Source organism: Manis pentadactyla, chromosome 9, assembly GCF_030020395.1.
Source record: "Manis pentadactyla isolate mManPen7 chromosome 9, mManPen7.hap1, whole genome shotgun sequence".
Lineage (NCBI taxonomy): Eukaryota > Metazoa > Chordata > Mammalia > Pholidota > Manidae > Manis > Manis pentadactyla.
In genome coordinates, this window is record NC_080027.1 from 45,281,978 (window position 1) to 45,354,066 (window position 72,089).

The window sequence follows — 72,089 nt, forward strand, 5'->3', positions numbered from 1 at the left end:
CGCTTCAATTTCGTTGCTGGTAATTGGTCTGTTTAGATTTTCTGTTTCTTCCTGGGTCAGTCTTGGAAGGTTGTATTTTTCTAGGAAGTTGTCCATTTCTCCTAGGTTTCCCAGCTTGTTAGCATATAGGTTTTCATAGTATTCTCCAATAATTCTTTGCCTTTCCGTGGGGTCCGTCGTGATTTTTCCTTTCTCATTTCTGTTACTGTTGATTTGTGTTGACTCTCTTTTCTTCTTAATAAGTATGGCTAGAGGCTTATCTATTTTGTTTATTTTCTCGAAGAACCAGCTCTTTTTTCATTGATTTTTGCTATTGTTTTATTTTTCTCAATTTTATTTATTTCTTCTCTGATCTTTATTATGTCCCTCCTTCTTCTGACCTTAGGCCTCATCTGTTCTTCTTTTTCCAATTTCGATAATTGTGACATTAGACCATTCATTTGGGATTGCTCTTCCTTTTTTAAATATGCTTGGATTGCTATATACTTTCCTCTTCAGACTGCTTTTGCTGTGTCCCACAGAAGTTGGGGCTTAGTGTTGTTGTTGTCATTTGTTTCCATATATTGCTGGATCTCCATTTTGATTTGGTCATTGATCCATTGATCATTTAGGAACGTGTTGTTAAGCCTCCATGTGTTTGTGAGCCTCTTTGCTTTCTTTGTACAGTTTATTTCTAGTTTTATGCCTTTGTGGTCTGAAAAGTTGGTTGGTAGGATTTCAATCTTTTGGAATTTTCTGAGGCTCTTTTTGTGGCCTAGTATGTGGTCTATTCTGGAGAATGTTCCATGTCCACTCGAGAAGAATGTTTATCCTGCTGCTTTTGGATGTAGAGTTCTATAGATGTCTATTCGGTCCATCTGCTCTACTGTGTTGTTCAGTGCTTCTGTGTCCTTACTTATTTTCTGCCCAGTGGATCTATCCTTTGGGGTGAGTGGTGTGTTGAAGTCTCCTAGAATGAATGCATTGCAGTCTATATCCCCCTTTAGTTCTGTTAGTATTTGTTTCACATATGCTGCTGCTCCTGTGTTGGGTGCATATATATTTAGAATTGTTATATCCTCTTGTTGGACTGAGCCCTTTATCATTATGTAGTGTCCTTCTTTATCTCTTGTTACTTTCTTTGTTTTGAAGTCTATTTTATCTGATATTAGTACTGCAACCCCTGCTTTCTTCTCACTGTTGTTTGCTTGAAATATGTTTTTCCATCCCTTGACTTTTAGTCTGTACATGTCTTTGGGTTTGAGGTGAGTTTCTTGTAAGCAGCATATAGATGGGTCTTGCTTTTTTATCCATTCTGTTACTCTGTGTCTTTTGATTGGTGCATTCAACCCTTTAACATTTAAGGTGACTATTGAAAGATATGTACTTATTGCCATTGCAGGCTTTAAATTCGTGGTTACCAAAGGTTCAAGGTTAGCCTCTTTAGTATCTTACTGCCTAACTCAGCTCGCTTATTGAGCTGTTATATACCCTGTCTGGAGATTCTTTTCTTCTCTCCCTTCTTGTTCCTCCTCCTCGATTCTTCATATGTTGGGTGTTTTGTGCTGTGTTCCTTCTAGGAGTGCTCCCATCTAGAGCAGTCCCTGTAAGATGTTCTGTAGAGGTGGTTTGTGGAAAGAAAATTCCCTCAGCTTTTTTTTGTCTGGGAATTGTTTAATCCCACCGTCGTACTTGAATGATAGTCGTGCTGGATACAGTATCCTTGGTTCAAGGCCCTTCTGTTTCATTGTATTAAATATATCATGCCATTCTCTTCTGGCCTGTAGGGTTTCTGTTGAGAAATCTGACGTTAGCCTGATGGGTTTCCCTTTATAGGTGACCTTTTTCTCTCTAGCTGCCTTTAACACTCTTTCCTTGTTCTTGATCTTTGCCATTTTAATTATTATGTGTCTTGGTGTTGCCCTTCTTGGATCCTTTCTGTTGGGGGTTCCGTGTATTTCCGTGGTCTGTTCGATTACTTCCTCCCCCAGTGTGGGGAAGTTTTCAGCAATTATTTCTTCTAAGATACTTTCCATCGCTTTTCCTCTCTCTTCTTCTTCTGGGACCCCTATAATATGGATATTGTTCCTTTTAGATTGGTCACACAGTTCTCTTAATATTGTTTCATTCCTGGAGATCCTTTTGTCTCTCTCTATGTCAGCTTCTATGCGTTCCTGTTCTCTGATTTCAATTCCATCAATGGCCTCTTGTATTCTATCCATTCTGCTTATAAACCCTTCCAGAGTTTGTTTCATTTCTGAGTTCTCCTTTCTGGCATCTGTGATCTCCTTCCGGACTTCATCCCACTTCTCTTGCATATTTCTCTGCATCTCTGTCAGCATGTTTATGATTCTTATTTTGAATTCTTTTTCAGGAAGACTGGTTAGGTCTCTCTCCTTCTCTGGTGTTGTCTCTGTGATCTTTGTCTGCCTGTAACTTTGCCTTTTCATGATAATAGGAATAGTCTGCAGAGCTGGGATGAGTGATGGCTGGAAGGACTTCCTTTCTTGTTGGTTTGTGGCCCTCCTCTCCTGGGATAACAGCTACCTCTAGTGGCTTGTGATGCGCAGCTGCGTGCAGACAGGGTTTCTGCTTCCTGCCCCGCTGCTATGGAGTTAATCTCCGCTGTTGCTGTGGGCGTGGCCTGGCTACGGCAGCTACTCCAAAATGGTGGAGTCGTGTTGGAGCAGGAGCTGCTGGGAGGCTATTTATCTCCATAAGGGGCCTCCCTGCTCCCTGCAGCCCAGGGGTTAGGGTGCCCAGAGATCGCCGGATTCCCTACCTCTGGTTTAAGTGACCCGCCCTGCCCCTTTAAGACTTCCAAAAAGCATCCGAAAAAACAAAACAACGACCACCAAAAAAAAAAAAAAGAAAAAATTTTTAAATTAAAAAAAAAAAAAGTTTTTAATTAAAAAAAAAAAGATGATCGCTCGTTTTTCTTTATTCACCAGTGCCAGCCTCAGGCCTCTGCTCACCGGTCTTTCTGCCCTGTTTCCCTAGTATTGGGGTCCCTATCCCTTTAAGACTTCCAAAAAGCGCTTGCCAAAACAAAACAGCAAAAAAGCAAAAAAAAAAAAATGGTCGCGCGCTTTTCTTATGTCCTCCGGCTCCCAGCCTCCAGTGCCTGCTCACTGTTCTTGCTGCCCTGTTTTCCTAGTATCGAGGGCCCTGCACTCTGGCCCGGATGGCTGGGGCTGTGTGTTCGGCAGTCCTGGGCTCCCTCTTCCTCCCGCTCTGTCTATTCTCCCACCATTAGCTGGGGGGGAGGGGCACTCGGCTCCCGCGGGGCCGGGGCTTGTATCTTACCCACTTTGCGAGGCGCTGGGTTCTCTCAGGTGCGGATGTGGTCTGGATATTGTCCTGTGTCCTCTCGTCTTTATTCAAGGAAGGGTTGTCTTTGTTATATTTTCATAGATATATGTTGTTTTGGGAGGAGATTTCCGCTGCTCTACTCATGCCGCCATCTTTCGCCCCTCTCTTGCTTTTTTTTTTTAAGAGAAAGGAATATTATCAGAAAAGTCTACTCCATAGCTGATCATTTGACACCCTTTAAGTGATCAAAATTAAGGATATGTAAAGCATGCATTAATCGTTGATTTACACTTAGTTTTATCCTATCAGGGAGTAATCCCCCTTTTCTTTCTTTCTTTCTTTTTTTTTTGTTATCTTTAACCTACACTTACATGAAGAATATTATGTTTATTAAGCTCTCTCCCCTATACCAGGTCCGCCCTATAAACTCCTTTACAGTCACTGTCCATCAGCATAGGAAATGTTGTAGAATCACTACTTGTCTTCTCTGTGTTGTACAGCCCTCCCGTTTCTCTCACACCCCGTATGCATACAAATCTTAATACCCCCCTTCTTCTTCATCCCCACTTATCCCTCCTTACCCCCCCATCCTCCCCAGGCCCTTTCCCTTTGGTACCTGTTAGTCCATTCTTGGGTTCTGTGATTCCGCTGCTGTTTTGTTCCTTCAGTTTTTCCTTTGTTCTTATATTCCACAGATGAGTGAAATCATTTGTTATTTCTCTTTCTTCACTTGGCTTGTTTCACTGAGCATAATACCCTCCAGCTCCATCCATGTTGCTGCAAATGGTAGGATTTTCCCTCTTCTTATGACTGAGTAATATTCCATTGTGTATATGTACCACATCTTCTTTATCCATTCATCTACCGATGGACATTTAGGTTGCTTCCAATTCCTGGCTATTGTAAATAGTGCTGCGATAAACATAGGGGTGCATCTGTCTTTCTCAAACTTGATTGCTGCGTTCTTAGGGTAAATTCCTAGGAGTGGAATTCCTGGGTCAAATGGTAAGTCTGTTTTGAGCATTTTGATGAACCTCCATACTGCTTTCCACAATGGTTGAACTAACTTACATTCCCACCAGCAGTGTAGGAGGGTTCCCCTTTCTCCACAGCCTCACCAACACTTGCTGTCTTTTGTCTTTTGGAAGGCATCCATCCTTATTGGTGTGAGGTGATACCTCATTGTAGTTTTAATTTGCATTTCTCTGATAATTAGTGATGTGGACCATCTTTTCATGTGTCTGTTGGCCATCTGTATTTCTTTTTTGGAAAACTGTCTGTTCAGTTCCTCTGCCCATTTTTTAATTGGATTATTTGATTTTTGTTTCTTGAGGCATATGAGCTCTTTATATGTTTTGGACGTCCAGCCTTTATCGGATCTGTCATTTACAAATATATTCTCCCATACTGAAGGGTTCCTTTTTGTTCTATTGATGGTGTCTTTTGCTGTACAGAAGCTTTTCAGCTTAATATAGTCCCACTTGTTCCTTTTTGCTGTTGTTTTCCTTGCCCAGGGAGATATGTTCAAGAAGAGGTCACTCATGTTTATGTCTAAGAGGTTTTTGCCTATGTTTTTTTCCACAAGTTTAATGGTTTCATGACTTACATTCAGGTCTTTGATCCATTTTGAATTTACTTTTGTATATGGGGTTAGACAATGGTCCAGTTTCATTCTCCTATATGTAGCTGTCTAGTTTTGCCAGCACCCTCTGTTGAAGAGACTGTCATTTTGCCATTGTATGTCCATGGCTCCTTTATCAAATATTAGTTGACCATATATGTTTGGGTTCATGTCTGGAGTCTCTAATCTGTTCCACTGGTCTGTGGCTCTGTTTTTGTGCCTGTACTAAATTGTCTTGATTACTGTGGCTTTATAATAGAGCCTGAAGTTGGGGATTGAGATCTCCCCTACTTTATTCTTCTTTCTCAGGATTGCTTTGGCTATTTGGGGTCTTTGGTGTTTCCATATGAATTTTTGAATTATTTATTCCAGTTCATTGAAGAATGTTGCTGGTAGTTTCATAGGGATTGCATCAAATCTGTATATTGCTTTGGGCTGGATGGCCATTTTGACGATATTAATTCTTCCTAGCCACAAGCATGGGATGAGTTTCCATCTGTTAGTGTCCCCTTTAATTTCTCTTAAGAGTGACTTGTAGTTTTCAGAGTATAAGTCTTTCACTTCTTTGGTTAGGTTTATTCCTAGGTATTTTATTCTTTTTGATGCAATTGTGAATGGAGTTCTTTTCCTGATTTCTCTTTCTGTTGATTCACTGTTAGTGTATAGGAAAGGTATGGATTTCTGTGTGTTGATTTTGTATCCTGCAACTTTGCTGTATTCCGATATCAGTTCTAGTCGTTTTGGGGTGGAGTCTTTAGGGTTGTTTATGTACAGTATTATGTCATCTGCAAATAGTGACAGTTTAACTTCTTCTTTACCAATCTGGATTCCTTGTATTTCTTTATTTTGTCTGACTGCCATGGCTAGGACCTCCAGTACTATGTTAAATAGCAGTGGGGAGAGTGGGCATCCCTGTCTAGTTCCTGATCTCAGAGGAAAAGCTTTTAACTTCTCACTGTTCAGTATAATGTTGGCTGTGGGTTTGTGATATCTGGCCTTTATTATGTTGAGGTACTTGCCCTCTATTCCCATTTTGCTGAGAGTTTTTATCATGAATGGATGTTCAATTTTGTCAAATGCTTTTTCAGCATCTATGGAGATGATCATGTGGTTTTTGTCTTTCTTTTTGTTGATGTGGTGGATGATGTTGATGGATTTTCGAATGTTGTACCATCCTTGCATCCCTGGGATGAATACCACTTGGTTATGTTGTATGATCTTTTTGATATACTTTTGAATTCAGTTTGCTAATATTTTATTAGGTATTTTTGCATATACATTCATCAGGGATATTGGTCTGTAATTTTCTTTTTTGGTGAGGTCTTTGCCTAAGTTTGGTATTGGGGTGATGGTGACTTCTTAGAATGAGTTTGGGAGTATTTCCTCCTCTTCTATTTTTTGGAAAACTTTAATATGAATGGGTATTATGTCTTCCCTGTGTGTCTGATAAAATTCTGAGGTAAATACATCAGGCCCGGGTGTTTTGTTCTTGGTTAGGTTTTTGATTACTGTTTGAATTTCTTTGCTCGTAATTGGTTTATTTAACTTTTTTGTTCTTCCTTGGTCAGTCTTGGAAGGTTGTATCTTTCTAGGAAGTTGTCCATTTCTTCCAGGTTTTATAGCTTGTTGGCATATAGGTTTTCATAGTTGTCTTTAATAATTCTTTGTATTTCTGTGGAGTCTGTCGTGATTTTTCTGTTTTCATTTCTGATTCTGTTGATTTGTTTTCATTCTCTTTTTCTCTTAATAAGTTTGGCTAGAGGCTTATCTATTTTGTTTATTTTCTCAGAGAACCAGCTCTTGGTTTCATTGATTTTTGCTATTGTTTTATTCTTCTCAATTTTGTTTATTTCTTCTCTGATCTTTATTATGTCCCTCCCTCTACTGACTTTTGGCTTCATTTGTTCTTCTTTTTCCAATTTTGATAATTGTTAGAGTATTGATTTGGGATTGTTCTTCCTTCTTCAAGTGTGCCTGGATCGCTATATACTTTCCTTTTAAGACTGCTTTTGGTGCGTCCCACAGAAGTTGGGGCTTTGTGTTGTTGTTGTCATTTGTTTCTATATATTCCTTGACCTCTATTTTAATTTGTTAATTGATCCGTTGATTATTTAGGAGCATGTTGTTAAGCCTCCATGTGTTTGTGAGCCTTTTTGTTTTCTTTGTAGAATTTATTTCTAGTTTTATAACTTTGTGGTCTGAAAAATTGGTTGGTAGAATTTCAATATTTTGGATCTTGCTGAGGCTCCTTTTGTGGGCTATTATGTGGTCTATTCTGGAGAATGTTCCATGTGCACTTGAGAAGAATGTATATCCTGTTGCTTTTGGATGTTGAGTTCTATAGATGTCTATTAGGTCCATCTGCTCTACTGTGTTGTTCAGTGCTTCCGTGTCCTTACTTATTTTCTGCCCAGTGGATCTATCCTTTGGGGTGAGTGGTGTGTTGAAGTCTCCTAGAATGAATGCATTGCAGTCTATATCCCCCTTTAGTTCTGTTAGTATTTGTTTCACATATGCTGGTGCTCCTGTGTTGGGTGCATATATATTTAGAATTGTTATATCCTCTTGTTGGACTGAGCCCTTTATCATTATGTAGTGTCCTTCTTTATCTCTTGTCACTTTCTTTGTTTTGAAGTCTATTTTGTCTGATATTAGTACTGCAACCCCTGCTTTCTTCTCACTGTTGTTTGCCTGAAATATGTTTTTCAACCCCTTGACTTTTAGTCTGTACATATCTTTGGGTTTGAGGTGAGTTTCTTGTATGCAGCATATAGATGGGTCCTGCTTTTTTGTCCATTCTATTACTCTGTGTCGTTTGATTGGTGCATTCAGTCCATTTACATTTAGAGTGACTATTGAAAGATATGTACTTATTGCCATTGCAGGCTTTAAATTCGTGGTTACCAAAGGTTCAAGGTTAGCCTCTTTAGTATCTTACTGCCTAACTCAGCTCGCTTATTGAGCTGTTATATTCACTGTCTGGAGATTCTTTTCTTCTTTTCTTCTCTCCCTTCTTATTCCTCCTCCTCCATTCTTCATATGTTGGGTGTTTTATTCTGTGCTCTGTCTAGGAGTGCTTCCATCTAGAGCTGTCCCTGTAAGATGCCCTGTAGAGGTGGTTTGTGGGAAGCAAATTCCCTCAGCTTTTGATAGTCTGGGAATTGTTTAATCCCGCCATCATATTTAAATGATAGTTGTGCTGGATACAGTATCCTTGGTTCAAGGCCCTTCTGTTTCATTGTATTAAATATATCATGCCATTCTCTTCTGATCTGTAGGGTTTCTGTCGAGAAGTCTGATGTTAGCCTGATGGGTTTTCCTTTATAGGTGACCTTTTTCTCTCTAGCTGCCTGTAACACTCTTTCCTTGTCCTTGATTTTGGCACTTTAATTATTATGTGTCTTGGTTTTGTCCTCCTTGGATCCTTTCTGTTGGGGGTTCTGTGTATTTCCATGGTCTGTTCGATTATTTCCTCCCCCAGTGTGGGGAAGTTTTCAGCAATTATTTCTTCTAAGATACTTTCCATCCCTTTTCCTCTCTCTTCTTCTTCTGGGACCCCTATAATACGGATTTTGTTCCTTTTGGATTGGTCACACAGTTCTCTTAATATTGTTTCATTCCTACAGATCCTTTCATCTCTCTCTATGTCAGCTTCTATGCATTCCTGTTCTCTGGTTTCAATTCCGTCAATGGCCTCTTGCATCTTATCCATTCTGCTTATAAATCCTTCCAGAGTTTGTTTCATTTCTGTAATCTCCTTTCTGGCATCTGTGATCTCCCTCCGGACTTCATCCCATTTCTCTTGCATATTTCTCTGCATCTCTGTCAGCATGTTTATGACTTTTATTTTGAATTCTTTGCCAGGAAGACTGGTTAGGTCTGTCTCCTTCGCTAGTGTCTCTGTGATCTTGGTTTGCCTGTAATTTTGTCTTTTCATGGTGATAGGAATAGTTTACAGAGCTGGGATGAGTGACGGCTGGAAGAACTTCTCTTCTTGTTGATTTGTGGCCTTCCTCTCCTGGGAGAATAGCGACTTCTTGTGGCTTGTTCTGGGTAGCTGCACGCAGACAGGGCTTCTGCTTCCTTCCTGGCTGCTATGGAGTTTATCTCTTCTGTTGCTGTGTGTGTGGCCTGGCTCGGGCTGCTGCTCCAAAGTGGTGGAGTTGAGTTGGAGGGAGAGCAGCTGGGAGGCTATTTATCTCCATAAGGGGCCTCCGTGCTCCCTGCAGCCCAGGGGATTAGAGTGCCCAGAGATCCCCTGATTTCCTACTTCTGGACTAAGTGTCCCGCGCTGCTCCTTTAAGACTTCCAAAAAGCACCCGCCAAAATGAAATGAGCTCGTTTATCTTTATTCTCTGGTGCCAGCCTCAGGCACCAGCTCACCGGTCTTGCTGCCTTGTTTCCCTAGTATTGGGGTCCCTATCCCTTTAAGACTTCCAAAAAACGCTCACCAGAACAAAACAACAACAACAAGAAAAAGAAAATGGCCGCTCACTTTTCTTTTGTTCTCCAGCGCCGGCCTCCGATACCTGCTCACCAGTCTTGCTGCCTCCTTTCCTTAGTATCCAGGGCCCTGCTCATGCCCTGTGTCTGCGCTCTGGTCCAGATGGCTTGGGCTGTGTGTTCAGCAGTCCTTGGCTCCCTCTCCCTCCTGCTTTGACTCCTCTCCTCCCGCCAGGATCTGGGGGGAGTGTCGCTCAGGACCCGCCGGTCTGGTCCTTGTATCTTACCCCCTTTGCGAGGTGCTGGGTTCTTGCAGGTGTGGATGTTGTCTGGATGCTGTCCTGTATCCTCTGGTCTTTATTCTAGGAAGAGTTGTCTTTGTTATATTTTCATAGATATATGTGGTTTTGGGAGGAGATTTCCACTGCTCTATTCATGCTGCCATCTTGGCTCCACCCCTAGAACAGCTCTATTTCAATATTCTTGCCCACACACATCATAATGTGATTCCACTTTTCTTGCAAAAATTTGTTATAGTGTATCAAAATCATTTTAAATTAGTTTTGGAAATAGTCTAATATAATTTGTGGTTAATATTGTACTACCTCTCATTTCTTCCTCTCAATACATTTGAACAGTCAACTCTTGGCTCTTTTACTAGGTGTTTTGCAAATGTATTGAAGATGGATCTAAGCTTCACATTTTATATTAAAACCAGTTTTAGTAAAGCACTAAGACAACAAAGGGATACATGTGAGACATAAGTAGGATATTCATGTCATATAGGAAAAATATTCTTAAGAATAGAGCACAAGTAATCTCAGAGATCTATTTCCTATTATCAATATGGGCATCTTTGCTTTCCCTAATTTTTATACTTTTTTCTGTTGCATGAACAAATGCAGTTAAGAGTTGACTGTTCAAATGTATTGAGAGGAAGAAATTAGAAATAATCCGATTTTTCAACTTTAACAATTTGTGTACACTAAATATATATCAGTATTTTAAATGTCTCTTATTTTCACAGAAATCGTTCATATTTATGTGTAAATATGTACATGCATGTTTACATATATATGAATTCTTACAGTTTTGTGGCCTAATAATTTTCAAGACAAATGTCAAAAATATAATGCACTTACTATGTTCAAGAGATTTTTGCCTGTTTTCTTCTAACAACTTTATGGTTACATGTCTTACAATCAGGTTTCTGGTCCATTTCAAATTTACTTTTGTGTATGAAGTTAGACAATAACCCAATTTCATTTAGTTGCAGACAGCTGTCTAGTTTTCCCGAAAGAAGTTATTGAAGAGTCTGTCTTTTTCTCATTGTATATTCATGGCTCCTTTACCATATAATAATTAACCATATGCACATAGGTTTATATCTGGGCTCTCTATTCTACTCTATTTGATCAATGGGTCTCTTCTTGTGCCAGTACCAAATTGTTTTGATTACTGGAGGTTTATAGTAGAGCTTGAAGTCAAGGAGCATAATAATCCCAGCTTCGTTCTTCCTTCTTAGCTTTGCCTATTCAGGGTATTCTGTGGTTCCATATGAATTTTAGAACTATTAGTCATAGTTTGTTGAAAAATGCTGTTGGTATTTTGATAGGGACTGCACGGAATCTGTATATTGCTTTAGACAGGATGACCATTTTGAAAATATAATTCTTCCTATCTGTGAGCACAGGATGTATTTCTATTTATTGGTGTCTTCTTTAATTTCTCTCATGAGTGTCTTGTAGTTTTCAGGGCATAGGTTAAGTTTCACCTCCTTGGTTAGGTTTATTCCTAGATGTTTTATTCTTTTTTTCCCTATATTAGGTTCTTTTCATTTATTTATTTGTTTGTTTGTTTATTTATTTATATTAAGGTATGATTGATATATACTCTTATGAAGGTTTTACATGAAAAAGCAATGTGGTTACTACATTTACCCATATTATCAAGTCCCCACTCATACCCCAATGCAGTCACTGTCCATCAGTGCAGCAAGTTGCCAGAGATCCACTATGTCCCTTCTCTGTGAAACACTGTTCTCCCTGTGATCCCCCACACCATGTGTACTAAACATAATACTCCTCAGTCCCCTTCTCCCTCCCTCCCCACCCGCTCTCCCACACCTCTCCCCTTTGGTAACCACTAGTTCATTCTTGGAGTCTCTGAGTCTACTGCCATTTTGTTCCTTCAGTTTGCTTCATTGTTATACTCCACAAATGAGGGAAATCACTTGGTACTTGTCTTTCTCCACCTGGCTTATTTCACTGAGCATAATGTCCTCCAGCTCCATCCATGTTGTTGCAAATGGTAGAATTTGTTTCTTTCTTATGGATGAATAGCATTTCATTGTATATATGTACCACATCTTCTTTACCCATTCATCTACTGATAGACACATCCATATCTTGGCTATTGTAAAAAGTGCTGTGATAAATATATGGGTGCATATATCTTTTTGAATCTGATATTTTATTCTTTTTGATGCAATTGTAAATGGAGTTGTTTTCCTGATTTCTCTTTCTGCTAGTTCATCCTTAGTATATAGAAATGTAACAGATTTTTGTGTATTAATTTTGTATCCTGCAACTTTCTTGAATCCAGTTATTAGTTCTAATAGTTTTATGGTGGAGTCTTTAGGGTTTTCTATGTATAATATCATGTCATCTGCAAATAGTGACAATTTAACTTCTTATTTTCCAATTTGGATGTCTTTTACCTCCTGTTTTATTGATTTCCATGGCTAGGTCCACCAATATTATGTTGAATAAAACTGGTGAAAGTGGACTTGCTTGTCCTATTGCTGATCTTAGAGGAAAACTTTCAGCTTTTTGCCATTAATTATGATGTCAGATTTTGGGTTTTTGCATATGTGGCCTTAATTATGTTGAGGTATGTACCCTCTATACCCATTTTGTTGAGAGTTTTTATCATGACTGAATTATTTACAGTAGCCAAGTGTGAAAGCAACCTAAGTGTCCATCAATAGATAAATGCATAACAAAGGTGTGGTACATATGCACAATGGAATATTGTTCAGCTGTAAAGAAGAACTGCTGCAATTTGTAACCATGTGGATGGACCTAGAGGGTATCATGCTCAGTGAAATAAACCAGGTAGAAAAAGACAAATACCATATGAATTCACTTATTTGTGGAATATAAAAACAAGGCAAAACCAACTAAAGAGCAGTAGACTCATAGACACTGAGAAGTCCCTGGTGGTCATCATGGCGGAAGGGTTGAGGAGGGTGGGTGGGGAGAGTGAGGGGCATAAAGGGGCACAAAAATTCTTAATCATAATATAAGTTGGTCACAGGTATAGTACTATAGCATAGAGAACATAGTCAATGACTCTGTAACATATCTCTATGTTGACAGTAACTGTTCTAGTTGGGGTGAGGATTTAATCATGGGTAACTGTTAAACAATTGTGTTGTATATTTGAAACCAACATAAGATTGTATACCAATGATAATTCAATTAAAAAAAAGAAAAATATAATGTTGTATACAAACATTAAGGAGAAATTTATAAGTTTGAGAGAAACTTGATAACAATCTTGTTACGTAAAGAAACAGATTCTTGTATTGTAAATGGATACTATTCTTTCACTAGTTTTGTAATTATCATCTTTAGTCCAACATCAGTGTTGCTAAACAGGAAACAGAATATCCTACTAACTGGGATTGAATTAAGTGACTTTGCCATTGTTAAATTTTCTACGGTGTTCAAGCTAAATGAAAATGATAATTTCAGTATTTTCTGTTAATTTCACTTGTGTAAAAGTATATTAAACCTGGTGAGGAAATTTGGTATAATCAGCTTTAATTGTACTGTACAAATATATCATCTATTGTTTTTCAGGTGATCTTTATCCAACCTTTACTTATTTAGTTTCTTTTTTGTCTGGCATGAATACATCCTACCTATAAGCATATATATAATTATATATGTATATATTTCATTACATATGTTTATATAAAAATCACTGTGAAACATGGCCAATTAATAGTATAGTTTATTTAATTGACCTTTTTTGTCCAAGCCAAAATATTTGTTTTGCCAGCCACCTGATCTTCTCTGCTTTTCAGAGATTTCCTTTTTTTCTCTATTTTGTGATGTTCTTTCTATTTTAATTTGAGTCTCCTGTTGACTTATGAAGTAGACATAACAATTCTGTTTCATCTGGTGCTTTCCTTTATGCTTTCCAAAAATGATATTTATACTACATTGTAACAATTTTTAACATCTATTATGAAATTTAATTCATTATACATTAATCTACTTATTCACTCAAAAAAATCTATTACAATCTAATATGTGCACAATGTCTTGATAGACAATGCAAATACAAATACATACACAGTATGCCCAAATATTAAGGGTTTGATTAAATTGTGGTTGATATAGGAATATGAATGTACATATATATGATGAGATGAAGCCCAAGGATGAGGCATCATAAAACATGTAAGGGTCAAATCCAATATTCACTTTAAAAGTGAGATCCCAGGGTCCTTCTACTACTCAATGTCAAGATCACTGGTAGCCAGTCGTATATTTCTGTAGAAAGTAGGTTGGTGGATTCTTCACTGGAAAAACTGAGAGTCCCTGAAAAAAGACCTATAAACAGTGATAACAAAGGATGTTTATAATGAAGCAAAGGAGTCCCTACAAGACTCTCAAATTAAATGATACCAATTGATGAGATCACTCATCACCTGGAGTTTCAAATCAGCTTTCTGAAGGATCTTTATTAAGTAGGAATTGATAGTCAAAGATTGAATGACATTTGAGAAAGTTTCAAAGTTAAAGTTAAAACAAAGTAAGCTAACAAAAAAAAATTATTGAACTTAGGATTTGTGAAACAACATATATGAAGCAAAATATATTTATGTAAATATGTAACTTCTTTATCTTTCTTCATTATGTGAATATACGGAATTTCATAAAATAAGATTAATATATCTGCCATGTCTCCATCAACACTGCCCCTCTGTAAATATATTTTAGCCCCAATAATTTTAAACACTGTGTTATATTATGTCCTTAGTATTTGACATATTGAAAAGGAGAGAAGAAACAGCATGCACTTGGTAAAACATATCATGAATATTAACAATGAATATTTTTCCTCTTAGTGAGAGATGTTCCAGGATCCCAGACATTCCAACGGATCTAAGGTCCAGGTCTCCGAGTTCCTCCTGATGGGGTTCCCTGGCATTCACGAGTGGCAGCACTGGCTCTCCCTGCCCCTGGCTCTGCTCTACCTCCTAGCTCTCGCTGCCAACATCATTATACTGATTACCATCAATCAAGAGGCAGCACTGCACCAGCCTATGTACTATTTCCTGGGGGTCCTGGCTGTGGTAGACATGGGCCTGGCCACCACCATCATGCCCAAGATTCTGGCCATCTTATGGTTCAATGCTAAGGCCATGTCTCTCCCAGAGTGCTTTGTTCAGATGTATGTCATACATTGTTTTGTGGGCATGGAGTCAGGTATCTTTGTCTGCATGGCTATAGATAGATATGTAGCCATTTGCCAACCATTACGCTATCCATCAGTAATTACTGAATCTTTTGTAGTCAAAACATCTGTGTTCATGGCACTCAGAAATTCCCTCACTACCATCCCAGTGCCCGTGTTGGCTGCTCAGAGACACTACTGCTCACAGAACCAAATTGAGCACAGTATGTGCACTACTCTTGGAGTCACCAGCCTAGCCTGTGATCACACAGCAATCAATAGCCTCTACCAGCTAGTTCTGGCCTGGACTCTCATGGGAAGTGACCTGGGTGTGGTTATTTTATCTTATGCTCTGATACTTCAATCTGTGCTGAAGCTGAACTCAGCAGAAGCTGCCTCCAAGGCCCTAAGTACCTGTACTTCCCACCTCATCCTAATCCTATTCTTTTACACAGTCATCATTGTCCTTTCCATCACCCATAGTTCACCAATGAAAGTTCCCCTCATCCCAGTTCTACTCAATGTACTGCACAATGTCATTCCTCCTGCCCTCAACCCCATGGTGTATGCTCTCAAGAACAAGGAGCTCAGGCAGGGTTTATATAAGGTTCTTAAGCTGGACACCATGGGTAACCAATGATTGCATCAATTTCTCACCTTTTTAATTTGTCCAGGTGTCTGCTAAATACTATGCAACAAGTACTTAATGACAGAAGAACTAAGGAAAAGTGGCAATGCAGCAGCTTTTCAGTTATTATATGAATCAGTGACAACAACTGAACTAAGAAAAAACAGGTGACACATATTTGAAATATTTGGGTTTCAAGCAAAAATCATAATAAAAAAGAGCAACATTATGAAAATTATTGTCTCACGGGATCCAAGAGAAATCCCAGTGGACTGTGCTTCCTAACTTCCTCGGACCTCTCTTGCTGCTTCATACATCTCTTCCCTACATGCCTCTTCTGCACTCTTTCCCTGCTTCAAAATATCTTTCCTCATTTCTCAGTTCATAAGGAAGAAATACTTGTTTTGTGTGCCCGGAGTCAGGTATCTTCATCTGCATGGCTGTAGATAAATATGAAGCCATTCCTTCATCACTGTGCTATCCATCAATCATTACTGAATCTTTTGTGGTCAGAGCAACTGTGTTCATATTGCCAAATCTGATTATGTTCATTAGCCAAAACAGTTCAGTATCAGTTAGAATATTTTTTCTATCATGAGTGCACAGTGAAGCATTCTCACTGCCCATGTTTGGTTTGGAAAATCTTTTCTGGAAGAATTAACCATTGCCCAAGAGCTGTATTCCTCATGCCACACTCAATAAAGAGAATATATAAAGCCATTGGACACCAGAAATACAAGAACTAAAAATCATGGGAATAGTACAGTTTTAATGGACCACTAAAATATTGACATGAAGATGTAGTAAAAATCTCCATGAACATCAATTTAAATAGATACCTTTATAATTTGGTAAACTTTTAAAAATTATAGAATATTGAGCACCTTCATATTTTCATATTTTGAACTCAGGGCTCTTAGAATTATGAAGCTACTTTGAGCCTTGTGTACTTGTAAGGTGGCTTCCACATGTTCCATGTTGATAAATTGGGAAAGGATGGAAGGGAATTTCCTCAAAAAGGGAGGAATGCTACTGGGGACAGTGGGCACTAAGGAAGCAAAATGAACAAAACATACAATGCAATTTATATGAAGTGGGGACACACTCACACAATTTTATGGGTATAAAACATACAGCAAACATTATGAATGAAAAAGTATTAGGACTGTTTGTCATATGACCAAAGTCAAGGTTACATTATCCTTAACAAAAATTTTCAGTGATTGTAACAAAAGACCTGGGTCATGTTCAGGATAATTTTTTTTTGTCTTTTTTTAATGCTATTCTTCTTCTATCACAGACAGTTCATTTTTTTTTCAAGGGGCTTTATTTACTCAAAGCCATCTTCCTTATTCAGTCCAACCTTATTTGGGGCCCTTGGTCATTTCACAGCCAGTCCAAATCTGTTTTTTATATACTGTTTATTATTTATTTACTCTGCAAAACATTTAACTGTTGAATTGACATCAACTGCAAAAGTGCTGGTGATAAAATAGGGAAAAAAATAGAGAGTAGCAGAAATAAGCCCTAAGCAAAATGAACCAGAAAATATAATTACAAAACTCACAAAGAGAAACTCTTAACATGCTTCCTAAAAATTGCTACAATGAGGATTCAAATTTCATTCAACCATTTTGTCTATAAAAAGAAGGAATTCGAATTAAAAGTTGCATAGAGCTTAATGAAATCAAGTGGTTCTGGGCAGGTTCAACTGATATTCAGAGGGGAGAGGCATTCTTTTTCTCATCAATATAATATATTGTTATAATTTATGGCATTCCTAATAGCATCATCATTATCATCATAATAGTTTTTTCTTGTTATTTCATGTAGTGTACCTCATAAAACAAAAATAACAAAAAAAGAATATTTAGATAAAGCAATTTTATGAGGGTACAATATCATCATCTTTATCAACTAGTATAAAGTTCTGTATTATTCTACTTTGTTTCAGAATAAAGTTGCAAATATATAGATGAATGCAAGGCTTGGATCTCCTTTGGTCAACCCTTTATTAACATCAAATCCATCTGGACTATTTATTTATTTATTTATTTATTTTTATTTTGGTATCATTAATCTATAATTACATGAAAGACATTATGTTTACTAGGCTCCCCCCTTCACCAACTCCCCCCCACATACCCCTTCACAGTCACTGTCCATCAGCGTAGTAAGATGCTGTAAAATCACTACTTGTCTTCTCTGTGTTGCACAGACCTCCCCGTGCACCCCACACACTATACATGCTAATCATAATGCCCCCTTTCTTTTTCCCCACCCTTATCCCTCCCCAGTCCCTCTCCCTTTGGTAACTGTTAGTCCAGTCTTGGGTTCTGTGATTCTAATGCACTTTTGTTCCTTCAGTTTTCCTTTTTCCTTATACTCCACATATGAGTGAAATCATTTGGTACTTGTCTTTCTCTGCCTGGCTTATTTCACTAAGCATAATACCCTCTAGCTCCATCCATCTTGTTGGTGAATGGTAGGATCTGTTTTTTTGTTATGGCTGAGTAATACTCCATTGTGTATATGTACCACATCTTCTTTACACATTCATCTACTGATCTACTGATGGACATTTAGGTTGCTTCCATATCTTGGCCATTGTAAATAGTGCAGAGATAAACATAGTGGTGCATCTGTCTTTTTCAAACTGGAGTGCTGCATTCTTAGGGTAAATTCCTAGAAGTGGAATTCCTAGGTCAAATGGTAAGTCTATTTTGAGCATTTTGAGGAACCTCCATACTGCTTTCCATAATGGTTGAACTAATTTACATTCTCACCAGCAATGTAGGAGGGTTCCCCTTTCTTCACAACCTCGCCAACATTTGTTTTTGTTTGTCTTTTGGATGGTAGCGATCCTGACTGGTGTGAGGTGATACATTGTGGTTTTAATTTGCATTACTCTGATGACAAGAGATGTGGAGCATCTTTTCATGTGTCTGTTGGCCATCTGAATTTCTTCTTTAGAGAACTGTCTATTCAGCTCCTCTGTCCATTTTTTAATTGGATTATTGGCTTTTTGTTTGTTGAGATGTGTGAGCTCTTTATATATTTTGGATGTCAACCCTTTGTCGGATCTGTCATTTTCAAATATAATCTCCCATACTGTAGTATACCTTTTTATTCTATTGATGGTGTCCTTTGCTGTACAGAAGCTTTTCAGGTTGATATAGTCCCATTTGTTCATTTTTGCATTTGTTTCCCTTTCCCGGGGAGATATGTTCAAGAAGAGGTCACTCATGTTTATGTCTAAGAGATTTTTGCCTATGTTTTTTTCTAAGAGTTTTATGGTTTCTTGACTTACATTTAAGTCTTTGATCCATTTCGAATTTACTTTTGTGTATTGGGTTAGACAGTGATCCAGTTTCATTCTCTTACATGTAGCTGTCCAGTTTTGCCAGCACCATCTGTTGAAGAGACTGTCATTTCCCCATTGTATGTCCATGGCCCCTTTATCGAATATTAGTTGACCATATATGTTTGGGTTAATGTTTGGAGTCTCTATTCTGATCCATTGATCTGTGGCTCTATTCTTGTGCCAGTACCAAATTGTCTTGATTACTGTGGCTTTGTAGTAGAGCTTGAAGTTGGGGAGTGAGATCCCTACTTTATTCTTCTTTCTCAGGATTGCTTTGGCTATTCGGGGTCTTTGGTGTTTCCATATGAATTTTTGAATTATTTGTTCCAGTTCATTGAAGAATGCTGTTGGTAATTTGATAGGGATTGCATCAAATCTGTGTATTGCTTTGGGCAGGATGGCCATTTTGACGATATTAATTCTTCCTAGCCAAGAGCATGGGATGAGTTTCCATTTGTTCGTGACCTCTTTAATTTCTCTTAAGAGTGTCTTATAGTTTTCAGGGTATAGACCTTCCACTTCCTTGGTTAGGTTTATTCCTAGGTATTTTATTCTTTTTGATGCTATTTTGAATGGAATTGTCTTCCTAATTTCTCTTTCTATTACTTTATTGTTAGTGTATAGGTAAGCCATATATTTCTGTGTGTTAATTTTTTATCCTGCAGCTTTGCTGAATTCTGATATTAGCTCTAGTAGTTTTGGAGTGGAGTCTTTAGGGTTTTTTATGTACAATATCATGTCATCTGCAAATAGTGACAGTTTAACTTCTTTGCCAATCTGAATTCCTTGTATTTCTTTGTTTTGTCTAATTGCCATGGCTACGACCTCCAGTACTATGTTGAATAACAGTGGGGAGAGTGGGCATCCCTGTCTTGTTCCCGATCTCAGACGAAAAGCTTTCAGCTTTTCGCTGTTCAGTATGATGTTGGCTGTGGGTTTATGATATATGGCCTTTATTATGTTGAGGTACTTGCCCTCTATACCCATTTTGTTGAGAGTTTTTATCATGAATGGATGTTGAATTTTATCGAATGCTTTATCAGCATCTATGGAGATGATCATGTGGTTTTTGTCTTTCTTTTTGTTGATGTGGTGGATGATGTTGATGCATTTTCGAGTGTTGTACCATCCTTGCATCCCTGGGATGAATCCCACTTGGTCATGGTGTACGATCCTTTTGATGTATTTTTGAATTTGGTTTGCTAATATTTTGTTGAGTATTTTTGCATCTACATTCATCAGGGATATTCGTCTGTAGTTTTCTTTTTTGGTGGGGTCTTTGCCTGGTTTAGGTATTAGGGTGATGTTGGCTTCATAGAATGAGTTTGAGAGTATTCCCTCCTCTTCTATTTTTTGGAAAACTTTAAGGACAATAGGTATTATGTCTTCCCTGTATGTCTGATATAATTCTGAGGTAAATGCATCTGGCCTGGGGTTTTGTTCTTGGGTAGTTTTTTTATTACTGCTTCAATTTCGTTGCTGGTAATTGGTCTGTTTAGATTTTCTGTTTCTTTCTGGGTCAGTCTTGGAAGGTTGTATTTTTCTAGGAAGTAGTCCATTTCTCCTAGGTTTCCCAGCTTGTTAACATATAAGTTTTCATAGTAATCTCTAATAATTCTTTGTATTTCTGTGGGGTCCGTCGTGATTTTTCCTTTCTCGTTTCTGATTCTGTTGATTTGTGTTGACTCTCTTTTCCTCTTAATAAGTCTGGCTAGGGGTTTATCTATTTTGTTTATTTTCTTGAAGAACCAGCTCTTGGTTTCATTGATTTTTGCTATTGTTTTATCTTCTCAATTTTATTTATTTCTTCTCTGATCTTTATTATGTCCCTCCTTCTGCTGACCTTAGGCCTCATTTGTTCTTCTTTTTCCAATTTTGATAATTGTGACATTAAACCATTCATTTGGGATTGTTCTTCCTTCTTTAAATATGCCTGGATTGCTATATACTTTCCTCTTAAGACTGCTTTTGCTGTATCTCACAGTAGTTGGGGCTTTGTGTTGATGTTGTCGTTTCTTTCCATATATTGCTGGATCTCCATTTTGATTTGGTCATTGATCCACTGATTATTTAGGAGCGTGTTGTTAAGCCTCCATGTGTTTGTGAGCCTCTTTGCTTTCTTTGTACAGTTTATTTCTAGTTTTATGCCTTTGTGGTCTGAAAAGTTGGTTGGTATGATTTCAATCTTTTGGAATTTTCTGAGGCTCTTTTTGTGGCCTAGTATGTGGTCTATTCTGGAGAATGTTCCATGTGCACTTGAGAAGAATTTGTATCCTGTTGCTTTTGGATGTGGAGTTCTATAGATGTCTATTAGGTCCATCTGTTCTAGTGTGTTGTTCAGTGCCTCTGTGTCCTTACTTATTTTCTGTCTGGTGGATCTGTCCTTTGGAGTGAGTGGTGTGTTGAAGTCTCCTAGAATGAATGCATTGCATTCTATTTCCTCCTTTAGTTCTGTTAGTATTTGTTTCACATATGTTGTTGCACCTGTATTGGGTGCATATATATTTATAATGGTTATATCCTCTTGTTGGACTGAGCCCTTAATCATTATGTAATGTACCTCTTTATATTTTGTTACTTTCTTTATTTTGACGTCTGTTTTGTCTAATACTAGTATTGCAACACCTGCTTTTTTCTCTGTTGTTTGCATGGAATATATTTTTCCATCCCTTGACTTTAAGTTTGTGCATGTCTTTGGGTTTTAGGTGAGTCTCTTGTAAGCAGCATATGGATGGATCTTGCTTTTTTTTCCATTCTATTACTCTGTGTCTTTTGATTGGTGCATTCAGTCCATTTATATTTAAGGTGATTATTGAAAGGTATGTACTTATTGCCAGTGCAGGTTTTAAGTTTGTGGTTACCAAAGGTTCAGGGTTAGCTTCTTTACTATCTTACTGTCTATCTTAACTCACTTATTGAGCTATTAGCAACACTATCTGATGATTCTTTATTTCTCTCCCTTCTTATTCCTCCTCCTCCATTCTTCATATGTTGGGTGTTTTGTTCTGTGCTCTTTTTAGGAGTGCTCCCATCTAGAGCAGTCCCTGTAAGATGCCCTGTAGAGGTGGTTTGTGGGCGTCAAATTCCCTCAACTCTTGCTTGTCTGGGAATTGCTTGATCCCTCCTTCATATTTAAATGATAATCATGCTGGATACAGTAGTCTTTGTTCAATGTCCTTCTGTTTCATTGCATTACATATATCATGCCATTCTCTTCTGGCCTGAAGGGTTTCTGTTGAGAAGTCTGATGATAGCCTGATGGGTTTTCCTTTGTAGGTGATCTTTTTTTTCTCTCTGGCTGCCTTTAATACTTTGTCCTTGTCTTTGATCTTTGCCATTTTAATTATTATATGTCTTGGTGTTGCCCTCTTTGGATCCCTTGTCATGGGAGTTCTGTGTACCTCTGTGGTCTGAGAGGCCATTTCCTCCCCTAGTTTGGGGAAGTCTTCAGCAATTATTTCTTCAAAGATACTTTCTATCCCTTTTTCTCTCTCTTCTTCTTCTGGTACTCCTATAATGCGGATATTGTTCCATTTTGATTGGTCACTCAGCTCTCTTAGAATTCTTTCATTCCTGGAGATCCTTTTATCTCTCTCTGCATCAGCTTCTCTGCATTCCTGTTCTCTGTTTTCTAGTCCATTAATGGTCTCTTGCATCTCGTCCATTCTGTTTTGAAGTCCTTCCAGAGCTTGTTTTATTTCTGTATTCTCCTTCCTTAGTTCTTGCATATTTCTCTGCAAGTCCATCAACATGGTTATGACTTTTGTTTTGAATTCTTTTTCAGGAAGACTGGTTAAATCTATCTCCCCAGGTTCCTTCTCAGGGGAAGTTGTAGCAGATGCCGAAGCTGTCTGGGTTAGTCTTGTCTGGATCAAATTTTTTTGCCTTTTCATTTGATAAGTGCAGTGGTATGCTATTGACGCATCTATCAGCTTTCCACTTGGCTCCTGGCCTTTCTTTACTGGGACCACTGCTACCCCTAGTGGCTTGTGTTGGGCAATTGCGTGTAGACTGGGTCTCTGTATCTTGCCATGCCAGTATGTAGGAAGCTTCCTTGCTGAGGGCGTGGCCTGCCTCAGGCTGCTTCTCTGCTTTGGCAGGGCCCTGGAGGGGTAATGGACGGGGGGCTGTTTGGCTGTTTACCTCTGTGAGGGGTCTCAGAGCTGCTGCCCAGGGGGTTAGTGCACCCATATTTCCCTGGAATTTCCAGCTGCTGGACTGTGACCTGGGATTTTTCCTTCCAGCTGTGGTGTCTCTGTCCCTTTAAGACTTTTAAAAAGCACTCGCTTTCCTTTGTCACAGGGGCATCGGCTTTGGGACCCGCTCAGAGGTCTTGCTGTCTTGTTTCCCTAGTTTCCAGCCCTCCACGCATGCGCTGTGTCTGCGCTCTGGTGTGGATGGGTGGGGCTGGGTGTTTAGCAGTCCTGGGCTCCCTCTCCCTCCCCGCACCAAATCCTCTCCTCCCGCCGCGAGCTGTGGTGAGGGGCGCTCGGGTCCCGCTGGGCCGGGGCTTGTATCTTACCCCTTTCACCAGGCGCTGGGCTCTTGCAGGTGTGGATGTAGTCTGGCTGTTATCTTGTGTCTTCTGGTCTCTCTTTTAGGATTAGTTGTATTTGTTGTATTTTCAAAAATACATATGTTTTTGGGAGGAGATTCCCACTGTCCTACTCATGCCACCATCTTGGCTCTGCCCTCTCTAGCAATTATTTCTTCAAAGACACTTTCTATCCCTTTTTCTCTCTCTTCTTCTTCTCGTACTCCTATGATGCAAATATTGTTCCTTTTGAATTGGTCACACAGTTCTCTTAATATTCTTTCATTCCTGGAGATCCTTTTATCTCTCTCTTCATCAGCTTCTCTGCATTCCTGTTCTATGTTTTCCAGTCCATTAATGGTCTCTTCCATCTCATCCATTCTGTTTTGAAGTCTTTCCAGAGATTGTTTTATTTCTGTATTTTCCCTCCTTAGTTCTTGCATATTTCTCTGCAAGTCCATCAGCATGGTTATGACTTTTGTTTTGAATTCTTTTTCTGGAAGATTAGTTAAATCTACCTCCCCAGATTCCTTCTCAGGAGAGGATGTCGAAGGTGTCTGGGTTAGCCTGGTCTGGATCAAATTTTTTTGCCTTTTCATGCTGATAGATGCAGTGGTATGCTATTGACTCATCTGTCAGCTGCGAGAGCCAAGACCCTTTCCACTTGCTCCTGGCCTTTCTTTACTGGGACAACGGTGACTACTAGCTGCTTGTGTTGGGCAATTGCGTGTAGACTGGGTCTGTTTTTTGCCTAGCCACTATGGAGGAAGCACCCTTGATGTGGGCGTGGCCAGCCTCAGGCTGCTGCTTTGCTATGGTGGGACACCAGACTGGGAACAGACGGGGGGCTCTTTATTGCCATGAGGGGTCTCAGAGCTGCTGCCCAGGGGGTTAGGGTGCCCAGAGTTCCCTAGGATTTCCAGCTGCTGGGCTAAGTGTCCTGGGATGCTTCCATCCAGCTGTGGGGTCCCTGTCCCTTTAAGACTTTAAAAAGCACTTGCTTTTCTTTGTCCCAGGGGTGCTGGCTGCAGGGACCCACTCACAGGTCTTACTGCCCTGTTTCCCTAGTTTCCAGCAACCCACGCATGCACTGTGTCTGTGCTCTGGTGCGGATGGCTGGGGCTGGGTGTTTAGCAGTCCTGGGCTCCCTCTCCCTCCCTGCACCAACTCCTCTCCTCCCGCCAGGACCTGGGGTGAGGGGCGCTTGGGTCCTGCCAGGCCGGGGCTTGTATCTTACCCCCTTCGCGAGGCGCTGGGTCCTCACAGGTGTGGATGTGGTCTGGCTGTTGTCCTGTGTCTTCTGGTCTCTCTTTTAGGGATAGTTGTATTTGTTGTATTTTCAAAAATATATATGTTTTTGGGAGGAGATTCCCACTGTCTTACTCACGCTGCCATCTTGGCTCCACCCTTCCCATCTGGACTTTTAAAAATATATTCAAGGTTATCAATACAAGTCAGAATTGGGGTACAGCTGTGTGTTGTGTTATTCTTTAAGGGATAATTCATATTTTTTGTTAAGTAACTAATACAATGGTAAGTACAGGCTTGCCCTAAAGCAAGTCAAAAGATCGCTAATTTGCATTATCAAAGAACCTTCCTAATACTCAGGACACAGCAGTTCCTATTCTAGCATATGTGCCTGCTGTACATGTGTATGGACCTCTTGACCAAATATCCCATGAAACAGTTGACTTACTCATCTCTCTACCAATAACATTTTAGCATAATGCCAGATAAATACTGTAAGTTCTAAATGAATTCTTTTGAATTAGCAAGTAGATATTCTTCACCTTATATTTTAGCTATTGTCTTATATTGAATTTTGAGACTTGAAGGACTGACTATATCTAATAGATCCATTGAGCCTCATGGAAAAACCTTGAGGAGTTTCAAGTCTACCTCTGAGCCCTGTCTGATTCACATAGAGCTGTAGAATTGTGTCCAACTTCAGTGAGAGAGATGGACTACAATGAACAAGGGTCAATATCATGTAAATCAAGTCTATGGGTTATTATTAGCAATGTATGTGTTTGAACCTTTTAGAGATCTCAGAGTAGTATATACCACCTCTCCCTCCAAAAAACTGTTTCTTAACTGGATCCCTCAATACACGACCAGGGAATACTTTAAAATGTAACTCAGGAAAATCAATTTCTGAAGCTTAAATAAAGTATATGTCTCATATGACATGACTCATCTTTCTAATCCAAGTGTAAAATAAAGCATACCTTACTATCTTTAGGCAACATTTGTTTATACCTTTAATTTGAGCTTATGCTAAAGATTTGTGTTCTGTTCATTAGCAATGAGCTAGGGACCAGCAAGTCTTTCCTTTCGAAATTGATTCATATTTCTGCCTATAAGGCTGAATTATAGGCCTTACTTGCACTAGATGGAGACAGAAGTCTCATCTGTATTAATGTAAAAACTGAGATTAAAAAAAACCTAAGCTTCTTTACATAACTGTTCTTCTATAGATTTTGAAAAACTATAAAATTTAATGGATGTAAAGTTAACATATTATATAATGCCAACCACCTTCCCACTATGTATTTTTGATTAATGGAAGAAGTTTTCATTATAAATTTATGCAACAATCACTGCCAAGCCTGTTGTTGTCCATCAGCTAAAATTTTTTAGATATAAATATTAAGTGAACTTTTAAACATCAAACATTATTACTTTATTTTCTAATATTTTTATTGAGGTATAAAGAGCACACAGAGGAGAACATGAGTCATAACTACAAGCTTGATGAATTTCCTCAAAGAGAAAAATGCCAAAGCCTGGGCAAGAAATGTATTTTACCAGCATCTGAATTGCTCCAGTCATGCCCTGTCTTAGTCAAGAATCGAAAACTAACCACTTTCTTGATTTCTACCCGCACTGATTAGTTTTGTCTGTTTTGAACTATATATATATATAAGTACCACCTTGTTATTAACTAAGCAATCTATAATTTTGTTAATTCTTACCTTGCAATGAATGCTATGATCCATAATTCTTAAAATTGCTATATATGACTCTTTCATGCTTCATATTTCCATGTTTTCTACTCTTTCCTTTGCAGCAATTTAGAGAAAAGTAAATGATTGAATCAATAGCTTTCAACTACTATTTGAGTAGTTTAAATTCTCTTCTCTTCTTTTTCTCCCTCACAGCTACTGCTGCTCAAGACAAAGAAATAGAATGCACCAGTTTAAACTCTTTTTCTCTGTGCTAAGACAGACCAGGTTGCAAACTCTAATGTGGCCTCTTATTATCCATATGGCCCTAAAACAATTAGTTTCTCTGAAGCTCATCATTAAAATGTGAATAATAATGCTTCCTTTTATCCAATCTGTTAGTACTAGTACATATTGAAAATAAATTAAATACTGAGCATGCTTCTTTGGGTTTGTGGTTTCTCAAGATATCCTTTTATTTAAAAGAGATATGATGCTATGTTAGGTTTTCCCAGAGGCAGCCCTGCGATGATAGTTTGACCCGACTTGAATGTTTTCTTTGGTAGATGACACTGGGAAACACTGATGAGAGGAATGTAAAATGGAAGAAAAGGAAGTAAATACAGAGGTGTAAATAAGCCGATAACTGAGTCTAGGTTCATGTGCTCCGTACAATGGGAGTGTTTCTGGAAGCTATGGAATAGGTATCCTTTTCCCACCATGAGGTGAGTAAATGAGTATTTGCCTTCCAACTCCCACTCATGGGACTTAGGTGACTTAATTCGTGGTCACTTCAAGACTTCCTTGCCTGCCAGCTGAAGAAAGCTCTCAAGTAGGGTCAGAGCTTGCAGGAACTGTGAGTGCCAAGGGGATGTGGGAGGAGTACCAACAGCCTCAGTTGTATTCTACCATATGCAAGATCCAGGCCCAATTGTGTCTCACAGTATATTATCCCTAGCTTTTCATGGCTTTTTAAAATTAGAAGCCAGTCACATTTTCTTAAAAGAGAGAGAGAGAGAGAGAGAGAGAGAGAGAGAGAGAGAGAGAGAGAGAGAGAGAGAGAGAGAGAGGAGAGAGAGAGAGAGAGAGAGAGAGAACTTGTAAATGGAAGGTTAATGGGTCAAAATACAAACCCACTGTAGCTGATTCTGAAGCCATAACTGATAACCTTTATCTCCCTGTTCTACTTCTATTAGAGTTCCCCTCTCATGGCTGGAACTTCACTAGTTAAGGATTTCTCACAAGCAAATATCCTACACCTTTACCCCAGAGGTCCAAGCCTGTGGGTCCGTGCACACATTTCAGTGCTCCTAAGGTGCATTGACCATGGATAATCACTAGACACCGGAAGCACCACGAGGCCTCTCACTGACCTCCTTGGCTCCAGACGTGGACCTCCCATCGCCACTGTGTAGCAGCAGCCATGTCTCCTCATGACAATCTGGATTAAGCATTTCTGCCAGTAGAGTCACTCTTTTCTCCATTTCCTAGTCTATAGGCACGGTGAGCCACCATAATCAAGTAGACGTCATATTTGTAGACACCGTGTCCCCTAAGAAGAGGAAATTTGGAACTATGACCGGTGGAGACTAACTTGAGATAAAATTAAACGTGGATCACTAGGAGTGATAACAATAAAGGTCACTCCTATGTCCACCCACTGGCTTCTGAAAACGGTGGTTTAGTTACCAAAGACACAAGGCCATGTGATCGCTGCACTCAGGTATCTGCCACGGACTGAAGAGCAGTCCTGTGCTCCACAGACTTTCGTCACCGAGTTGGTGCCCTCGCTGCATGTTTAAAGACATGCAAAAAGCCCTTTCACTGAGATGCTTCAGAGTTTCACATGGCTTGCAGGCTTTGTTACATCACAGGATGTAATCCAGTTTAGTGGAGCTGCAAGTGTGGTTCTAGTGTGCGCGGCTGGAAGACGCTGACAGCGTCCTCCAAGTAGCAATGTTAATGTCCCCAATAAAGAAGTAAGCTGATGTATGCTTGCAGCGTGACACACCTAGGACAAAGTGTATTATATATATTCCAAAATGCATAATTTGAACCTAATCATGGGGAATCTTCAGACAAATCTGTCATTCTATAAACAAAACAAACTTCAAAAATGTCAATTTAATAAAATCCAAAGAACTTCAGGAACACTATTTCAATTTTAATAAGATTAAAGATGATAGCCAAGTATGATTTTTTATCTTGGATTGGACCTTGCCTTGGGGAGCAAAAACTTACTGTATAGAACATTTTTGAGAAAATTGAAAAATTTTTTATTTTTAAAATAATATGCCAATTTTACATTCTGTACATTTGACATTACTTTCAACAAGAGAGATAGACAGAGAAAGAGAGAGATGGAGAGGCGATTTGCAATGAATGCATTTAACAAAAGAAATACAAATACCCACACATTAGAAAATTCAATAGAAAAATTTGTAGAAGACTTAGATAAAAGAGAATATCTAAATGGGAAACATTCATATGAACTGTTGTATGGCATCAGTTAATAGGGAAAGGCAAATTAAGACCACTATGAGACACCACTAAATACACAGAATTTTTGCAATGAAAAGAACTGGCAATATCAGTTTTGGGCAGGATGTGAAGCAACTAAAACTTTCATATGTTGCCGGTGAGAGTATAAATTCACAGTTTGGAAAACTGTTTAGCAGTATCTATCAAAGTAAGTATATTCTATGATCCCCAAATTATACTCCTGGATAATACATTATATATATACAGTATAGCGAAGATAATAGCAAACATATACTTGTGTATGTGTGGTTTTATGTGAGTTCATGTATAAACTATATATATATAAAACATTGTAATACTACAGAGCAATGAAAACCAATGAGATACTGCTATGTAAAAGCAGTACAGATGAATTTCAAAAACCCAGTGTTGAGTGAGAAAAGCTAGACACATAAGAGTATATCCTGTGTTATTTCTATTAAGCAAGTTTTAAAAAGACACAAGGAAAGCTAAGACGCTGAGGGAAAAACGGTGGTTATCTTTGGGGGCCAGTGAAAGCCCGTGGGGCGCTGAAATGTTCTGTGCTTGGGTCTGGCTGTTGGTAAAATAGACGTACCTAAGATTTACGCATTGTACTCCAATAAATTATATGTCAAATTAAGGAAAAGGTATAAAAGAAATATCACAAGGAAACAGTTGAAATTATAGCGGAATTGAGTCTCAATATATTAAATCAATTCCCAATATATTAAATTATTGAACATATAATTATACATTATTTATTGAATTTAATATCCCAACATATTAAATATATGAAAGTCTCAAAATTGTCAGTCTTACTATCCAATTTACCTCATCAAACTTTACTAAAACACTGAAGAGCATTTGTTTATGAGTTTTATCCATAAATATTAAATGTTCAATATGAAACCATAAATTTAAAAAGAATTTCCTTATAATTTTAAAGTAGAAATAATAAAGCTTTGACACTACCATAAAATATATTTCTATGAAAAATATGTATATAAATCAGTAAGAGCCTTATTTTACATTTTTGCAAATACTTTAATGTCTAATTTAAAGACAAAAGCTAGACTGGCCTATCTGCTTCTGCACACGACCTTTTGAAATAGGTTGTTTTGTTTACTATTGTTGATGAAAATATGACCTTCATATAGTTGGAAGAGGGTGGAGTTGATTTTTTAATTCCTTTTTCAGCTATTTGCAATGATACCATATCAGTGAACTTTTGGTAGTCTGTTGCATTAAAATCCATTGGTCTATCTTGCACTGGAATTACGCTTCACACATGCATCATTTTGTAACACCAAACATTTGTCACTTGGAAACAGTGGCTCACTGAGTTATACAGATCTTCCAAATGTTGACATCGTTTGTTTTACTAAAATAATCATGTATCGTGTGTATTTTGGAAAACTGGTTTATATATTAGTAAGAAAATTAAGTTGAAAAAGGCAAAAAGTGCCTTACTAAAAATACAAAAATGGTTGTGACCATACAGCTGATATCATAGTTTCCCCCAAATGGTCATGAGGTCCTCAGGGGTCCGTGGACAACATCTCAACAAATGCTGCATTAGACCATCCAGAAGTAAAAGTGGAAGAACCTGGAGATAGATCCTTGATAAAATGTGAGCCAGGGAAGAGGTAGTACTGAGATGAGAGATTATAGTGGGCAGACTATATCCAGGATGTTTTCATATATATATATGAGAACTGAGAGCATTATTCCTGTAGTGTTCATGGGTATTAAAAAGTAAGTTTATTCAACAGAAAAAAATCCTGATATCAGTAAATAACTGCAAAAAATAAATCAATATACAGAAAACAGTATAGATGTTTTGACTTATATGTTGTATTTAATTTTGAGGCCTAGACAATGTATTATTTGTATTCTTTATTTCTCAAATAAGTTGGTCTGCACAGCTTTTACAATATGAGGTTTACTAATGCCATCCTATCAAAAGCCATGATTGCCATTTTTACCTGTATTTTATCAGCATAATTCATGAACTGAATTTCAGTTTCAAAGGCTGTTCCATCTTCAAAATGTCCTGAGAAGCCATTTCATTCCTTATCTAAAGGGAGGATTACAGATATAGACAGGACAATTAAGGACACTCACAGAAATTAAGAAAATTTCTTAATGTGGATACATTAGACAAAGTTGTAGTGAGCCCCTATCAATGATCTGGTTAAAACTGGGAATGGACAAAAAATTTAAAAAAGGCACTGGACTATAAACTGAGAATCAGGTCTAAATTTACAGTTGCAGAAAACATATTCAGATATGTCATGGAATATCTACAATACCACACATGAATGAATGAATGATGTCACACATGAGTTTATTCCTTGTTTTTCATTCATCTTTGTTCTCATTTCAGTTGTCCTGAATACTTATATCTTTCTCACCCTGAAAAATCTTTATGACACTGTATCGGATCTGTTTTGTCTTCACCCCATAGACAACAGGGTTTAGAGTTGGGGGAAGAAGTAGATAAATATTAGCCACAATGATGTGAAGAGAAGGGGGAATGGTGTGTCCCCCAAAACGGTGGGTAAAGAAAGTGAAGAAGGCTGGACCATAGGTGATGATGATAGCAGATATGTGGGCAGTGCAGGTGCTGAAGGCCTTCTGCTGAGCTTCTGCTGATGAGAGGCTGACCACTGCTCGGAGGATCATGGTATAAGATACTGATATACAGCAAATATCAAATACTCCTATCAGGAGGGCAACCATCAGACCGTAGATGACATTGACCTTGGTGCTGGCACAGGACAACTTCACCACTGACATGTGGTCACAGTATGTATGGGAGATAACATTACTCTGGCAGAAGGGCAAACGTTTGACCAAGAATGGGAAAGGAATCATCAGCAACACGCCCCTGAGGAAGGTGGCAAGTCCAGCTTTGGCAATGACAGGGTTAGTGAGTATGGTGGCGTAACGCAATGGGTAGCAGATAGCCACATAGCGGTCCAGAGCCATGAGCATGAGCACCCCAGACTCCACACCTGTGAGCCCATGGACAAAGAACATCTGGACTAAACAAGCATTGAAGTTGATTTTTTTGAGGTTGAACCAGAAGATGCACAGTGTATTGGGTAAAGTAGTGGTGCAGGTAAAGAGGTCAATGAGGGACAGCATGGCCAGAAAGAAATACATTGGACGATGCAAGGACTCCTCGTGATGAATGAGGTACACAAGGCCAAGGTTTCCCAAAAGGGAGATGATATACATTGCACAAAATGGGATGGAGATCCATACATGTACTCTTTCGAGACCAGGAATACCATTAAGAATAAAAGATTTGGGGGCATCATATGAATTGTTGGAAAATAGCATAACTAATTCAGAACTCTATTTTTCCAGAAGTCTCTATCCTGAGGAGAAGGAATGAAGAAATAGAAATTTAATTCAGATCATCCTTGAGGTTGTAAATGTAAACTCCGAACAAAATTACATTTACAATAGTATTAACAATTTAGAATAACAGGGACTATGAAGATACACAATTTATTAAATAACACTATATCTAAGGTAATACATTTTAAGTTTTATAAGCTCTCTAGATGTAATTTTAAAGCCATAATTACAAAGTTGTAATTGTATTTTTTAATCAAATGGAAGGAGATTTTAAGGGATTGAATATTGAATGCCATAAAACTAGATTCAGGGACATAAATAGTATTCATGCATCACCTTAATATTTATGCAATCTCTTTATTCTGTAACCCGGTTTGATAGAATACTTAGCTTATGATAGCAAGTTATAATTCCATGAGGGATGGCCTAGACTTTATTACATTAACTTTATGTGGCAATGTGTAATAGGAAAATTATTTATACCAAGTAAGATTTCAAATCTCAACCTCTTTCTTTAGCAATTGTATGATTTGGTGAGAATTATTTCATTCTTGAAACCCCAGTTGCTCATCTATTATGGGAGGCTACCTAAAGAGTTCTGAAAAATAATCAGAAGTTTATTTTACTCTGGGGTTAGGATCCTGAAGGATTAGATACACTGATTTGCAATGCAAGTGTAGATACTATATAAATATAAGACTTAAGGATAGTGGCCATGAGAATCAATCTAACTTGATTGTGTCATGAAAGAGAAAAATGAGAAATCTTCCTATAAACCCTTCTAACAAGCAGGGGCTCAATGATATATTTTTCCACTCATCTATTTCTTTTCCATGGGGTCTGTTTTTACATAATTCATGAGAAGTATATTCTCTGGACTCTGCCTTTATTCTGTCTTTTGAAAATATATCCACTCTCATGTTCTCAAGTACAGCCAACATGAAGATCATTTTCAGATAATTAGTAATGTAAGAAAGCTGTGTCACAATTGTTGAATCTTGCTTCTAAATGCATATTGGATATTTCCATCTTAAATGTCCATGGACAGTTTAAATTCACCATGCCCACAAATAAACATATCCCTTCAACCTCACCTGTTCCCAAAATAGACTCATTCCTGAGTTCTGCCTATTGGATAATTCTATCATCATCTTCTAACTGATCTACCAGCACCTTTGTGATCACAGGTATGCCTCTACTTCATCTGTGCATAATTTCCATACAGTTCAAAGTGTCTGGGTTCTTACTCAGTCCAGGTCACCTCAGCATGTATATTATTCTTCCTCAGTCCTCAGGCAAGAAAGGATTTGTATTTTTACCACAGAAACATTTCCAGTATCAGCCCTTCCTATCTCCACTCAGTTTCTTAAATACCAACTTCCGGCATCCACCTATTTTCTGCTTTTTCTCTTGTAATTTTAGAATCAAACTCATCCTATAGCATACTGTTGAAGACATTTAACCCACTGCTTAATATCCTTCCATGTCTTCCCATTAATTTGAGGGTAGGGCTCAAATTTCTTGGCATGCATTCAATAAGTTATAATTTAGGTGTCATTTTCTCTTTCCTATTTTATTTCTTTCCTAACCACCCAAAATTGTCCTGGTTTGGAAGATAACATATAGCATATGGTCTCTGTATCCTAGCATTTCATATTTAAACTTTGCTGGACTACTTGCTAGTCCAAAAATACTACATATGTTACGAACCTATGCTGACTTGGCTGAATTTCCTTCCCTTACTTGAACATCTCTCTGCCACACATTTACCTGGATAAGTCTTTGAACACTGAGATAGAAAGTCACTTCTTTTTAAGAGACTGTGCATCCAGAAAGTCCAGGATAACCTATTGTCACTAAATTCCTTGACCTAATACAGTATGTTTAATGTGCTTGCCCACAGCTACGAGTGGTTATTTCAGAGTGAAATCAGTTTTTCCTAGTTCAGATGTCATATCTGCTCCACCACACAAAATCCTTCATAAATTCTAACAAGCAGGGGCTCAATGATATATTTTTCCACTCATTTGTTTTTGAATTTATTTGTTTGCTTGTTTATTGTCTTGGAAAATATGAGGCTTCATGTTTCTGTCTTTGGACTGCTACATTTCCTGCTTCTCATAATTTCTCCTTGACAAGTACTCCAGCCATATTATAGGGAAAGAACAAGAGGAGTATGTGGGATGATTCACACATTCTCTTTCAAAGGGGAAGGCAGTTTGTTACGAGGACCATGCAGACTACCCTGAACCCTCCCCACTGCCTTGCTTAAAGCTTGTGGTCCAGGAGAAGTGATTGAAGACAGAATATAGGGAAGAACTGGAAGTACAGTAATGCCAGGAAGAGAAGCCCACCTCAGCTGCTTCCTTCAGTCTTGCATGGAGCCTGTTCAATGAAAGAGACAAAGCAATTCACTGTACTACAAAAAAGCATACACACCTACAAAAAGGGACACACATCTACATGTAGTACAAAAAGATTTGCTGCACCATACCACCTCACATCAGTCACAATGTCTCTCCCCTCCTTCGTGACAGTCAAGTACATACCTGGTCCAGGTGTCTAAGCCTCCAGGGTCTGACGGCAAGCACAGTGATTACTGCTTCACTGCTGCTTCCGCTGTGTCCTCATCCCACACTGGGCAACCATTTGACACAAAGCACGTGCAGTACCCATTGTGGCCCTGGGCTGTTTAAAACACAAAACCGGCTCCTTAGATTCACCTGATCCCACCCGCAGAAATATCAGGATGAATCATTGCTTAGGGCCTAGGACAGCCCAGGAGGCTTGCTTTTCCACTTCTTTCTCATTTACATGCTATGCTTCTCTAGAAATGGCCACGAACAGCATTTTAAAGGAATGTAGGGTCTGGGACACAGAATAAAATTCTCTCAGGCATCTTAAGAATCACTCCCTTACTCCCTGGACAGGAATGTCAGGGAAAAGCTGGATCTACAAAAGACAGATCCAGATTCTCTGAGACTGTTTCACCTTTTTTTTTGTTGCTACTGTTCTGAAGTATTTTTCCTGAGATGCCTAGTTCAGTTTTTCAGTGGCACACTGTGTCAACATCGAGTCTGAATATTTCAAGTGTATGGACTCAGCGTTGTTAAACAATTACATTTGTCAGATTTTAAAAAATTCTATCAGGCATCTACCATGTCCAGGCAAAGAACCCTTTGGAACTCAACATAAGACCTTTCTGTACCTCTACTCTGTGTTTTTTTAGATTAACGTATGCATAAATTGTCAACTTGCACAATGATTCAAATATTTATTCACATGCCTGCAGAAAAAAATAGTTTAAAGTTATTTGGCTATGTTTACCTATTTAAATATATTGACTTATTTATTCTTTAAACTCAAATTTAAATTCAATTACATTCTTAAAATGAATCTACCAATTCAATATTACTATAGTCCTTTTATCTGTAAAAATATAGTATATTCAACAGCTTGCTCAAAGATACAGAATTTTGTGTTCACTATGCTAAATGCTGGTGAAACACAACCCTTTCTCCCATCAACCAAACAAGTTTCTCTACTTGAAAGTCACCTTTCTTCTTCTCTGGCACCGTATTTTCCCCATTTATCATGGTGATGATGGTAACCTGGGGCCTGTGTTAGAACTATTTATAGATTGATCATATCCCTTTACTCTCCTGTGGGCTGTTTTAATAAATGGGAAAATCTGCAACCTATATTACTACATGATAAAGGACAATGCCTGGACTAAAAAAGAAGTAAATTGCAGTTAGATTTTCTGACTGCAAACTGTGACTCAATGGATGGAAAGAAAGGTGGTGGGGAAGGGTGAACCAGAGACTTGGAGGGAAAAGGAGGTTCCTATTTATCTTTCCCTGATCTAAGGCATCTTTGGGTGATTATTGCCTAATTCTCTGTCCCTATCTTTATACCACATATTTGTGGAAATGAATAAATACAAAAAGAAAAATTTTGTATCGTCTAAAGGAGATTTAGGAGCATCTAGTTTCTCCCTTGCCCACAACAGAGCAAACATCCCTTGAGAGTACTCTCTCTGCTTTCAGTGTGGCATGAACAAGTGCCTCTTAATTTTATCCAGGTAATACATCATCAACAACATCTTCTCTAGGGCAAGGTCCTTGATCTGTGTGATAGCACAGGCCAACGGCAAAAAGACTAGGCTTTGTCACACAGTAAACCTAGGATCAAAATGTGCGGAAGGCATTACCTTACCTACACTGTAGCTCCAGACAATAAGGAATGTGAAGGGTGCTCATGCCAGGGAGAGGGCCCAGGAATGAGTATGATGGCAGCACCCTGGTTTCACCTTATTAGGCCTTAGATCAGAAGGGCTTGGTCTACCTGGCTTCCCACAGGAACAGGCATAATCTCATATCCTCAGGATTTCCAAGTCTCAAGGTGAAACAGAGCTTTCAAGACTCCAGAGACCACAGAGCCATAGAAGAAAGCATGATACCAAGCTTCATATATTTGGACAAAATGTTGATCCCCAAATGAGGGCATTCCAGAAAGTAATTCCCATGGTACCTATATCTCACCATTATGATTAGAAGTTGGAAATTCTTGTCTAAGGCAATTAAAAATTAAAGTTTATATGTGTGTGTGATTTTATAAGTATTTGTTACTCTATTTCTGAAATACTAAACTCATTAAGTAAAAAAAGAAAAATGTAACAATAAAATCATGTAAAAACATCACTAACCTCTGAGAGCAGAAACATGTACTATTAGAATTTTGTGTGTCTTTACTTCCATTAATTTGCAATATTACTGGAAACTCAGGATCATTATTCACAGACTAATTACTGAATGCTAGTATTTATATACTCATACAAGTAATATTTCCATGATAAAAGGAAATCTGGATGGATCTTGAGAATATTATGCTAAGTGAGGTAAATAAGGTAGAGAAAGGCAAATACTGTATGAGATATATATATCAATATAAAAATATATATCTATATGTATTTCATATATATCCATATGTGTATATATATGCATATATGGAATCTAAAATAGTCAAACTCATAAAAACAGAGAGCAAGATGGAAGTTACCAGAGACTGTGGGGGATTTGGATTTACATTGTGTAAGGGTTCAAACTAGAAACTGACAGATAAATAAGTCCTGGAGATCTATTGCACAGTATAGTGATTATAGACAACAATAATGTATTATGAACTTCAAAGTTGCTGTAGTTCTTACCACAGAAAACAAATGATAATTATGTGACCTGATGGAGGTGTTAGCTAAAGCTATGGTGGTAATCTTTTGCAGTATGCACATGTATCAAAACAACACATGCATTCCTTAAACTTCTACAATGTTGTATGTAAATTAAAGCATTTAAAAATATTTTTTAAAAGGACAAATACATTCTCAACAACTTACACATTAATTTATATGTGTTTTTTTTCAAATCACTCTTTAAGTATTTATACAAGATAATCCCTGTCAACTAAACAGTAGTAGTGGTGTGATTATGAGCTAAAACAGAGGAGAGTACTATATTCCTCCAGGCATTAAAAGTAACAAAGTGCAAAGAGATACATAATAGCAAAGAATATTTAAGAAAAGTAATCAAGCAAACTGATAAGCAATGAATGGAGATTTCAATAAAAATTCTGGGAAGAAACAAAATGGGATGGTGTTAATGAAAAAAAGGAGGCAAACAACAGAGTAAAAAGGCAACCTGTGGACTAGGAGAAGATATTTGCAAAACATAACCTAATAAATGGTTAATACCTATAATATATTAGGATCCCTTAAAACTCAATAGCAAAGAAATTAATAATCTGATTAAAAATTGGGCAAAGTTCTTGAACAGAGATTTCTCCAAAGAGAACATACAACTGGCTAACAGGTGTATGAAAAGATGCTAAGTATCATAAATCAACAGGGAAATGCAAATCAAACCAAAATAGGACATCATTTGACATCTATCAGGATAGCTATTATATAATATTTAATATACATGTATGTTTTGTGTAAATATGTGCATGTGCAGTGTATAGTACATATGATTACATGTCTGTATATGTATAGATTATATACACACACATATACCAATCACACAGAGGTGACAGATATGGCAATTTAGTTAAAATCTTCATTGTATATAGAGAGTAGTTGGTAATTCAATTAAAGTTCAAACATGGCTCAGAGTGGAAAAGGTAGTCAACAATAACTGTATATCAATGATACTTCAAATTAAAAATATAAACATACACTTAATATTCTTAAGAGGCTATCTTTGCAAAGGAACTATATGGAAGAGATTTTCAAGATGGAGATTTTGTTTTTTTTCTAAATGATTATCTTCTCTGTGTTATTCGGTTATAATTTGTACAAATATACATATTACATGAAATTAGCATAATTCTAAAAGTAAAGAAAGTGCATATACTTTGAAAGCCATAGATAGATAGATAGCACAAGAGGCAAGGAAGAAAATATTTCACAGAGAGGTCAGAGAGTATGCTGAGGCATATTATTTTAAATGAATGCTTTATTGAAATATATTATGCACTCAAAAAAAGGCACCCATCAAGGGGACGGCTTCATGAAATATTACCACGTAGACCCACCCTGTAGTTAGCCTGCAGGGCAGGAACTAAATCATTGGCAGCACTTTAGAAGTATCTCCTCTTACCTGTGTGATCATAACCTGGACTTTCATTCTCAAAGTCAACATCATCCTAATTTCTAACACCATGAATTACCTTTGCCTGCCTGTGAACTTTAAAAGTGAAATCATTGCAATATGTATTAATTTGTCTTGTTCATGTGATATTTTATTTGAGTAGAGCACAGTTAGTTATTCAGTTTCATTTTGATAAACATAGCTTTGGGTAGTATGAATGTGTTGCAACTTACATCCTTTAGAAGTTTCTGGTTAGCATATGCATGCATTGCTGGATCATACAGCTGACAAACTTGGGAAGGAAAGCAGGAAATAAGAACTCAGGAAATAACAATGAACTCCAGTTGATTTTGGCAGGGTAATGCTGAGATACATAAACTAGCACAGACATTGATGTATACAGCTCATGTTTTGCCGGATTTTTAAATTTAAAAAATTCAACTCCAGTCTTAGAGATCCAACCATTATGCCACAAAGTTGTGCACGCAGTCATTCAGGAGAGAGATGCCTGTTGAAGATTAAATGAACTGAACTTTGTAGTCCCCTATATGTAAAGAGGCTTTGAGGAAAATGGAATTGCAGAAAGTGGGTCTATGCCTACAGGAGCATAGTGGTACTCCTTCAAAATGGGATAGAAGAATAAAAGTCATACGCAAGTATTTCCTATGCCAGATATTTGCTTTCATTTGGAGTGTTCCCTATTAACTTGGTGAATGCAGCCTGGTTAAGAGGACTCTATTTAACTGCTATGAGAATTTCCCTTTCCTTTCAACAAGAACCTAATGACACTTTCTCTTATCTGCTTGGTTTTCACTCCATACACGATAGGGTTCATTGTGGGAGGCATGAGAAGATAGAGGTTAGCCATGATAATGTGTATGTGTGGAGGAATGGTGCGTCCCCCAAAACGGTGTGTAAAGAAGGTGAAGAAGGCTGGCACGTAGGTGATGACGATGGCACAGATGTGGGCAGTGCATGTGCTAAAGGCTTTCTGTCGAGCATCTGCTGATGACAGACTCACAACTGCTTGAAGGATCATGGTGTAGGAGATTGTGATGCACAGTATATCAAAGCCCCCAATCAGGAGGGCAACCATCAAACCATAGATGGCATTGATCTTAACACTGCCACAGGATATCTTGGCCACAGACATGTGGTCGCAGTAGGTGTGGGGTATGACATTGCCCCTGCAGTATGGAAGGCGCTTGGTGAGGAAAGTGAAAGGGATAACAAGTATTATGCCTCTAAGAAAAGTGAGGAGCCCAGCCTTCGAAATGACTGAATTAGTGAGGATAGTAGCATAGCGCAGGGGGTAGCAGATGGCCACATAGCGGTCCAAGGCCATGAGCATGAGCACCCCAGACTCCATCCCTGTGAAGGTGTGTACGAAGAACATCTGAGCCAGGCAGGCCTTAAAATCAATCTCCTTGAGGTTGAACCACAATATGCAGAGGGTGTTGGGCAGAGTGCTGGTGCACATGAGCACATCTGTGAAGGAGAGAAGGGCTAGGAAGATGTACATAGGTCTGTGTAAAGCCTCTTCAGTATGGATGAGGTACATGAGGCCAAAGTTCCCTGTGATGGCAATGCTATACATGGTGCACAGGGGAAAGGAGATCCACAAATGCACCCCTTCCAGCCCAGGGATGCCATTTAGGATGAATGAAGATGGAGTTAGGCTGGTGCTATTTAGAAATGACATAACAACTGTTGGAATTTCATGGTACACCTGTTACACAATTGCTCTGTAAGCAGAAAAAGAAAGTGAAGTCAGAGAGTAACTGTAAAGCAGGATTTTCTTCTCCATAATGGTTAATTTGTCCTTCCTGTAGATCAGTCACCACATATGGTCTCTTAAGTTGAAAAGTGACATCAGCACTGTTTGGATCCATGCCTTAAGCATTCAGCATTGACAAGATGAGCTGACAGACTCTATCTAGTCCATGTGCTGGGTCTGCATGGGTTGGGGGTTGTATGTTCACACAGTCGATTCTTTAGGCTGAAGTTGGCCACTAACTGACCAACTGCATTGAATAACCAAGGTTTGATTTAATATTTACTGTGTTCTAGGTGCTCATCATCTTAGTCAGAGATGCTTATTCCATTCTTAAATGTTAACTGCGGTCAATGGTCCTTACGGCCCCACCTTTCGACGTTAATCAGTATCACCTGGTGGACATACTGACAATGATTTCAACCTAGTTCAGCCCAAATCTCACCTTTTTGGTATGCAACAAAACAAAACAAAACAAAACCCTAAATTCAAAAAAGTATAAATCATAGAATGATCTTAAATGTAAAAAAGTAATAATCCCCCTCCTAATAACACAATAAATAGATGGCGAAGTCATGGGAAACGCAGTAACTTATGAGAAGTTAATGTTTTTCTAAGGTTTAAGTCTCTTCTGATGCACTCTAGAGTCTAATCCAATGCCAGTGGAGATACTCATCATCTTAAAATAAAACAACTGGCATTTCCTTTAAAACTTAGTACTTTACTTTCTATATATATCACAACTTCAGAAAGCCATAAAATCAAATATTTTTCAGGCTACATAATCTCCAAAGCTGGTTTTTCTAACATAAAGATGCTTGATACATTTTTTAAAACTCCATAACAAAACAAGCTGTGAGAGAATGACTAAAAAAAAACCCTCATGAGTAGTGAGAAGAATGTTTGAGTGTTTATTGTGGGGAAATAAGAACAAAGACTACAGGAAGAATGCAGGTAAGATGCACCAGCCTGAAAAAGTGGGCTGTGTTTTAAAAAGTGCACAAGTATTCTGAGGAGGTGGATAATCCTATACTGGGGCTATGGGAAGAAAAGTAGACTATTTGAAGCAAAAATATCACTGCTGAAGTTTATAGTACCCACTGAAGATGTGAGATGTGACCTGATTACCACTTCAGAGGTGTGTCATGGAAATTTAAGATTGTACAAAAGTATTCTCTGTTCTTTATATGTGTCTTTTATAAAATTTCATATCCATATTTTTTAAAAGATGAAGTCTGAATAGATCAAAGCTAGGGGCCCTTTGAACTGTGACATGATTCAAATATCATAACTATGATGTGAAATGAAAGCTACTCCTGATAAGGAAAAGTAGATAAAAAAACAGAAAATTATAGAATAAGGTTTTTAGCATTTTTCTGTTTTCTCCCACCATGGTATAAATTATTTTCTCTCAAAAAAGCTATTTTTAGCTTCCACAGCCAGTGGGACTGATAACCTCTCTTTAGAATATTCCCACAATTATGTTTGAGTAGTTGCAACATGAATGTTTTATCCCAAATGAAATGGAACAGACAACCGAAGGTAAAAGCAGCCTATGGTAGGTACAATGTGCCTTTTCAAAAGTTAGAACTACCCTATCTGACATCTCTCTTATGCCTCCTCCCCCTCAACCATTATAATACACACCCACACTTTTATAGAAGAATGTACCCCCAATTCAGAAATCTGCTCACCCTTAAAGCTACTGCACTTCTTTAAGAAACTGAAGGTGTATCCAGGGTTAAGTCATAGTCTTGTCTATGTGATGCTCTGCTAGGATCTATACTGAGATCCTGAGGAAGCAGGTAGAGGAGGGAGCATTTTCTTCTGTGTGTGTGTGGGTGTGAACATGTGTATGTGTATTGTGAGTGTGATATATTCCAAAGTTGAGGAGCTGGGAAAGCTTAATGGCTACTATCTTCTACTATAGTCTCAGAGGAGGACTGATTTCCCAAATGGTGTTCATAATTAAGAAAAATGATATTTAGGCATCTGATATATCTGGGTCGTAAGGATCCTGGCTCAGCAACTAGAAATTTTCTTGAGATTTATTTTGTCCCAAATCATCATTGTCTAAGGCTTAGGAAGGCATTTTTTTTCTAGGTACAACAGAGCATATATAGTCTGAAACTTTTTGGACTCTCAGAATTAAATCCTTTTGACAGATAGACCTATCTTCTACCATTTTCATTCTTTAGCACAATGCCATGCAGAATTGGGTACTGAAAAAAATATTTTTGGAGAAAGGATTAAATAATGTTGGTATGAAAATAACTGAGTTTTATATGTGAACTTGTATTTAGTATCCTTGATACATTCATTTATTAATTTTAATAATATTTGTACATATGATATTGGATTATCTAGATGTGTACCATCTCATTGTGAATTGAGAACATTTTTGTTCTCTTTTCCCCTTTAAAAAAATTTTTTGGCCTTATTTCACTGGCTGGATATCCCTCCTGAGCAAAGTTTAACAGGAGAAATGCCATGGACATTTTTGTTTACAGATGACTGGGAATTGCAAAGCCTACAAGGAGTACATTGAAATCTGGTTCCAAACAGCCACATGAAGATGTGGACTTCTGCTACAATGCAAAAGCACATAAACATTATCATAAAACAAAAAGAGGTCCAGAATAAGTAATAGTTAGCTAATTGCTTATAGTGACATACAGTAATTTATAATAATGTGCCCATGCCTGCTGATTGATAAAACTCACTCAGACTTTTAAGTATGCTCTCGTACACACCCTGAAGTGACTGGGAGTCCATGAAAGTATAATTCATTACTGAGAAGATAATCCTGGATTAACATCAAATAAATCACCATTGTATGTGATATTTGTTATATATTATTATAGATACTTGTTTTTCCACCTCTACTGAGATATAACTAAACTATAACATTGGGTAAGTGTAAAATGTTTACCATAATAGATTAGTTAACACATCCTTCACCTCACATAAGTATCACTCTATTGTTGTCATTATGATGAGAACCTTAAAGCTCTCTTCTCATAGCAACTTTCAAGCATATGACACTGTATTTTGAACTATGGTCACCATTCTATACTCTAGATCAGCAGAACTTTTTCATATCTGAAATGAAACATACAATAGAGGGATTTAAATATAGATTAGATCACATAGAAAAGACAGTAAATGAAACAGAAATTAGAGAACAGGAATACAAAGAAGCTGAGGCACAGAGAGAAAAAAGGATCTCTAGGAATGAAAGAATAATTAAGACAACTGTGTGACCAATCCTAACAAGACAATATTTGCATTATAGGGGTACCAGAAAAAGAAGAGAGCAAAAAGAGATAGAATGTCTCTTTGAGGAATAATTGCTGAAAACTTCTCCAGTCTGTGGAAGGAAATAGTCTCTCAGGTCATGGAAGTGCAGAGATTTCCCAAAACAAGGGACCTTAGGAAGACATAACCAAGACATATAATAGTTAAAATGGCAAATTTCAAGGACAAGGAGACAGTATTAAAAGCAGCCAGAGATAGAAGAAAAGATCACTTATAAGGGAAAGCCTATCAGGCTATCATCACATTTCTCATCAGAAACCTTACAGGCCAGAAGGGAGTGGCATGATATATTGAATGAAATGAAATAGAAGGGCGTCCCACCAAGAGTTCTCTACTGGGAAGATTATCATTTAAATTTGGAGCAGGGATTAAACAATTTCTGATAAGAAAATGTTTAGGGAATCTATTTCCCAAAAACCATTTTTACAGTTTATATTAAAGGGGACTGCTCTAGATGGAAGTGTTCCTAAGGCTAAATAGCTGTCACCAGAGAAAATAAAACCACAGTAAAGGAATTAGACCAATTAATTACTAAGTGAATGCAAAATTAAATCAACTACCCACAAAGTCAGTCAAGTGATACACAAAGAGTACAGAATATGACATCTAATATATATTAATTAATTACTAAGTGAATGCAAAATTAAATCAAGTACCCACAAAGTCAATCAAAGGATACATAAAGAGTACAGCATATAACATCTAATATATAAAGAGAAAGAGGAAGAAAAAAAAAGGGAGAAAAAATAAAATGAACCTTTAGATTGTGTTTGAAATAGTGTAATAAATAAGTTAAGTTAGACTGTTAGATAGTAAAGAAGTTGCCCTTGAAACTTTGTTAACATTACTCTAAAGCTTGTAATGGCAAAAAGTACATATCCATCCATAATCAACCTAAATGTAAATGAACTGAAGGCACCAATCAAAAGACACAGAGTTACAGAATGGATTAAAAAAAAACAAGACTCATCTATATGCTGCCTACAAGAGACTCACTTCAAACCCAAAGACATACACAGACTAAAAGTGAGGGGATGGAAAAAGATATTTCTTGCAAATAACAGGGAGAAAAAAGCAGGAGTTGTAGTACTTATATCAGACAAAACAGACTTCAAAATAAAGAAAGTAACAAGGGACAAAGAAGGGCATTACATAATGATAAAGGGTTCAATCCAACAAGAAGATATAACCATTATAAATATCTATGCACACACAGGAGCACCTACACATGTGAAACAAATACTAACAGAATTAAAGGGGGAAATAGAATGCAATGCATTCATTTTAGGAGACTTCAACATACCACTCACTCGAAAGGACAGATCAACCAGACAGAAAATAAATAAGGATAAAGAGGAACTGAACAAAACATTAGAACAGTTGGACCTAACAGACATATACAGAACACTACACCCAAAAGCAGCAGGATACACATTCTTTTCAAGTGCCCATGGAACATTTTCCAGAACAGATCACATACTAGGCCACAAAAAGAGCCTCAGTAAATTCAGAAGAATTGAATTGTGCTAACCAGTATGAATTCAGAAGAATTGAATTGTGCTAACCAGTATGAAACTGGAAATAATGCTCCACATCGCTATTTATTAGAGAAATGCAACTTAAAACCACAATGAGATATCACCTCACACCAGTTAGGAAGGCAAACATCCAAAAGACAAGGAACAAAAATGGTGGCACAGATGAGGAGAATGGGGGACCTTCCTACACTGTTGGTGGGAATGTAAATTACTTCAACCTTTCTGGAAAGTCATACGGATGTTCCTCAAGAAACTAGAAATAGAAATGCATTTGACCCAGGAATTGCACTCCTAGGAGTTTACCTGAAGAAAACAAGATCCATGATTCAAAAGGACATATGCACCCATATGGTTATTGCTGCACTATGTACAATAGCCAAGATATGGAAGCAACCCAAGTGTCCATCAGATGAATGGATAAAGAAGAGGTGGTACATAAACACAATGGAATATTATTCAGCCATAAGAAGAAAATAAATCTTACCATTTGCAACAACATGGATGGAGCTAGAGGGTATTATATTCAGTGAAATAAGCCAGGCGGCGAAAGACAAGTACCAAATGATTTCCCTCATTTGTAGAGTATAACAACAAAGCAAAACTGAAGAAAAAAAACAGCAGCAGACTCAGAGACCTCAAGAAGGGACTATTGGTTACCAAAAGGAAGGAGTTGGGAAGGATGGGTGGGGAAGGAGGGAGAAGGGTTTTTAGGGGCATTATGATTAGCACACATAATGAAGATGGGTTGCAGGGAAGGTAGTACCGCAGGGAGAAGAGAACCAGTGACTCTATAGCATCTTACTGTGCTGATGGACGGTGACGGCAATGGGCGGGCAGACTTGATAATACGGGTGAATGTTGTAACCACAATGTTGCTCATGTGAAACCTTCATAAGATTGTATTGTATATCAATGATACCTTAATTTTAAAAAATCCCCACATGCAGTGACATTAATGGTAAATTCTTCCAAATATTTAAATAAGAAAGAAACTCTTAAGGAGAAGAGGGAAAGATGTAACACTTCCAAATTTGTTTATTAAATCCACATAACCTCAACACCAAATCTTACAAAGACATTGTAAGAAAGAAAACTTACAGACCAATGTATCTTATAAATGCAGGAGTAAAAATATCTCCAAGAAAATATTAATTTTGAAAATTAAGTCTATTAATTTGCATAAAACGAGTAGTAACTCATAACCGCCTGGAGTTTATCCCAGAAATATAAGGTAGAATTAATATTTACATAGCAATTTTTATATTAATGGAATAAAAGAAAAAAGACATATGATCATTATTAGATTAATTATCTCATTTAAATCTTGCAACCGCACTTTGAAATGGATACTATTACCACAACCTCAGATACATTAAAATGATTTAGTGCCAATAGAAATCTGGATAACAAACTTAACATAGTTCATACAGCTGTTAAGTGAAAAAGAAGGATTCGGTTCATGTTTATCATTTCCCAAAGACTGCTATTCACAGCTTCATTGTACTGACTGTTACATGCCAGCTTCCCTCCTGCTGTTATGTTGTAACTGGTCCTGAACCCTGCTATCAATCCTACAAGCTACAACCTTAAGAGTCTTATCTATATGAGGGAACTTTTAGCTAACAGAATCTTAGGAGGATCTCTTGGTAATTTGACATGTCTCAGGCAGTAGTTTAGGCCAAGTTTGTTTCAGGGAGGATTTCTCAATGAAAGCAATAACATAAATGTCTAATCCCTTTCACACCCACTGTATCTCATTTACCTAAAGCTAAGCCTCTTTTCAGTTATAGGATAGGGAAAAACAAAAAATTATCTAATTTCCTCTCACCATTTGGAACTTTTCTATGTATTTTTCCTTTCAAACACCCCTAAACATACAGGAATCATCTTTACTAGACATCTTGGCATGTATTATCATATCCTCCCTACTAATCAATATATCATAAAACATATGTGGAAAACCAGAATGCATTTAACATTTCACACTCATGCATTAGTTTTATAAGTATGTTATAATAAAAACATGTTATGACATATTATAATATATGCTTAATATTCATAATGATGTATACTTAATACAGTTTTTTCATTAGAAAAATAGGCAAAGAACAAAAAGACTTGAAGCAAATATATTTTCATTCAAAGATTTTCTATGCTGAGGATCTTTTTAACAGAGTGTATGGTGTGGAGTAGAGCTACCATCTACTAGTATGCTATTTATTTTATTTAAGTATTATTTTACTTAATGCTATTAATATTGTCACACAGCATATTTCAAGGAGAAGGCTTATCTCTAGGCTCTTCATTTATTATAACTGCCTTCTCTCTGGAATGAAGCTGTACCTCACCAGATATCTAACAGCTAAGGACTCACTCTGGCCAAACAATGTGGTATATAGCTTGTTCTATTTTGTTTTAGGTGCTTACATGAATGGGTTTGTTCATTGCAAAAGAAAAATCTAGATTGGCTAGTTTCCACTCATTGTTCTAGAAGAAAGATGTACCAGATTCCTTCTTACCATTTTCACCTGCCAATAGCCAGCACTTCCTTCTACAAACCCATGAAATGATATGAAAGTGTGGTCATGATCTCCACTTCCTTTCCCCAAATCCCTTCACTATTGGGAGAATTTCAATCCAGTCTTCTTTATTTACTTAGATTTGATTGAGGTATACTAAATGGAATCACAGTTTAAAGAAATGCTCTATTTCTACTGAGGTAAAGGGGAATGGGAAGGGAGAAAAAAATGCATTTAATAGTGTAATTTTTTCACATGAACATGCAACCTGGCTTCACTGCATAAGATACATTTTAGTGTCTCCAGGACAGAAGAGTCTGAAATTGTTTAGTCAGTCTTTTTGAAGAAGATTTGAGACCTATACACTCCATGTTGGTAACAGCTTTGACAAAAGTTAGGAAGCTAGAACAGAAGCCCTCTGGAAGTCAGATGTCATTTGAGGTTTGTCATTGCAATAGATACAAGACACAATTAATGTGCCATTACTAAGTTGTTCAAATTTGAGTGTAATGATTGCAGCTTTAATCACCTACCCAAATGTATTCTAAGTACAGGGGTCCCCTGCTTTTCAAAGGTTTACATTATGCCACTTAGATTTTACAAAAGACCTATATTAGTACCTGTCTTTGCTAACTGAAAGAACTCCAAAGTGTATTTTCACTTTTACAGGAAAAGGCAAAAGGTGAAAATAACCTTCAACATTTGTGTTGCAGCAAGCCATTACCGAGGCGGGGTGAACCCTGACAGAGTGGGTCTGGCAAGCACTCTCCCTGGGATCCCCACTCATCATCAAACCTCCAGAGCTTTGAACTATGTCTGTGCACATCTGTGCTTTTTCTCCATTATTTTGTGCATATCTTTGCAAGATGTGTCCTAGGGATCAGAAAAGCCTACAGGCTTTTCTATTTGGGAAAGCTCAACATTTTTTCCATAACAATTAATGGTAATTGCTTGTTCACTTTATACCACTTTGGTTAATGAAATTTTTCATAGGAAAGTTTTACTTTCATATAGTCAGGGAAACCTGTATTGATTTAGCTTCAGCAAAGATAAATTTACCTCCCTTCCATCAAAGACCTCTGGGACATCTATCAGTGAAGCCCAAACAAATTTTCTACTTTGGCTTGGAAAATCCCCAGAGAAGCCACTGAGTGTTGTTAAATAGGGTTCCTAACCAATGCTGCGCAATTTTTCTGAGCAATATCGGTCATGAATCAAGATTTTAAAACATCTGGCGTCAGGGTGAGTTTGGGTGATTTAGGAGAAAGAAACAGATAAGGTGCACAGAAAATCTGCAACTAAATAGGAGGGATTTGAGCCAGAGGACGGTTGAAAATGCAGGACTGAATTTTCTAGTTCTTTAGGCTTCTGAAACCAAAGGGATTTGCAAACTGCTACCTTGAGGAGGGAGCAGGAGAAGTGAGAAAAGATTACATGAGGTTAAGGCACTGGAGGAAAGTGACTCCATGTGCTGATATAATAAGGACCAAGAAATGATGCTATGGATAAGCAATAGAAAAACTTCTCTGTTCTCCATAATGAAGAACTCTTCCTCAGGAAGCAGGAAGACCTCCATCACTGAAAATTAGTAAGTGCAGAAATTGGAAGGAATTTCAGTGACCATGTAGCCCAACACTTCCAGAAAACAACGTAAATGAAACATGTCACTCTTCCTTTGTTAGAATATATGTAATAACAGTAATCTTCTTATATTGTTAGAGATTGTTTTTCACATGAATGAACATTACTTTGCCAAATCTACTTTCCCATAACTTTTCCTGTGCACCATATGTGTGACCTTGAGGTGTACAAAGTAATATAAAAGGCAGTTACTTGCATCTGCTCCATGTACTCACACCCATTCTAAATATCGTCAACTTCCTTTGCCTATGTTTGCAATTCCAGACATCTTGAAACCAGATGCACTCTTACTTTTCAATATGCATACTAATTTGTTAAAGTATTTATGTACAAGCAAAAAGACTAACCAAAAAAAAATGATGTTCTGAAATTCATTTATCTACAACTCTTTTCTTGTGTCCATTACTATTTTAAGTGCCAGAGATAGAGCAGTGAACCAAATAGACAGAAATCCCTGTGCATATACACTTTTTATTCCAGTGAAGTATCAAGGGCAATACTAATTGCTATAGAATAAGGAAAAGCAGGAAAGGAAGGCATTATACCAAGATTGCCAGAGGCCTGGTGGTTGAAATTTTAAATTGGGAGCTATGATAAAAGACGTACTTTGGGATTGACATGAGTAGAGACCTGGAACCAAAAAGGTACATGCCACATCTGATCTGGGGAATAACAAAGCAAGCACTGAAAAGGGGCAAGGAGGAATACCCTGAATTATGCAGATTTGCCAAGTTTGAGAAACCTCCAGTTGGCATGGATACACGGACAGGGACAGAGTTAGAGTACTTGGGAAACACATTCAGAGATTTAAAAGGGTCCTAATTGTAAAGGATGCCATAAGAAAATATGTGGATGTTGGCTTTTGTTCTGAGGGGGATGGAAGGATATTGAGATTTAGGTGAGTGAGATTTAGGGGATGGCTACACAAGATTTTATTTACATATATTTTATAAGGTAAAATAATGGTAATAACACTACTAAATAATTATCATAGTACTATATATTTTACATGTTATGCTCCATGTCTTGGTGGCAATCTCCATAGTCTACTCAAGTTAATGTTAAAGGCATTTACAGTTGAACCAATTGCTTTGAAAAGTCATCAGTTCTAATCTTTTCCTGTTTTCTAGAAAAATCTGCTTTTTGTCTTTTTATGTATAGATATTGTTTATATAGCATCATTTATGAAGTACAGCTTTGGAAAAGTTGTCTTTTGTGGGAAACTAAAATGTAATAACAATATGTAAAATACTGTTTGAAAAGGCTATACCATATACAATTTAATGCTATGGGAAACAAGTAATTCAAGTTGGGAATTTAAAGCAAACAATGACTATGGAAGAAATTTAAAAAATATAAGATGAAAAAAATTTTTCAGAAAAAAAGAGATTCTGGATTCTTATGATTTTACTCAAAAAGCATTTATGCTAGATCCATGTCTCAGAACATAAAATGTAGAAAGCTGATGGTTTTCAAAAAGCAAATTATTTAATCCTATTAATCATACAATCCAATATAATTTTACATATTATTTGAGGGGCTAAAAATAACATACCAAGATCATAAAAATTATTATTATTATACATATATACTAAGCTTATATACACAGAATCAAGAGAATCAATAGAAACTATGAGAACCAATTAGAGCTTAATAATGTCATTAGTTAGAAGTATATGCTGAAATCTTTCATGTATCAGAAAGAAACATTTAGAGATATTATACAAAATGCACATGGCCATGATTTCTAAGTTGTAACTTATCTATGTAACTTTTTCGCCTGTCAAATCCTCTGTCTTTTATTATTCTGAACAGAAAATACAGACTTGCCAGGGTTAGATTTGTAGACAGATAGTGCTCAGTCTCATAGCACTCGTGTGCAATTAGTAGGGGCTCACATAATGTAATTGGCCATAACCCAGATGACACAACTGAAAGGAGTCGTTAGGACACTGTTATTTAATTATACCCACTACAGAATCTCTGTGATTAAGCAGGCACTATGTTTGCATACTCAGGATTCAGTAAGAGAGTCAGGACTACTCAGAAGGTTCAAAAACACAGTCTGGATACCAAAAAATTATTTTACCCTTAATTTAGCATTTATATTGTGAAAAAAGCTTACTCATCTTTTGTCTCTGACTGAAACTAATCCTATTATTTTCTTACATAGGAAATCTTTGCTGATAACAGAAAGAAACATGCTTCTCAACTGACCATCATGCATGGAACCAACAGCTCCAGCCTAACCCCACAATTCTTCATCCTCAGTGGGATTCCTGGGCTGGAAGCAGCACACATCTGGATCTCCCTACCATTTTGCTGCATGTACATCACTGCTGTCATGGGGAACTGCGGGCTCATCTACCTCATCAGCTGTGAGAAGGCCCTACAACGGCCCATGTACTACTTCCTAGCCTTGCTTTCCCTTACAGATGTTAGTGGGTGCACTTCATTTGTCCCCAATATGTTATGCATCTTTTGGCTCAATCTCAAGGAGATTGACTTTAATGCCTGCCTTGTACAGATGTTTTTCATCCACATGCTGACGGGCATGGAGTCTGGCGTGCTCATGCTTATGGCTCTAGATCGCTATGTGGCTATTTGCTACCCACTACGCTATTCTACCATCCTCACCAACACCAGAGTTACCAAGCTTGGCCTTGCCACCCTAACTCGCAGTGTGTCGCTCATGATACCCTTCACCTTCCTGATCAAACGTCTTCCCTACTGCAGGGGCAACCTTCTCCTCCACACCTACTGTGAGCATATGTCTTTGGCCAAATTATCCTGTGGTAACATCAAGATTAATGCTATCTATGGTCTCATAGCTGCCACACTGATTGGAGTGTTTGATATGTTCTGCATCTCCATGTCTTACACCATGATCATCCGTGCTGTATTGAATCTGCCATCTGCAAATGCTCGCCACAAAGCCTTCAGCACCTGCACATCCCACCTATGTGCCATTGTCATCACCTATGTCCCAGCCTTCTTCAACTTCTTCACTCACCGCTTTGGGGGACATACTGTACCTCACCATGTCCACATTTTTATAGCCAACCTCTACCTGGTGTTGCCTCCCACCTTCAATCCAATTATCTATGGAGTAAAGACCAAACAGATCCGTGAAGGGGTGGTCAAATTATTTTTTAGGGTAAGAGATACTTTGAGTGTGTGATAAAGTATGTGCTGAATTCCAAGGGTCCTGCCATCCTTTTCATCCCATGTTTATGTGAAACATTAATAACTTTGAAAAATGAATCTTGTCTGATCATTTATTTCTCACATTCTGCTGCCTAGGTAATTATTTGTATTTCTATGAATGTACCCACGTACGTACCAATGAAGGTGGAGCAGATATGATTACTGGAGTTCATCATAATCTGGGAAGTACTCCTTGGAGATGATGTCAAGCAGAACTTGGAAAGACACAGTGGACACTATGTGACAGTTACTGGAGGAAAGGTTTTATAAGTAGATGAAAGGAGACTTGAAGGAAGTCCCTATTCTTTGCCAGTTAAGCATGTCTGGGCTGTGCTGCTTACTGGACTTTAATATAGAGGGAGAAACAGTTGAGAAAACAGGGACAATGGAGAAAAAATTACCTTAGTTTGATTCCTGGAAGTAAAAGAGAAAAGGAAATGAAAGCAGAAAGATAAATGTGGTTTTCAGAAATTGCAGATTCAATAAAAAGTGAAAAAGAATAAGATCATACTCCAATTAGTACCTGGAGTAAGAGAATATGACCAGGAAATGAGTACAAATAAATGAATATGAAAAAACATTAGTTGTATTAAGATGATATTCTATTACCTGCTAACATAAAGACGATATTTTCATATCATGTTATACATAGTCAAATTATCATGAAATCTATTAATCACAATGTGTATTTTTGTAACATAATTTTACAAGTTTGGAAGTAAAGCCTTTTTTTTTAAACACAAATATGATAAATGTGTCTCTGTGTAAAGTAAATTATGAACTTCTGATCAGCAAAGTTACTGTCTCCTAGAATCATGCTTTTGGAATTGGTAAATTTGCTTACCAAGTAATCAAACCAAAACATTAGCGGAAAGTCAAAAAATTACTTTTCCTAAACAGCAATTTTTAAATATAAATTTTTGTCAGTTGTTACAAGAATGCTTAGTATATAACATTTCACTGACTTTTACTGCAAAACTATGGGGCAGCTATAATTATTCTTATTTTATAGGAGAGGAATATGAGCTACACAAACAGCAAAACTGGATGAATCTCAAAACATGAAGATTAAAATTTAAATACAACAGTGTTATGCTGTGGAGAGGGGCTGTGGGGGCCATAACAGCAGCGATAAGGTAAAGCCAGAAATTTAAACTCTGGAGAAATAAAATGCAATAAATAAATTTCTTGAGGTCATTGAGTAAGAATCTCCAGTTAATTTTATGTCATCTTCATCACAAACTCAAAAATGGTTTTCATGGAAACAACAAGATAACCCCGAAAAGCAAGACTCATCACTGAACTAGAGCAGGAGGCGAGCATCTGAGCCCAAACACACTCTGAACCCCAGATACCAAGAGGACAAACAGTTTGTAGGCCACTGTGCATGCGGTTGAAGGTGCAAAGTGCTGCTGGAAATGCGGCAGGGGAAGAGTATGTATGTGCAGTGGGCCATTTTGCTAAGAAAACTCCTCAGGGTAAAGTACTGCAACCTGGAGCAGGGAGAGGAACTCTGGCTACAGAGAAAGCAGGGAGTTTGGGATATAAAAGAGGAAAACCAAGTAGTAAGAAGAGAAGAAGAAAGAAGGGTAGGAAGAAAGGAGAAGGAGATGGGGAAGGAGAAGGAAAATTTAGGCGAACCTATCACAATCAGGTGATTGTACAAGTACGATGTGATAACATAAAACAAATAGCGATTTTAAGGAAAGGAAGAGAGATTTAGAGGAGCAATATAATTATTCTCCACTTCCTATCACTGCAAGTATAGAGACTTCATTTAGACTAGAAGTTTTCACTTTTCACCCTAACATCCCTCAGAATAGGAAAAACTTCAGTTTTGGGTATGTGGTGTGGGTGGGTTACTTACGGAGTCCTGGCCCCTCCACTAGTCAATGTCTCTGTCTGAACAGACTAGCCATGGTATTCTGATCTGTCCACACTGGCAGTAGGTGGCCAGTCCTAGGCTTGTATTTGTGCTGGACACTGGGTGAGCAAGCCCACTTAAGTCAGGAGTGAAATATAAACAAGCCCTTTTGAAGATCAAAAGCCTTAATCTCCAAGGTGTACATTGTAAAGGTGTTGACATTTTCATGTCGACTTCCTGGTTCCTATGCATCTCAATGCTTAACTTGGGATGGAAGAACATAGTTGTTATGAATAGGCTGCTGACAAGCCCAAATTTGATGATGAAATTAGAACATGATGGAAAGATAAATGAATAAGAGAAAGGAACAATCAAATCCAGCAGAAACACAATCACACAATTATTATAGATACAATGAAATGTGTCAACACATAATAAAAATAGAAAAGATTCCAGAAGAAATCAGTATTTAAGCTACTACTGAAGGATGAACTAGTTTAATTCGGTGGTGGAATGAGGATAGGAGATAACAATTGTTCCAGGAGGAGGTAATGGCCTGCATGGAGGTCAGAGGAAGGCACCAACCACACTCAAGGGACTGAAAACAAGATCAAGGGGCTCAAATCAGGGGCTGGTGCCTTCTGAGTTTATAGTGTATAAGTATTTGAAAATACATAGAATGTATTACTTTCCTGTTCTCTTGTTACTGTTGCTGTTTTGTTTCATACAAAACAAAGTCATACATCTATGAAAGGCAACTGACTTCATGGAGTCATTTTTGGACTCTGCGGTAAGAACAAGAGAGAGCATAGAAAGTTTTAAACACATGAGTGCTAGACACTTCCCATTTTTGAATAGCAATTTTTTCTATAGTGCAGAGGTTGAGAAATTTTTTCAAAATAAACTAGTTGCAAAAGTGTCTAAACATGTGAAAGATACATTTAAAATATTTATAATTCATATATAGCATAATGTATGTTAAATCTTGGCCTCATAACTCATACTTCTGATATATATAATTAAATGTAAAAATGAAATTCACAAAAACTGGAAATGAAAAAAATAATTGTATTAAGATGGTTAGTTCTGTCAATGCCTAAAGTTAATACAAATATTTATGAGCAAAAGTGATAGATTATAGGGCCGCCAATAGTCTCTCTTTCAAAACGCTCCCCAGAATCTTGATGCAGTTGAGTATAACCAGTTTGGGGACCATTGTCTCCATGTCAAGAACTCCTGCTCTATATTTAGCCAAAGTTTTGTACTAATTCTTATTTCCATAAATTTTTAATCCAAAAGGACAGGATTTCTATTGAGACCTATATGTAATTTGGGAATATAGTTGCATTGATTAAAATTTATCAAAATACATTTGGGTGTATTCTATTGCTTTCTAACAAAACCAAATTAATTTTTTTAAAATACAGTTGTCTTAGTCAACCTGGAAGTCACTAACGCTAGTGCCCTCTTACCCGCAGGGGATATGTTCCATGATCCCAACAATGCCTGAAACTGCAGATAGGTCTGAACCTTATATCGACTATGCTTTTTCCTATACACACTTACCTACAATCTAGTTTAATTTATAAATTAGGCCCAGTAAGAGATTAACAATAAGAGCTAACAATAAAAAGAGCAGTTATGATATACTGCACTTTAAGGTATGTGACTGTCTTTCTCTCAAAATACCTCAATGTACTCTACTCACCCTTCTTGTGATGTTGTGAGATGATAAAATGCCTACATGATAAGAAGGGAGGGCGATGACGCAGTGTTGGGCTACTATTGACCTTCCGAGGACTCATGAGATGGAGGATCATCTGCTTCCCAAATGCAGATGGGTAGGTAACTCCAACTGTGGAAAGAGAAACTGAGGAGAATGGGGGACAACTATAGCCTTTGCTAGTAATACTGCAACGTGAAAATCTAAACACGCCAACTGCCACAAAGTTAATGTGTTAATAGTTTATTAAATGCTTATTTAAGAAACTTCTGGAAATATATACACCAGAATTTAGGCTTTAATAGCATTTCCTTTTGAGAATTTAGGTGAGAGGTGAGTTTGTGGGTATACTACAACTTTATTTCCTACATTATGTCATTTCCCGCAAGAGGGATGATATATAAAATGATTTTTTTTTGTCACAAAGAGAGAGGAAATGTAGAACAATTACATCTCTGTTCACAACTAAATAGAACTTAAGGCCAAACACTACTTTGGAAAAATGTTTGCGAACTATGACAAAAGTAATGGGTTCATATTTTAGTACTGAGAGTGATGAGCAAGCATGAAAATGCAAATTAACATTTCCACTAAAGATAGATGAGGTGAATGAATAATCAAAATATGAGAAAAAAAATGACCAAAACCACCTGAAAAAAATGTTCGTAATCACTACAAGTGAAGTTCATTTTAATTCAGTCTGAAACACCAAAGAGATAGTGTTTTTGCCAGTCCAGCTGCAGAAAAGAGAGCATGTAATGGTCAAAATTTATATAGGGAAGGTCTGCTAACTGTGTATGAAAATGAAAATCAACAGTTTTACGGAGATGATTTTCCAACATTTACCCACAAAATTAAAATTGCCCATGCCCTTGATCCCATAAACTTCAATCCTCTTTTCAATTATCTTAGGAGAGGAAGAATTAGTAATTGAAAGAGAGTGGAGTAGGATATCTATAGAATAATTATTTTTGATAGAAAACATGAGAAATAATTTAAATACTCAGGAGTAAGGAAATGCTTATTAAATTTGGTACAGCTATTTGATGGAAAGAAGGTTTAACTACTGAAAATGTCTATTTGAGGCATGCAGGATGACATGTGAAAATATTATAATGTTATAAAACAAAATTATATCAAGTAGAGGAACAAACAGCATACAAAACTCAATATAGTCTGAAATTTATACAAAAATGTCATGCACAATAATTATAAAACTATTGAATGAAGTACAGTAAGTTTTTTAGAGTGATTATTCCTCTGTGTTAGGATTATAAGTTATTTCCCAACATTTTTACGTTTTTCTATAGTTTTCTGATTTCCTACACTTAAGGGTGTATTTCTGACATGGTAGTGACATTTCCCACTTGGGAAAAGGCATTAAGCTCTAATGTGTTTTTTAATTTTTTGTTTTTTTCTACTCAGATCTTTTAAATACTGATCTATTACTCCCATGTCCAAAGTTAATTTTCTTTCAATGAGAAATCTAATTATAGAGATTCAATCAGCCTGGGACATCTTGCTGGAGAGTCTCCAGGGAAACTGAAAAACCTATGTAAGAAAATGCCATTCCAGATTTCCAAGAACTCCTAGTTATTATCAGCAATGAATAGGGATTTGACCGTGCTTAACACTGAGGTGAGCATGCAATTTTCAAAAATACCTGTTTTGGGATAAGTAAGACATCACTGCCTAAGAATACAATAGCCTGGAATACAAGGACAGCTAGAAGAAGGCAATATTAGAAATAGACAATGTATTTGTCTTTCCCTTTCTCTTTTTAAGAGGTAATGGCTCTTTTTCTATCTGGGTGATATCCACTGGACTTAGACTCATTTTCCATTATCCTATTCATGTCATCATGGTGCACATATAAAAGATGGCAGACACTGCAGAGATTAATCTTCCAATATCTCTGGTCTAAGACTATGAAATAATGGTTTCTCCATGTGGTGACATTTCTGGAGAAGTTTGGGAGAACTTTCTTACAGAAAGGGATTGTTTACATGAGATGCAGTCAGTTTAGAAACTGGAGATCATGATGCTCTGAAATTGGATTCCTTCTTACATGGTGGCTTCTGTGTATTCCAGTCAGAAGGAATGGACACAACAGTGATCTCCAGATTATTGGGCTATGATTCATGGCTTTATAGCCATGAAATACATGCCGTCACACTGCAAGTTTCTATATAGTTCTGCTGGACAGTGGGGGTGTTTGGCATTGACTTTGCTTATGGTGAGACTTACGTCTACTTCAGAGCCTAGATCACTTCATTTTTTTCAGTGAAAGGAAGTATTTTAACCATTTGGAAACTTCATTTTCTCAAACATCTCGAACTCTAAAAATTCCTTCAATTATCAGTCAATCCTTTCTATTGCTTCTACAAAAAATAGCAATCCAAAGATAAGGTATTTTCTTCTGTACTGTTATAACAAAAGAAATATTATTTAATTAAAGCAGTACAGAGAGTCAGTAACTATTAGAATTTAAAGGCTTTCCTTACAGCAAATTTTTTATTAAGAATGGTTAGGAAACTAATAAAATAACATAGCAGAAACAGAAGCCAAAAGGAAAGGATGCCATATCTGATGGAATTCAAATTTTTAATAAGATTTTTACTAAAATTCCATAAAAATTGCCTATGATGTAGAAATATAAGTAATTTTTTTTCTTACTCAAGAACTACCTTCGAAATTTCAGTATGGAAAAGCATGAAATTGGCATTATGTGAGCTTGAATACCAGATGTACCAAATCCTTACTAATTCAACATTCCTTCACTCACACACATTTTATTGACTATCTACGATGGATTATGTTAAGCAAGTTAGGTGGAACATTATTGCAAATTTTACATGGTGAATCAGCTTTCTTCATAATCTTCAAGGCAGGACAAAGGTCCTGCTGAGAAGGGCTGGTTCATTTAGGGTGACCCTCTAAATATACTCACATGATTTCAGTGACAAGACTCAAGTACAGCTAGCAAAAGAAGAATGAGAGGAGAGGAGAGAATAGAAGTATCTTATTGGAAGGAAGAAGACACTTGTAGTACAGTTCACAGCTTTTTATAGGAATGTGGTGGAGTGTAAGAGGTATGCTGGGGAGTGCTGGAGAATGTGAGAATAGTTACTTAGACAAAGTGTACAATGAGACATTGAATAGGGTAATTATTTTATGAGACTTGACGCGCTACCTACTGTGCTAACGAGGCACCTATGGGTAATTATTTTAGACACCATAGTTCAGACTCTCTTGCTAGAGCTATGAGAAAAGAAAATCCTAGTAATTACAACAAGGTGAATGTTCGTGGCATTTGGAAGTATCATTGTCCATACCACTGCCTCTTAGGTGGTCCCAAACTCTCTCTCTCTCTCTTCTATGCAGAAAGTAATTGCTGATAAAGAATGTAAAATGCCCCCCTCCCATCAGCTGCTATGCCTGGGGCCAACAGCTCCAGCCTGACCCCAGGGGTCTTCATCCTGAATGGTGTTCCCGGGTTGGAAGACACACACATCTGGATCTCCCTGCCCTTCTGCCTCATGTACATCATTGCTGTCGTGGGCAACTGTGGGCTCATCTACCTCATCAGCCATGAGGAGGCCCTGCACCGGCCCATGTACTACCTCCTGGCCCTGCTCTCCTTCACAGATGTCACCTTGTGCACCACCACTGTACCCAATATGCTGTGCATATTCTGGTTCAACCTCAAGGAGATTGACTTCAGTGCTTGCCTGGCTCAGATGTTTTTTGTCCACATGCTGACTGGGATGGAGTCTGGGGTGCTCATGCTCATGGCCCTGGACCGCTATGTGGCCATCTGCTACCCCTTACGTTATGCCACCATCCTCACCAACCCTGTCATCACCAAGGCTGGTCTTGCCACCTTCCTGAGGGGTGTGGTGCTTATCGCCCCATTCACTTTCCTCACCAAGCGCCTGCCCTATTGCCGGGGCAACCACATCCCCCACACCTACTGCGACCACATGTCTGTGGCCAAGGTGTCCTGTGGCAATTTCAGGGTGAATGCTATCTATGGACTGATGGTTGCTCTCCTTATTGGTGTGTTTGACATCTGCTGTATTTCTGTGTCTTATGCTATGATCTTGCGGGCTGTGATAAGTTTGTCATCCGCAGATGCTCGTCACAAAGCCTTCAGCACCTGTACATCCCATATCTGTGCTATTGTCATTACATATGTTCCAGCCCTATTCACGATTTTTACTCACCGTTTTGGGGGACAAAACATTCCCCACAACATCCATATCATCATTGCTAATCTCTATTTGATGTCACCTCCTACCCTGAACCCCATTGTTTATGGGGTCAAAACCAAGCAGATACGAGAAGGGGTGATCAAATTACTTTTTAAGGAGAAAGATGTATTAACAATGAAATAGATTCATGAATTCATATCCAAAATTAAGTAAAGACAAATAATATTTCAGAGGAGATTCTTGAGTGTAAATTTAAGACCACCTGGTCTCATTAAAGAAAAAGAATATTCATTGAATATCTTCTATAATATTAACTGAATTATTTTTTTGGAGGGCGCATCAATGGTAGGAATTAATAAATAGGAAATTTCCTTCTAAACATAAGCATTACTTTTTCTTAAAAGGAATTTCACTTCAGTACAACCTCGATGCTGTTGAGAAATAATTGCTTTGCTTATTTCCTACTGTGTTTTGCATGTTGAACAAATCTCAAGTGGAGTGCACACAAGAAGTAATATAAAAGATTTCCTCATCTTCTTCTGGAGATTCACCTGTTCCTGGAGGATATCCATAAAAAAAAGAATTCTCAGAGTCTGTTTCATAAAGCCATTCACACACATTTTAGTGACTTCATTTACTCCCACTATTCCTTTCACTGAATCATTTTGTATAGTGTAGTTCTATAAACTCATGTATACCTAAGCTGTATTGAATTTCCACTATCAAGGGGAATGATATTCATATATTTGTATCAGTAAGATCTAAATAAAAGATTGAATAATAAGCAAGGAACAAAGCCACAAAAACTTAGAACAAACAAATTTTTAAGGACAATTCCAGGAAATTTTTGAAGCACACATAGAATTGTGATTGTGAAGTGGTAGTAGGAAAAGAAATAGATTTACCAGAAAAATCTACAAACATTTGGGTTTGACTGATTAATAGAATTGTTTTTCTCCTGGCTCAACTACCACAGCTGAAAATCCTCTACCGTAGTTTGATAACAAAGTGAAGTTGATTGCTCAAAGAAAGTTTACATAATGACCAAGTTATTCACAAACATTGAACTTGTCTCCTATAATCAGGTCCTTTGTCCATGCAGCAAATAAGAAGCTACACTTGGGTCACTGCTGGTCGCTTAACAAGCTGAAGACATTTTATATACTGATTTCCATTCCCTATATTCTATGTGTAAGATTTGACAAAGCATGAAGTCTAGAATCTGGAATCACAGTCTTTGAATGGGAACTAAAATGTCTATGTCTGCCAGCCAAAAGATACAGAAAAAATGTTATTATCATAATAATTTGAGGAAACACCAATGCAACAAATATTATCACTATAAATGGATCCAGAAAGATAAAAATATACAAAGACATTTTCTGGCAATAGTCTTTCTCTGTACATCCACTTATTTTATCTGCTTAGTAATAAGAGCACTCAATGCACATCCTGATACTTAATGCGTCTCTTGTAACTCCCTGCAACCACACAAACATGCACATTCACTTTCTTTGATATACTGGGGAAAACTGAAAATATAGAAAATAATTAGATAGGAATTAGGTATTGAAAGGGAGGGATAAGGGTATATACCAACACATTTAGTCTGCAAGTCTTTCCTAATAATTACCCTAGAGAGGGATATGGGTAGGATGGACCTTGATTGTACATTGACCACTAGCAGCCACGGTAACAACGCTCCCTCAGGAGGAGAGAGACACTGGTCAACTTTGCTAGAAACTGACAAGTGGTTTAGGAATCCATATATTAATCTGCCCTCCATATCTGTGTATGAGAAGGATGACAAAAAAAATTAAAAAAGACATTTATATTCCATATTTGTTTAAAAACTAACTCTGGTTAAAGATAAAGAGGGAAAGCAACACCACCACAGACAATAAGAATTATATTGCATCTATAACAATGTCCTGAGAAAGAGAAAGGAAATACCATACAGGAAAATGAAAAGATTATGACAGGCATATAAAATGTTTACTGGTAGATTGCAAAAATGACTTAAAAAATGTTTTGAAAATAGGCATAACTTCATATAACCTATGAAAAAGGAGAAAAAAAGAATAAGGACAGAAATACCTTGGATTCCCAGAGTAGAGAATGAGATGATAAGGTAACAGGACAGGCTTAAACAATGACGAATGGGTAAAAGAGAGTTTAATTAGGCAAGTAAAAACATAAAATATTAAAATCTATTATTAAAGAGTAAAGAAAATGTTACGCTTTTAAGTTGGGAATTATTATAAATTTGTAATTAAATATGCAGTGGATAAAGACTATAAAGGAAAAACGTTGAGAGAAGATAAAGTACAGATAATGAAGACACAACATAAATATTCTTGGTGTTAATAAAACAGAGCTCAGGATGACTGGACTAGAAATAATATCCAAAGCCATATAAAGAGTAATGGATCTAAAGTTAATATTGATGCATGCATGTAAGTTTTAAGAGTGTACTACATACAAAGAAAGAGACACTTCAAGAGACTCATCACAGGCAATTCATCACAGAGACACAACTCAGTTCAGTTGATTCAACACCATTTATTGCAGTAACTGTTCTCTCTCCATTTAGAAGTGCTCCATTTGAATGTATTTGATGTTCGTAGACAGTTAATACTTGAACTACAATGATAAAAAAAGAGAAATTCACATGTACCCAGGAAATTGCAGGCTACATGTAAAGAAAATAAAAGAGAAGATAAGAATGGTAAAAGAGAAACAAAAGAGGGGAGGAGGGCAGAGGGAAAAGAAGGAAAGGGGAGAAGAAAGAATAAATAAATACAGATTCATAGGCTGTAACACCAAATTTCAGAAGAGAGATTTGTTCTCAACTTTAAAAATGGCAATGATTATATTTATAGCTGACCATGCTGTGTGAAGTATTAGTTTGATTACTTTCATTCCTAAATAATATTCTAATCGATGAATATGTTCATTTATTATTGTATTCCTGAAGGACTTTTTTTGGTGAGCACCTATGAGTAATGCCACCATAAACATTCTTGTATATGTCTTTGGAGCAAATGTTTGCATGTTTCTTTGGTTTAATACCCAAGAGTGATATTTCTGGATCATACAGTATTTCTGGGTTCCCTTTTGGTACATACTATCAACTGTGTTCCAAGTTGTACCAATTTAAACTCTCACCAAGTATAAGAATTCTAGTTATAGCCTTCCCAACACTTGTTTTTGTCAGTGTTGTGGCATCTCATTACGTTTTAGTTTGCATTTTCCTGATGGCAAAGAATATGAAATACATTTTCACAAATTCTTGGCCATTTGAATGCCTTTGCAGCTGGGGCAGGGCTGGTGGCTGCTAAGGATTTTGCCCACTTCTTTTTAGAATTTCCTTTTCATTATTGATGTATAGGATTTCTTCATAAACAAAATAAGATCCCTTTGTCAATCACATATGTTGTCATGTATTTTCTTCTAAACTGTGGCTTCCATTTTTACTATCTTAAAATGTTTTTTTAATGACCAAAACTCCTCTTAGGAGTTTCATCATTATTTCAGATGAACTTAATTAAATAGTATTCCTCTATGGCATAGAGCCAAAAGAATTGGTGGAAAAAATGACATGTGTATGCTCAGGTTCATAAGAATTTTTCAAGTATTTGTACCAATCTATTAATGTAAAAACAAAGAAACAATTAAAAAATTAGAAATCCTCAGCTTTTGTATCACTTTTAGGAAAAGTTTTAGGGTGTAAAAGTCTTGAATATAATGCTATATGTTATCTAAAAATATTGTCATATTCTAATTGAAAGATACACTACACTTTTTCTGGTTGTGCACTAATAATAGCTTTGATATTAGTCAAGGGTAAAGATTGATATCTTGCACATGAATATCCAGTTATTCAACACCACTTATTGCAGTGACTGTTCTCTCTCCATTAAGAAGTGCCCCATTTGAATGTACTTGATGTTCATTCCTGTGTGGATCTGTTCTTAGACACTGCTTCTTATTCAATTGGTTTATTTTGTTCTGGGTTTATAGTATCTTTATTATTATAATTTTATAGTATAACATGATATTCAGTAAATAAAGTAATCAAATTGTGTTCCTCTTCAAAAAACAATGTGAAAATTTGAAGGAAAAAAGCCTGTAAGAACAGGAGATACACCATATTTACCAACAAAAGAATGACAAAATTGTGGTATTTTCCTATAATTGGGTTTTCTCCAGCCATTATTTGGGTTTTTTGTTTGTTTGTTTTTATTTTTCTAAAATTATTGCGCAGGTTGTTGGTGCTCTGCTGCATTGCAAAGTAAATGATATCAGCTTCTTGCTTTAACTTTTATTTTTCCCAGCTTTATTGAGGTACAATTGACAAATTAAATTATATATGTTTATGTGTACAAGGTGATGATGTGTACAATGCGAAAAGTGCTTTTGGTGTCATATCCAAAATAGCATTTCCAAGGCCAATGTAAAGGAGCATTTTCCTTATATTTACTTCTAGGAGATTTATGGTTTCAGGTATTACATTTAAGTGTTTAATTTATTTTGAGTTTATTTTTGGGAGTAGTAAAATAAGGTCTAGTTTCATTCTTTTGTATGTGAATATACAGTTTTATCAAGGCCATTCATTCAAGAGAATATCATTTTCCCATTATTGTTTTTGGCACCCCTGTCAAAGATTACTTGGTCATACATGTATGAGTTTATTTCTGTGCTTTCTATTCTGTTCGTTTGGTCTATGTTTTTGTTTTTATGACAATACCATACTATTTTGATTGCTATAGCTTGCCAATGTAGTTCAAAGTCAGGAATTGTGGTGCCTCCAGCTTGTCCTGGGTTTTTTTTCCTTTGGAATATTTTTAATTATGGACTCATCTCCTTCTGTTATTATATGTTTAGAATTTCTGTTTCTTCATGACTTAGTCTTGAAGGTTGTATGTTTCTAGGAATTTCTCCATTTCTTCTAGGTTATCCAAATTGTTCCCATATAATTGTTCAGTGTAGTCTCTAAACATCCTTTGTATTTCTGAAGTATCAGTTGTAATGTCTCCTCTTTCATTTCTTTTTAAAAAATTTTTTATTAAGGTATTATTGATATACACACTTAAGGTTTCACATGAAAAAACAATGTGGTTACTACATTCACCCATATTATCATGTCCCCCTCATACCCCTTGCAGTCACTGTCCATCAGTGTAGTGAGATGCCACAGAGTCACTGCTTGTCTTCTCTGTGCTACACTGTGTTCCCCATGATCTCCCCCACATCATGTGTGCCAATCATAATAGCCCTCAATCCCCTTCTCCCTCCCTCCCCATTGGCCCTCCTCAACCCCTCCCCTTTGGTAAATACTAGTCCCTTCTTGTAGTCTGTGAGTCTGCTGCTGTTTTGGTCCTTCAGTTTTGTTTCACTGTTATACTCCACAAATGAGTGAAATCATTTGATACTTGTCTTTTTCCACCTGGCTTATTTCACTGAGCACAGTATCTTCCAGCTCCATCCATTTTATTGCAAATGGGAGGATTTGTTTCTTTCTTATGGATGAATAATATTCCATTGTGTATATATACCACATCTTCTTTATCCATTCATCAACTGATGAACACTCAGGTTGTTTCCATTTCTTGGCTATTGTAAATAGTGCTGCAATAAACATCAGGGTGCACATGTCCTTTTGAATCTGAGAAATTATATTCTCTGGGTAAATTCCTAGGAGTTGAATTCCCAGTTCAAATGATGATATTTTTATTTTTTTGAGGAACCTCTATATTGCTTTCCACAATGACTGAACTAGCTTACATTCCCACCAGCAGTGTAGGAGGGTTCCCTTTCTCCACATCCTCACCAGCATTTGTTGCTCTTAGTCTTTTGAATACTGGCCATCCTAACCGGTGTGAGGTGATATCTCATTGTGGTTTTTATTTGCATTTCCATGATGATTAGTGATGTAGAGCATCTTTTCATGTGCCTGTTGGTCATCTAAATTTCTTTTTTGGAGAAGTGTCTGTTCATATCCTCTGCCCATTTTTATTAGGGTTATTTGCTTTTTTGGTGTTGAGGCATGTGAGTTCTTTATGTATTTTGGATGTTAGCCCCTTGTCAGATATGCCATTTACAAATAAATTCTCCCATACTATAGGATGCCTTTTGTTCTGTTGATGGTGTCTTTTGCTGTACAGAAGCTGTTTAGTTTTATATAATCCCATGTGTTCATTTTTACTTTTGTTTCCCTTGCTTGAGGACATGCATTCAGGAATAAGTAGCTTATGTTTATATTCAGGAGATTTTTGTGTATGTTGTCTTGTAAGAGTTTTATGATTTTGTGACTTACATTCAGGTCTTTGATCCATTATGAGTTTACTTTTGTGTATGGGGTTAGACAATAATTGAGTTTCATTCTCTTGCATGTACCTTTCCAGTCTTGCCAACACCAGTTGTTAAAAAGGAAGTCATTTCCCCATTGTATGTCCATGGCTCCTTTATAGTATATTAATTGACCAGATATGCTTGGGTTTATATCAATGCTCTCTAGTCTGTTCTGTTTCACTATTGTTCTGTTCTTGTGCCAGTACCAAATTGTCTGGATTACTGTGGCTTTGAGGTTGAAGTTGGAGAGCGTAATCCCTCCAGCTTTATTCTTCCTTCTCAGGATTGCTTTGGCCATTTGGGGTCTTTTTTGGTGTCATTTGAATTTTAGAACTATTTGTTCCAGTTTGTTGAAGAATGCTGTTGGTATTTGGTAGGGATTGCATTGAATATGTAGATTGCTTTAGGCCAGATGGCCATATTGACAATATTAATTCTTCCTATCCATGAGCATGGGATGTGTTTCCATTTATTGGTATCTTCTTTAATTTCCCTCATGAATATCTTGTAGTTTTCAGAGTATAGGTATTCACTTCCTTGGTTAGGTTTATTCCTAGATATTTTCTTCTTCTTGATGCAATTGTGAATGGAATTGTTTTCCTGATTTCTCTTTCTGCTAGTTCATGGTTAGTGTATAAGAATGCAACAAATTTCAGTGTATTAATTTTGTATCCTGCAACTTTGCTGAATTCAGATATTAGATCAAGCAGCTTTGGAGTGGATTCCTTAGGGTTTTTTATGTACAATATCATGTCATCTGCAAACAGTGTCAGTTTAACTTCTTCTTTACCAAGCTGTATGTCTTTTATTTCTTTGTTTTGTCTGACTGCTGTGGCGAGGACCTCCAGAACTATGTTGAATAAAAGTGGAGAGAGTGGGCATCCCTGTCTTGTTCCTGATCTTAAAGGAAAGACTTTCAGCTGCTCGCTGTTAAGTATGATGTTGGCTGTGGGTTTGTCAGATATGGCCTTTATTATGTTGAGGTACTTTCCCTCTGTACCTATTTTGTTGAGAGTTTTTATTCTGAATGGAAGTTGAATTTTGTCATATGCTTTTTCAGCATCCATGGAGATGATCATGTGGTTTTTGTCCTTCTTTTTGTTGATGTGGTGGATGATGTTGATGGAATTTCGAATGTTGTACCATCCTTGCATCCCTGAAATAAATCCTACTTGATCATGATAAGTGATGTTTTTGATGTATTTTTGAATTCAGTTTGCTAATATTTTGTTGAGTATTTTGCATCTATGTTCATCAGGGATATGGGTGTGTAATTTCCTTTCTTTGTGGTGTCTTTGCCTCGTTTTGGAATTAGAGGTGATTCTGGTTTCATACAATGAGTTTGGAAGTATTCCCTCTTCTTCTACATTTTGGAAAACTTTAAGGAGGACAGGTTTTAGGTCTTTACTAAATGTTTGATAAAATTCAGCAGTGAAGCCATCTGGACCAGGAGTTTTGTTCTTAGGTAGTTTTTGATTACCAATTAAATTTCATTGCTGGTAATTGGTCTTTCAGATTTTCTGTTTATTTATGGGTCAGCCTTGGAAGGTTGTATTTTCCTAGAAAGTTGTCCATTTCTTTTAGGTTATCCAGTTTGTTAGCATATAATTTTTCAGAGTAGTCTCTACTAACTCTTTGTATTTCGGTGGTGTCCATAGTGATTTTTCCTTTCTCATTTCTGATTCTTTTTATGTGGGTAGTCTCTCTTTTTTTCTTGATATGTCTGGGTAGAGGTTTATCTACTTTGTTTATTTTCTCAAAGAACTAGCTCCTGCTTTCATTGATTCTTTCTACTGTTTTTTTCTTCTCCATTTTATTTATTTCTACTCTAATATTTATTATGTTCCTCCTTCTACTGACTTTGGGCCTCATTTGTTGTTCTTTTTCTAGTTTCATTAATTGTGAGTTTAGACTATTTACATGGATTTGTTATTCTTTCCTGAGGTAGGTCTCTATTGTAATATACTTCCCTCTTAGCATGGCCTTCACTGTGTCCCACAGATTTTGCAGTGTTGAATTATTTTTGTCATTTGTCTTCATATATTGCTTGACCTCTGGTTTTATTTGGTCATTGATCCATTGGTTATTTAGGAGCATATTGTTAATCCTCCATGTGTTTGTGGGATTTTTTGTTTTCTTTGCATAATTTATTTCTAGTTTAATACATTTGTGGTATGAGAAGCTGGTTGATACAATTTCAATCTTTTTTAATTTACTGAGCCTCTTTTTGTGGCCTAATGTATGATCTATTCTTGAAAATGTTACATGTGCACTTGAGAAGAATGTGTATTCTGCAGCTTTTGGGTGTAGAGTTCTGTAGATGTCTATTAGGACCATCTGTTCTAGTGTGTTGTTCAGTGCCTCTGTGTCCTTACTTATTTTCTGTCTGATTTATCTGTCCTTTGGAGTGAGTGGAGTGTTGAAGTCTCCTAGAATGAATGCATTGCATTCTATTTCTCCTTTTAATTCTGTCAATGTTTGTTTCACATATGTAGGTGCTCCTGTGTTGAGTGAATAGAAATTTATAATGGTTATAACATCTTGTTGGACTGACCCCTTTATCATTATCTAATGTGCTCCTTTGTCTCTCGTGATTATCTTTGTTTTGAAGTCTATTTTGTCTGATACAAGTATTGCAACTCCAGCTTTTTTCTCCCTATTAGTTGTATGAAATATCTTTTCTATCCCTTCACTTTTAGTCTCTGTATGTCTTTGGGTTTGAAGTGAGTCTCTTATAGGCAGCATATAGATGGGTCTTGTTTTTTTATCCTTTCAATGACTCTTTGTCTTTTGATTGGTGCATTCAGACCATTTACATTTAGGGTGATTATCAATAGGTATGGACTTATTGCCATTGCAGGATTTAGACTCGTGGTTACCAAAGGTTCAAGGGAAATTTCCTTACTGTCTAAGGGTCTAACTTAACTCACATAATATTCTATTACAAACACAAGCTAAAGTTTCTTTTTTTTCCTTCTCTTCCATTCTTTATATATTAGGTATCATATTCTGTACTCTTTGTCTATCTCTTCACTGACTTTTAGGGTAGTTGATTTAATTTGCATTTGCTTAGTAATTAACTGTTCTACTTTCCTTACTGTGGTTTTATTACCTCTGGTGACAACTATTTAGCCTTAGAAACACTTTCATCTATAGCAGTCCTTCTCCCTCCAAAATACACTGTACAAAGAGTTTGAGGGAGGCAAATTCTCTCAGCTTTTGCCTATCTGGAAATTGTTTAATCCCTCCTTCAAATTTAAATAATAGTCTTTCCAGATAGAGTATTCTTGGTTTGAGGCCTTTCTGCATCATTCCATTAAATATATCATGCCACTCCATTCTGGCCTGTAAGGTTTCTGTTGAGAAGTCTGATGATATCATGATGGGTTTTCCTTTGTAGGTGATCTTTTTTCCTCTCTCTGGATGCTTTTCATAGTCTGTCCTTATCCTTGACCTTTGCCATTTTTATTATTATATGTCTTGTTGTTATCTTCCTTGGGTCCCTTGTGTTGGGAGATCTGTGCAACTCCATGGCCTGAGAGACTATCTCTTTCCCCAGATTAGAGAAGTTTTCAACAATAACCTCCTAAATGATACTTTCTTTCCCTTTTTCTCTCTTCTTCTTCTTCTACTACCCCTCTAATATGAATATTGTTCCATTTGGATTGGTCACACAGTTCTCTCAATATTCTTTCATTCCTAGAGATCTTTTTTTCTCTCTTTCCCTCAGTTTCTTTGTATGCATTCCTCTTCTCTAATTTCTGTTTCATTTACCGTCTCCTCCACTATATCTAATCTACTTTTAAAACCTTCCATTGCATCCTGTAATGATTGGATTTCTGACTGGAACGTTCCTGATTTCTTGAGTATATTTCTGTACCTCCATGGTCATGTTTATGACTTTTTCTGTGAAATATTTTTCAGGAAGATTGACAAGGTCAGGTTCACTTGATGCTTTTTAAGGTGCTTGAGGGATTTTTTGTTTGAATCAGGTTCCTTTGATGTTTCATATTTTTATGTGGTGCCCACGAACTCTACTCTCTGGAGCTGCTTGGCCCCTGGATGTTGGGGGTCACAGGATAGTGATGCTGGTGCCTGGGGGGAGGAAAGAGCTGTTTCCTGTTTCCTGGCTTTTATGCCTGTTTCCAGTGCCAGAACCAGTGGGCCAAAGACATAGGTGTTAGTCTGTGCTTTGCGTTTGTATGTGCCTTAGGTGGGACCTCCCTCTGGCTGGCCTGATGCAAGGGCAGGGGCTGCGGGTTTGCAAGCCAGGTACAGGCTGGCCCAGAGGAAGGCCCAGAAGGCTGAGTATCACAGTGGGGGGCCTTGGAGCTGAATATCCAGCCAGGGGATGGAGCACCTGTAGCTCCTGAAAGGTCTCAACCTGCTGGGCAGAGTGAGCCCAGACAATTTTTTCTACCTGCCCTTTTTCCTGGGCAGTAAGCTCGGTGTAATCCTTGCCCCTTTAGCAGCCCTCTCACTGTTAGGAAGTCTCTCAGACCCACCTTTTTTTTGTCCCAGAACAGCTGGATGTGGATCCCTGTTTTTCACAAGTGGCTGGAATCTCAGTCTCTCCAGGTATTCTGCTTGTCTTAGCTTTCCAACCCCACCAATTATCAGAGAACCATGCAATGTAGGTTAGTGCTCCCAGAGCAGATATCCAGGCCTCCACTCCCTTGCTGCTCCATTTCTCTTCCTCTCTTTGGTGAGCTGGGGTGAGGGAAGGGCTTGGGTCCCACTGGTTCATGGCTTTGGTATATTACCCTGTTCCATGAGGTCTGTTCTTTTCTCCAGGTGTATGCAGTCTGGTGCAGCCTTCTTTCCTGTTGCTCTTTCAGGATTAGTTGTATTAGTTATATTTTCATATTATATGTGGTTTTAGGAGGAAGCCTGTCTCACCTCTCATGCTACCAACTTTAAACCACACATAGCCCTCTTTCATTTCTGATTTGAATATTTTTTATCTTAGTTCTGCTAAAAGATTGTCAACTTTATCTTTTAAGAAAATTACTTCTTAGTTTCATTTATGTTTTCTGTTTTTCTAGTCTCAATTGATTTACTTCTCTGATTTCTGTTATCTCCTTCTAAGTCTGGGCTTAATTTATTCTTTATTCTATTTCC

General features: G+C 37.3%; 5 protein-coding genes across 5 annotated transcripts; 3 read left to right on the forward strand and 2 right to left on the reverse strand.

Moving 5' to 3' along the window:
* Positions 1-8,099: 8,099 nt before the first annotated feature.
* LOC118933041 (putative olfactory receptor 56B2) lies at positions 8,100-15,467 on the forward strand. The gene is made up of 2 exons (XM_057508201.1): positions 8,100-8,108; positions 14,505-15,467. The coding sequence occupies exons 1-2, from the start codon at positions 8,100-8,102 to the stop codon at positions 15,465-15,467; spliced, it is 972 nt and encodes a 323-aa protein (XP_057364184.1).
* Positions 15,468-31,182: 15,715 nt separating this feature from the next.
* LOC118933040 (olfactory receptor 52N5) lies at positions 31,183-32,148 on the reverse strand. Its single transcript, XM_036927009.2, has one exon. It carries the CDS (start codon positions 32,146-32,148, stop codon positions 31,183-31,185), a length of 966 nt encoding a protein of 321 aa, XP_036782904.2.
* A 7,407-nt stretch (positions 32,149-39,555) lies between these two features.
* Positions 39,556-40,518, reverse strand: LOC118933039 (olfactory receptor 52N1). Its single transcript, XM_036927008.2, has one exon. The coding sequence runs from the start codon at positions 40,516-40,518 to the stop codon at positions 39,556-39,558; it is 963 nt and encodes a 320-aa protein (XP_036782903.2).
* An 11,306-nt stretch (positions 40,519-51,824) lies between these two features.
* LOC118933038 (olfactory receptor 52N2-like) lies at positions 51,825-52,787 on the forward strand. The gene has a single exon (XM_036927007.2). It carries the CDS (start codon positions 51,828-51,830, stop codon positions 52,785-52,787), a length of 960 nt encoding a protein of 319 aa, XP_036782902.1. The 5' UTR covers positions 51,825-51,827.
* Positions 52,788-59,834: 7,047 nt separating this feature from the next.
* On the forward strand, positions 59,835-60,797 carry LOC118933114 (olfactory receptor 52N2-like). Its single transcript, XM_036927087.1, has one exon. It carries the CDS (start codon positions 59,835-59,837, stop codon positions 60,795-60,797), a length of 963 nt encoding a protein of 320 aa, XP_036782982.1.
* The last annotated feature ends 11,292 nt before the right edge of the window (positions 60,798-72,089 follow it).

Excerpts from the sequence above, each read along its gene's own strand:
- LOC118933040 (XM_036927009.2), bottom strand. The coding sequence starts at position 32,148 with ATGCTATTTTCCAACAATTCATATGATGCCCCCAAATCTTTTATTCTT.
- LOC118933039 (XM_036927008.2), bottom strand. The coding sequence starts at position 40,518 with ATGTCATTTCTAAATAGCACCAGCCTAACTCCATCTTCATTCATCCTA.
- LOC118933114 (XM_036927087.1), top strand. The coding sequence starts at position 59,835 with ATGCCTGGGGCCAACAGCTCCAGCCTGACCCCAGGGGTCTTCATCCTG.
- LOC118933038 (XM_036927007.2), top strand. The coding sequence starts at position 51,828 with ATGCATGGAACCAACAGCTCCAGCCTAACCCCACAATTCTTCATCCTC.